At 45.1% G+C, this 60,948-nt stretch overlaps 8 non-coding genes across 8 annotated transcripts; 3 read left to right on the forward strand and 5 right to left on the reverse strand.

Annotated features, from left to right (window-relative positions):
- Positions 1 to 10,482: 10,482 nt before the first annotated feature.
- On the reverse strand, positions 10,483 to 10,556 carry TRNAT-AGU (transfer RNA threonine (anticodon AGU)). Its single transcript has one exon. It is a non-coding gene; the product is annotated as a tRNA-Thr (tRNA).
- A 4,687-nt stretch (positions 10,557 to 15,243) lies between these two features.
- On the forward strand, positions 15,244 to 15,325 carry TRNAS-AGA (transfer RNA serine (anticodon AGA)). The gene has a single exon. It is a non-coding gene; the product is annotated as a tRNA-Ser (tRNA).
- Positions 15,326 to 30,159: 14,834 nt separating this feature from the next.
- TRNAN-GUU (transfer RNA asparagine (anticodon GUU)) lies at positions 30,160 to 30,233 on the forward strand. Its single transcript has one exon. It is a non-coding gene; the product is annotated as a tRNA-Asn (tRNA).
- A 3,374-nt stretch (positions 30,234 to 33,607) lies between these two features.
- Positions 33,608 to 33,689, reverse strand: TRNAS-CGA (transfer RNA serine (anticodon CGA)). Its single transcript has one exon. It is a non-coding gene; the product is annotated as a tRNA-Ser (tRNA).
- A 1,475-nt stretch (positions 33,690 to 35,164) lies between these two features.
- On the reverse strand, positions 35,165 to 35,246 carry TRNAS-AGA (transfer RNA serine (anticodon AGA)). The gene has a single exon. It is a non-coding gene; the product is annotated as a tRNA-Ser (tRNA).
- Positions 35,247 to 45,126: 9,880 nt separating this feature from the next.
- TRNAI-AAU (transfer RNA isoleucine (anticodon AAU)) lies at positions 45,127 to 45,200 on the reverse strand. The gene has a single exon. It is a non-coding gene; the product is annotated as a tRNA-Ile (tRNA).
- A 10,340-nt stretch (positions 45,201 to 55,540) lies between these two features.
- TRNAS-AGA (transfer RNA serine (anticodon AGA)) lies at positions 55,541 to 55,622 on the reverse strand. Its single transcript has one exon. It is a non-coding gene; the product is annotated as a tRNA-Ser (tRNA).
- Positions 55,623 to 56,221: 599 nt separating this feature from the next.
- Positions 56,222 to 56,295, forward strand: TRNAI-AAU (transfer RNA isoleucine (anticodon AAU)). The gene has a single exon. It is a non-coding gene; the product is annotated as a tRNA-Ile (tRNA).
- The last annotated feature ends 4,653 nt before the right edge of the window (positions 56,296 to 60,948 follow it).

The raw sequence follows: 60,948 nt of genomic DNA on the forward strand, positions 1-60,948 counted from the left end.
CTCGTCAGCTGTGCATCTAGGAGTTCCCACATCTCTTCTTTTGAGTTGTGTTCCTTTGAGAATTTCCCCGTTATGTTGTCCGCTCCTCTGAGAAAGGTGAGCCAGTTCATCCACGTTTTAAAGTTAGCTTTGGCCGTGTTTTTCCAGTTCGTTAGCATTAATTTTAGGGCCGCTGTGAGCATTAAGTCTAGTAGGTCTCTTTCCTCTTTGCTGTTTAGGTCCGCTGTCATGTGTTCTGTGGCCAGGCTTACAAAGCTGATTGTTAAGTCTTTGTTGAATATATCGTTCAGGAAGTCGTTCACTTTCATCCAGAACTTCCTGACCTTAGTGCAGTTGAAGATAAGGTGCTCTAGAGTTCCTTCCTCTTTCCCGCAGTTCCAGCAGTTGCTTGATTCTGTAATGCCAATTTTGTGGAGTCTTGATGGTGTCCAGTAGGCTCTGTGGAGGAGCCAAAATTTTGTCTGGGCTAGTTGTGAGGTTATCTTGTTTGTCGATGCCGAGCACCACAGTTTGCGTCGTTCGCTGTTGTTTAGCTGCCTTCCCAGGAGTTGTTCCCATGTGTTCGTTGTTTTCTTATTCAGATGTGGATGGGTTGAGGAGCTTGTATATCTTTGCCGTTTGGTGGCTTGCCGAGTTTAGGGTTTGCATGAATTTGATGATGGTCGGTTCTTCCTTTCTTAGGTTCGCTTTCGTTATGGCTGTTTTGATCTTCAGGAAGGTGTAAAGTTCCCGTTTTGGGAGCTCGTGTAGTTGTTGCAGGTTTTGGAATGTTAATGGTGACTGTTTAGTTTCTAGCTGGTTTGGGAGGCTTATTCCTTTCTCTATCCATGTATCATTGTGCATTGTTGCTCCTTGGTAAGTTATCTTTGTGTTGAACCAGATCAACTCCCATGTCGTGCCCTTCAGTTTCCGTGCCATACGTTTATCTATTTTCATCAGTGCCTCCTTGGTGTGTCTCAGTACCGGGTTTGTTCTTTGGGGATGCCTGTTCGCAGTAAGAAGTGCTACGGGGTTTGGCCCCCCCAGGATGTTCCTTTCCCCCTCTAACCAAACCGGTTCGTAGCTTTGAGTGTTGTCTAGCCAGAAGATGCCTTGCCTCGCTAGGCAGGCGGTTTGAAAGTTTTTAAAATTTGCTAAGTTGAGTCCTCCAAGGTCTTTTGTTAATCTCAGCTTCTGTGGGTTGATTCTAGGTTTCTTGTTTCTCCATATGAAGTTGTTTATGAGCTTGTCCAGTTTTTTGTGGAATGGGTCTGTCATCGGTAGCGGTAGCATGCTGAGTGTGTAGTTGATGGCTGGCGTTACCATCATCTTTATTGTTTCGATCCTGCCCCACCAGCTTATGTATTTGGGTGACCATAGATCTAGTCTTTCCTTTATCTTCTTCAGGGTTGACTCCTCGTTGTGTTCTAGTGTGGATGCTAGGTCTCTCTCGAAAAGCAGGCCTAGGTATTTGAGCGGTTTCGTCTGCCATGTCAGCCCTGAGTCACCAAGCACCTCTCTGGTGGTGTGGATGTTCATTGGCTTACATTCTGATTCGTCTTTATTGAGCTTGTATCCCGAGGCTTCAGCGTATTCTACTATTGTGTCCATGAGTGCTTTTATTGACGTAGACGGATTGGTAGTTGTGATGAGGATGTCGTCCGCGTATGCTGCCAGTTTGACGGTTTTTTCTTTGATTTTGATGCCTGCTTTTTCATTATTTTCCCTTATTCTGGCTAGTAGTGGTGCTAGCGCTAGAAGGAAGAGGCCTGGTGAGAGGGGGCAGCCTTGCCTGGTGCCTCTGCCCAGTGTGAGTGTTTCCGATGTGCTACCATTTACTACCACTTTTGCTTTTGGTTCGTTGTACAAGGCCATCACCATAGATCTGTATTTGGTCCCTAGCGCGAACCTGCTCATACAGTTGTTTAGGAATGGCCAGGAGACTCTGTCAACCGCGTTTTCCGCGTCTAGTGCTATCATCACCGCCTGCTTGCTGCTGTGTGTTGTATGGTTGATGAGATGGCACAGTAGGTGTGTGTTGTCTTGCGATAGTCTGTTTTTGATGTATCCTACTTGCGAGTTGTGGATGAGGTTTGGCAGGACCTTGTTCAGTCTGTTGGCCAGTATCTTCGCGTATATCTTACAGTCAACATTTATGAGCGAGATCAGTCTGTTGTTCTGCGGGTATTGTGGGTCTTTCCGTTCCTTGGGGATTATTGTGATGTTCGCTTCGCCCATGGACTCAGTCATCTTGCCTCTCTGTATGCAGTGAGTGTATGTTTCCGCCATTAGTGGTCTTAGTTGTTGGCTGAAGGTCTTGTAGAACTTTGCCGTGTACCCGTCTGGGCCTGGTGCCTTGTTTGGCTTGAGCTGGTTGATGGCTGCTTCGATTTCTGTGTCTGCTATGTCCACTTCCAGTGCTGATCTTTCGTCTGCAGTGAGTTCTGGCAGGGTGGTGTTGTTGTGCATGGCTGCGCCTCCGCCTTCTTTCAGATTCTTGTCCTCGGTGTAAAGTTCCTGGTAGAACTACCTGAATACCTCGAGTATACCTTTGTTTGTCGTTTGGGACTTATTCGTTTTGTCTGTTATGGCTGCGATTGTGTGTTGCCTCTGTTTTGCTTTTAGGTATGACGCCAGTTGTTTCCCAGCCTTGTTGGCAGCACATAGGTTTATGGATTTGAATTTATTCAGCCATGTGCCGGCTCTTTCGCTTAGAATCTTGTTCAGCTCATATTTCTTCTTCGTTAGTGTGGTGAGGGTATTCTTGTCCGTTATGTTAGCGCAGTGCCCTCTTTCCAGCTGTGTTTTTTAGGTCTCGCGATCTATCGATGTGCGCAAGCGCATCGAGCGGAGCGAGAATTCATGTGGCGAAAACATCTTCAAACCAAAGGGCTTTCAGCCCCTCGGTTTTAATGTTGTTCACGTGAACCACGTGATAACATGCACGCGCATTCAGGGCCAGCCAGCCCAGTACATCAAAGTGCTTCTCCTCCCCTAATTATTCATGGCCGGCCGCAGGCCGGCCGTGCTTTTAGTTTCCCAGAACGGCTTCTCCTCACCTAATTAGGGGAGGAGAAGCCCTTTGATGTGCTTCACACCAATGCGCCTCAGTCATTCCTCTTGTTTGTATTTGCTTCCAGACTCCACGATCTGCTCATGTGCACAAGACGCTTTACACATTACACTCATCTGCCTGAAGTGGGAGTTTTAAACAAGCAAAGCTGGTCCTTCTGTACTTGCAGTTTCACTTCTAATGTGTGTTGTTATTTATCATGATTTTTAGCTGAGGTGTATCACGCTCGTTCATGAGTTTGATCTTTTCATACTGTGAAATGTTTTCTAAGTTGTTTTTGATTGTCTTACCACTGGCGGTCTCCCTGTGCTACATTTAGCCTCTGACACATGCAACGCCACGCAACAACGCAACGCCACTCAACCATGCGACGCCACTCACCTACGCAACGCCACTCAACTACGCAACGCCACTCACACATGCAACGCCACTCAACTACGCAACGCCACTCAACTACGCAACGCCACTCAACTACGCAACGCCACTCACCTACGCAACGCCACTCAACTACGCAACGCCACGCAACTACGCAACGCCACGCAACTACGCAACGCCACTCAACTACGCAACGCCACTCAACTACGCAACACCACTCAACTACGCAACGCTACTCAACTATGCAACGCCACTCAACTACACAACGCCACTCAACTACGCAACGCCACTCAACTACGCAATGCCACTCGGCTACGCAACGCCACTCAGCTACGCAACACCACTCAGCTACGCAATGCCACTCGGCCACGCAACGCCACTCGGCCACGCAACGCCACTCGGCCACGCAACGCCACTCAGCCACGCAACGCCACTCAGCCACGCAGTGCCACTTTCACACACACTGTGCAGTGCACAATAGGTCTCGCAGTAGGAACGTTGGAGATATTGGTTTTTTAAATGACAAAGCCCTTTATGTTTTTAACATGCAAAATAAAAGGCATTGTTATTTGCAATTGTAATAGCTCCAACTTTCCTACTGCGAGACCTATTGGCAACGCCAGTGCTTGTTCCTCTTCCAGTTCGCTGATCTTTTTGTTCCTGCCGCGGTTCATTCTTGTTTTGATGTTGATCAGTTTCCCTCTTAGCGTGGCTTTGAGGGCGTCCCAGATGGTACTTTTCCCTACCTCATCGTTGTCGTTGTGTTCTAGGTATTCCTTTATTGCGTCTTCAATTTCCTTCACGTTGTCTTTGTTCTGCAGGATGTCGTCGTTTAGTCGCCATCTTCTCGTTGGCCTCTCATTGTGTCTTCCATTTACTGAAAGTGTGATGTGCGCATGGTCAGAGATGGTTATTGGCGCAATTTCTGTGTGGTCGATTAGGTGTGTATGTGTATTAGACATCAATATGTAATCTATCCTGCTGTATGAGTTATGTGGATGCGAGTAGAAGGTGTATTCACGTGCATTTGGATTTTGTGGCCTCCACGGATCGGCAAGGTGTAGTTTGGTGCATAGGTCTCTCAGGGTGTTGGTGCTTTGCGATTCATGGCTTATTCTATGCGGGTGTCTGTCTGTGGCCTGGTCCATTACCCTGTTCATGTCACCTGCTACCAGCATGAGGTCTTCTTGAGGAATGTTGGAGAGCATCGTGTCCACCTCCTGCCAGAATTTCTTATCCTCGGAGTTTGGCCCATAAATGTTGGCTATATGTATTTGTTCTTCTCCTCTCAGTAGGCTCATTATTAGTATTCGCCCTTCCTCGTCTGCGCTTGAGTTTTTTAGGGTCAGGTTTGCCTTCTTGCTCAGTATAGTGATTACACCTCGTTTCTTCCCGTTTGCCGGCGAGCAGAAGACCTCCCCTATCCACCTCGCTTTCAAAAGCTTCGCTTCTTCTTCTGTGAGCTTGGTTTCTTGCAGTGCGTAGATGTCGCCTTTCAGTTTGGCTAGGTGGTCTAGTATTTTCCTTCGTTTGACTGGGTGGTTGAGGCCTTTTACGTTCATGGACACCACCTTGAGGTTTGTGGTTAGTTTGGTTTTCGGTGCGTTATTCATGGTGGTCTGGTGTTATCGCTGTCTTCTTTGTTTTCCACTAGGTGCATGGCAGAGTGTTTTGTCTGTCTTCCTTGGATATTCCTAAGAGCCTCCCCCAAGGACTGGCGTGTGGGGTGTGGGGTGATAGGTGGGAAGAAGATATAAGAAGAAAAAGATAATCTAGTTACACATTTACGTACTGTACCATTCGCCTTCCGGTCTACAAGTCCCCCCCTTTTCCCTCATCCTCCCCCCTCCCTCCCTCCCCCCCACCCTCCGCCTGTGGAATTGTGGGTGTGTGACAGCAAAGGTCCTCCCGCTCTCCCCCCCCCAAGTCTATGTCCGCTGGGAAGGTGTAGCGCTCTTGCCCATGTGTCTTTGCTTAGTGTTAGCACACTTAGTTCAGTCGGTGACTGTTAGTTGTTAATATTAATCAGCATGGAGTACAGGGTACGAAAAGGATATAGCTAGTTGTAGCTGGTTATCTTCTGCCTGGTAGGTCACAGCTGTTCCCTTTCCCCTCTTGAGGTAGATGCGGTCTTGTCTATGTGCGTGCACCAGTGTGCGTTATCTGAGGTAGTTTAGTTTGTATCGTGCCTTGCGTGGCTCGGGAGTTCTGCTCTCTTAAAGTTCTCTTGATTGTCAGTGCGTACATTAGCAGGTTCCGTGGATAGTCTCTGTTGGGGCTGTTGGCCGGGGGCAGAGTCTCACAAGGTTTCCGCAGGTCCTGCCAGTGTTGTATTGTTCTTTGCCCTTGTTTCACTCTCCTTTTCCCTCAGCTCCGTCCGACGACGCTCTTCGCTTTACTCCCGGGCTTTGTAGCTCCATCGCCTCTGGTTCTGGGCCGTATAAGTATCTCCTTAGGTCGCTGGGGTCCTCGAAGAGTCTGCTTCCGTGTCTGTCCGTTATCCTCATTTTGGACGGGCCAGCGAAGGTGAAGGTGATGTTGTTTTTGCGCAGTTGATCTCGCAGGGCCAGGAACCCTTTTCTTACTTCAACCATGATTTTTGAAAAGTCTTGAGTGATTGTCACCTTCTTTCCGTTGATCAACATTGGCTGGCCTTTCCTAGCTACAGCGAATATAGCGTCCGTATGATTTGCTCGTAGGGGCTTGCAGATTATTGGTCTTGGGATGTTGCTGTTTGCCGGTTTCTTAGCTGGGATACGGGAGGCTTTTTCGATCTCGAAGGACCTGTCAAAGCTAAGGCCTGTGAGCTTCGGGATTATGGTCTCCAGCATCAGGGCGCATGCGCCGGGGGTATCTTCCTCCTCTTCGGGGACTCCCAGCAGTCTGATGTTCCCTTTGCGGCTTCTGTCCTCCTGTTCCGCCAGTGCTCTTTGCAGTGTTGACATTCTCCTTATCACTAAGCCCAGGTCTTTGTGCATTGACCCTGTGCGGTCCTCGAGATGGCTCACCCTTTTCTCCACTTCATCTAACCTTCCGTTAGCTCTGCTTTGCTCGGCCCTTATTGCTATTAGTTCCATTTGGATGTTGTCCACGGTCTTTTTTGTGGCCTTTGTTAGGTCGTTGCCTTCCGTGATTTTCTTCAGTAGTGTGTCCAGCGTTATCGTTTCGTTGCCTTGGCCGTTTTGTTTCTTTGCTGGTGAGTCCGGAATGTCGTTCTTGCTCTTTTTGGGGTCGTTTGTGATCTTCTTATCATCCTTCCCTGCCATGGTGTCGAAACCTCTTCTGACTTGATATGTCAGAAGTCTTCCTTCTTTCTGTTGCTGTTTGGTTGGTTCCGCCTTTGGGTCTTTTGCTACTTTGGTGGTTTGGCTGCTAAGTGGGGGCAGGGTGCCATCTCTGAATCTACACGGCCACTTAATGATGCGGGTCCTGGTCTTCGCCCCCGCCAGCCTCTTTGCGTTTGCGTGCCCCTGCCGAGCCTCGTGTCGCCTGCACTCCCCTGCAGCTGTCTCGCTTGTTTAGCGATTGTCTTGGCTCGCCTCTGTGTCTGTCCACCATGCGCTGAGGGGTATGTGCTGTCGTGTGTTGGCTGGCGCCCAGACCGGCTTGTCTAGGCCTGCTTTTTGTCCATGCGCCCCTCCCCCTTGCAGTTCTGTCTCTTGGGGTATCGTGGCTTCTCTTCACCTTAGGGTGGCTGCCCGTGCCTGTGCCTCCTATGTCCTTAGTCGGCTGTTTGTTGCGGCTGTTTGGTGCATTTGGCCTTCTTCGTTCTTTGCCGTTTCGTGCTTGCCTCAGCCCACCCGAGTTCCTCCCACTCGGGAGTGTTGCTGTGTTTGTTTGCTATTTCTCTCGCTGTGTCGCTGCGCTAAGATGGCCGCTGCATGCTTCTTTTCCTTCTCTAAGGTGGCCGACGTTATATCGGCTGGCCCCACGGATTGTTTTCCTGCTTGGGGGCAGTTCCTGCTTTGCGGCTTATCTGAGCGCCGCAGCGCTGTGTCTCTGTCTGCGCGTCTTCTCACGTCTAAGCCGCCACTTCGCTTACCGCTGCATATAGATGGCCGCCTCGTGCTTCTCCCCCTTTGCCAAGATGGCGGCTGTGTTTTCGGCTCGCCTCCCTGTCGCAGCTGCTTGTACTTTGACAAGATGGCCGCCCCTTGCTTCTTCGCCTTTGCCAAGATGGCTATATCTGCATTCGAGGGCTTGCTGGTTTCGGTTGCTCGCTCTGCGGCTCGTGTTGAGCGTTGAGCTGCCTTTCGCCAGGGGCGCGCTTACTTGGTTATCGCCTCCCAGCTGCGGCCAACGTTGCTTTCGTTCTGCCTGTCGCCTCTCGCGGTCTCCTTTCCTCCTCCGGAGTCACGCCACCATCTTGTGATCGCTCCTTCCTCTCCTGCCCTGTTTGCCTTCTTCTCCGTTGTTGCCTTGTTCTGCCCCCTTTTGGTCATTTAAACCTCGCGTGTGATGCCGCTTAGGTTCCCAAACACTCTCGTCGCTTTTGGTTATGTTTCTTTCACGGTAACCTTCTTTGCGCGCCGCTCGTTCGACTTGGGGGTCGGGAGCTCCGGACTTAGGTATCCTGCCTCCTTGCCATCCAAGCCACGCCCCCAATCTGCACGTGTCTTTAATGCCAGTTTTAGCCTGAGCGTAAAATAAAGCAACATTCCAGAAAAATAAAACATTCTTACAGAAAAGCTGTAATAACATAAGCAAATGTTTTCCGCGTTCCATAAAAACGATTTCTGCGCAATCACAAGACGCTACATCATGCAGCAATATATTAAAGGTAAATATTGCATGCATTAAAACACTCTTTCCCTACTGCCCTACAGCTGTGTCATTATAATGAAATGACTTATGTTGGTTAAAGCTGGAAATTTCACTAATTACAGAGTACAGAACTGAGACACAGATATATAAAAAAAATATAAAAAATTCTCAGTATATTGAAAATGTATATCAACAAAGAAAATATCACCCAACTGCCGTGACATTGCCACCCGCAATGCCGTGACTCGGATTCGAACCAGGGTTGCTGCGGCCACAACGCAGAGTACTAACCACTATACGATCACGCGAGCTACTTGGTTTCTGAGTTGATCAGCTGTACCTTTGTTTTATAGCTACATTCCGCCTCAGTACACAACCAAGTATAATGTTCCATATGGTACTCTTAAAAATGAATTATTCAACACTGTATTTAAGCTTACATAAAGTGGTACTATAAACTGGGCGAGGCTTCCAGGACTGGGCACAGACCCCAGAAGTGACCACCAGAAATGTGTGCAATGAAATACATGGCCACCAGAATAGAGCACAGAGCTCCAGAGGAGGCCTAGAGAACTGGCTTCATAATGACAGATATGTTACTCAAACATTCGAAGAGTAGCATCAAACCTCTAGGTCAGGAATCGGGACATGACGTTTAATATGAGCTGTGCGACGCTTGACAATACTCCGAATGAGTCTCCCAGGGCAGACACAATATTTCAGAAGAGGCCTCCAGAACCTCACGTGAAGCCTCCCTAAGTGAACACAATATCACAGATGTGGCCTTCACAACTTGACACCATGCTATGGGTACAGCATTTTTAAATGAACACAGCACACAGTGTCACTTTCCAAGCACTCACAATACTTCAGACAAAGCCTCTAGAACTGAACACCACACGCCAGATGCAGCATCCAGAAATGGAAAAACAACACTCAAAATGCACTGGCCAGAACAAAGCACAACAATGAAAATGTGGCCTCCTGAAGCAGTGAAAGTGCCAGCTGAGACTTCTACAACTAGACACAATACTGCAGACAAACCCTTCAGCACAGAACACCACACTCCACGTGTAGCATTCCAGAAATAAAGACCGTTTGCAGGTTCGGGTCCAAAACTGAAAACAACACTCCAAATGCATTGACCAGAAGAAAGCACAACCTGCAAATGTGAGCTCATAAATCAGCAAAATATACCAGATGCAACATCTACAACAGGCCACAATACTGCAGACACGGCTTCAGTAATAAGACGACATCTGCAGCTCTGGACACAATCCGACAGTGGTGGCCTCGGGTCAAGAGAAAAGACTTCAGATGTTGCCACTAGAATTGGGTACAAAGATCCAGACATGACTGTGATAGCAGGCACAGTACTTTAGATGAACCCTCCAGGACCAAACACCATACAGTACAGGAGGACACCAGATCAGGAGATAATGTACCAGACGTGGATTTTAAAAGTTGCAACAATCCTCCTAATGAGGTTTTGGAAGCGTTACCAGAACCCCAGATGGAACTTTGTGTACTTGACACAACACCCCAAGAAGACTCTGCAGAACTAGACACTACACTTCAGAATGGCTCGAGACAAAATATGCTAAACTAGTCTCTAAAGTGGGTAGTAACTGTTCAGACACATTATTCTAAAGAAGCCCTTTGGAAATGTACCCAGCCAGATCTCCACACAAGGCTACTTGTGCTGTTCACACTGTCCGCCTGTAAAAGTGCTTCCATTTCATGATGGTTTTATTACCGCTCCCTCTGCACCCCAACACTACTTTAGGCCTACTCACAGCCTTATCATGGAAGTGAAGCTTGCAACGCGCTGCCTGTGCTGTAACCATCTGTTCTCCAAAGCTAAGTTTACACTGCTGCTGCCTGTGCTGTGCCTGTTCATGAGGCACTGAAGCTTGTACCTCTTCTGCCTGTTCAGTAGCAGTGTCAGTAATGGAAGGTCACTCTGGTGCTGCCTGTGCTGTGCCTGTTCATGAGGCACTGAAGCTTGTACCTCTTCTGCCTGTTCAGTAGCAGTGTCAGTAATGGAAGGTCACTCTGGTGCTGCCTGTGCTGCTCCTGTTTTTTGAAGCTTGCATTACTGCTGCCCAGGTTGTACTTTGAAGCGAGTGCAGCTTAAAAACATCTTTTCACTTCACAAAACCAAACTGATTGGCTTTGAAAATTAAAAATACTGGGGGTTGGTGGTTCAATACATTGGCATCTAAACACCAAGAACAGACAATGAGTCTTTTATCAAACAATATGTCTTCTAAGAGGTTGTGCAAAACATGAGGCACTGCTGAGATTCGAACTCAGGATCTACTGTTTACTAGACAGGCGCTTTAACCAACTAAGCCACAACGCCTCCTGTCACTGGCCAGGTGTCACAATGTAACTGTGCATATTTCTCTCAAACTAAGGCGGTGATATTTTCCACTTCCTCGTGACAAGAGATCGCTGAAGAAAACCTTGGAAAGGAAAACTTACAAAGAAGGTTACGAAAAACGTATATCATTATATGTACATATTTGTTTACACTGGTGAACGACGTGTGCAATACATACGTTAAACTAAACGAGAGTACAACGATTATAAAGGGCACCAATATATACCAAATCATTTCATGACTCCTACGTCATGTAGCCACATACCATGTGCTCAGGGCCGGACTGGGAACTGAAAGCAGCCCTGGCAAATTTTGCCAGACCAGCCCCCATCCGGCATGTAGCGAGCGACCGCAGCTCGCGAGCCCGGCCACTACTAGGGGGAAATTTTGGAAAAAGACAGACCAAAATTATTAATTTTACAGCACATTATTCATTACATATTCAATTTTATCAACTTTCACAGCACAGTAAATAGTAGATGATGACCTTAAAGAGCACCAGGTTACCCACCCAGTCATATGTACCCATAGACATTCTTACAGAGAGCGCCAAAAATAGACACAAGTAGTGAATCAGAGAGAACAAAGTAAAAGCGAGACCAGCCCCCACATGGTGTGTAGTGAGCAAGCACAGTGAGCAACCACTACTAGGGGGAGTTTGGGGGGTTGAACTTGTCCCCCCCGCATTAAACTCTGCAAACTTGCCCAATGCAATTATTTGTGGATTCAGATCAATTATACCTGTATAAAATACCCATCCAAGTCTTCACACCTACTATAAGCAATTGTAATTATGCCACCAAACCCCAATCTGGGGTCCATTTAATACACACAAGAATGATATTGGCATAAACTGAAATGCCATCAGCACTTTACATACTGGCATTTCTGGGCCTATAATTGCAATGAGAAATATAAACCTGCAACTCCCAGAATGCAAAGTTGAAGAACAAAGGTTTGTTTGTAGAGGTCACATATCAATTGGGCCATTTGGTATTTATTAAAATGATTAAAATTACTTCTTATTTTAAAACCAAGGCACAGTCTACACTATACTCTGCACTTCGGTTGTGTGCTTTAAGGGTACCCCCATATTTATACCTGACAACTTGTCACATGACATATCACTGTGACTTAAAGCCAGCCCTAATTTGTCAGCCAGCAATATTAATCAGGCTTTGATTTTATCCCATTTGGAGCAATGATGCCACAGATCCCAGCAAGCACGGCACTGTTGGCTGAAAAAGCCACGACAAGCTGAAATGTATCCTCAAAACACCGTTGATGACATCATATTACCAGATTGCGCCAGACTAATATGAAAAAATTCTGTATATTCAGTAAAAGCCCTTGCCAGTTCAAACTACAAACAGTGCACCGCCATATATTATAATTGCAAGGCCTATGCACTCATTGTGTTAATGCGTACAATTAAAAAATCTGGTTTACCATCTGTTCCATCTCCCACCTGCACAAAGCCGAATGAAAGCGTACTAGTCATCCTTGTAATAGCAACACTTGCTGTTAGGGCGGACACAATGCTGCGCCTGCGCACATCAAATCAAAAAATGTAATTACGATGATTGTCACGGTCCCTGGCTGTGACAATAATTATGATTCAAATTTCTGATTTATTGCAGCCAGCCACCACCAGAAACATGTGGCATGTCTCATACTAGAGACAGAGACATTTTAAGGCATGGGCAAAGTGGGCTCGGGCCTAGGACCCCAGCCTTTTAGGGGGCCCCCTGATGGCACCAGATCTGTACTTGGTCCTGATGACCTTGAAATATTACTGTACAGTATGTTATAAAAGCATTTTCCTTTAAATCATTTTTAATGTGGGTATTATGTGAGAGTCTATTGCAGACATTTTGCAGACAAATGATTTCTTTATATTTCATGCAACATCCATAATAAACATTTCTCTCAGATCAATACCGGACCTGACATATGAGTAATGGGAGGGGGTCACAGCGATTTCTTTTAGTAATATCGGTGGGCTGCTGCTGTGTTACAATACTGACAACACACATCACTATTCCTGAATACTAGATGTAAATATATTTCGAATGTGGACAAGTATGCGTGTGCAGTGCACTGTCAATGACCTGGCTAAAGAGTAATGAAAGAGCTGAAATAAAATCATAAAATCAAAGTGTTCCGAACAGGGGCCCTCCGAAATACGTTTGGCCCAGGCCCCCCAAAATCCTTAAAACGACACTGACAGTACAGTGTACCTGTTTCAAAGAGCAACATTGGGCCAAGTAAAATGCACAAGAATAGTGGTAGCAAATAATCCCAGTCTGTTCAAAGCTCACCATGTTCACAAACAGAATGCATGAGCATGACACACAGCTTCACCGGGGAATGTGCATTGTGCTTCTATTAAGTTGTGTTTTGGGGGAAGTGAGGGGGTTGGATGGGCTGCTACTCTCGAACTCTGGCGCCCAGTCAACAAGCCACGCCGCCTCCCTGTTTGTGTGTCTGTTTATGCGCCCCAGTGAGAGTGTTCTTGGCACATGGCTGCCAAGTGCCAACTCGATAGCCAAGGGGAAGTTATTGGGCCGTTTCTGTTTCCTCACAGCAAAAGAGCAGGCCCCAGCAGGAGGCGTCTTTCAACCAATGTGCAATTAAGGCTAAGGGGGGGCGGCCAGTTACAGCCCCCAAGAGTCCAGCAGCACAGTGCCACCAAAGGGGGCACACACATCCTGCCTGCTGGCTCAGAACATTTCAGCTGGCCCCAGCAGGACACAAAACAACAGACAACACCCTGACGAAAAGAAAACACATTTTTTGAGAATCTGACCTGCAGCACTCTACTGTACTTACGGTCCTGCTAACTTAGCAACACCTTTGAAGAGACCTTTCTCTGAGGCGCTGCTGGGCTCATGTGAGGTCAGTGTTGGGGCCTGCGGTGAGGTATGTTTACCAAGGTTGGGCTCCTCTGTGGGGCATCATAGTCCGGCCCCAGGACAGAGGGCGGAGGGTCACGGGAAGGGGAGGGGGACAGTGGGCGCCACTGGTATTTTCTTACAGACCAGTGCATCCAACAAAATCAGGGGCCCAGCAGGGCGCCGCTTATTGCCAATGTAGTTGCTTTGTTTAGAACTTTTAAATCCCAAAGTCCCGGGGGTCTCCAACAGCAAACAGCCACCCATTAGCGCCCATTACACTCCATTGCACTGGCCAGGGTTTAAGTGCCACTTGTTGCCAGTGGCAGGATAATCAGGCTAGGGTGCTATTTGTGAGATGGGAGGGGGGTATAGAGCATGTGTAGCGGCTCCTCCGAGCGAGTGCCTGGGGCTTAATCTGTCTGCCAGGGCCCTGCCGGGCAGCCTCGGGTGAAGCATCCTGTACGATGGAATAAATAGCTGCAGTAACTGGACTGGAGAGGCCCCTTTAATTTTTAATTCTACAAGCTAGGAAGGCACCGGTGTGGTCTCACTCTCAGCGGCTAATGCCAGGCGCCCCCCTTGCATTTCTACTGTAGGCCCACGAAAAGACGGTAAATCAGCACATGAAAGGCGCATGTAAATGATATATAGAGTCACGTACGTTTACGGCTAATTCTTATAAACTAAGCCCCCAACATAGCTTTGAATGGTGTTTACAAAAACTCCAGCCACTCACGGTCAGAAACAGGCACACACTCTGACTCAGTGACTCACCTGCTGGCGGCTGCAGTCGGAAACCGGGACAGGCACGGGCTAGAAATAATAAAATGATGGGAGTGCCTCTCTTTCTCTGTCGTGACGTCTCAGTGAGTCTCTCTCTGGATTGTGGAATGCTCCTCGACCTGGCCTCAACGGTCGCGCGCACTTTTTTATAGCGCGAGACCCCAATGCGCATGATCACCACCAGCCGGCCCGGCCCCACCCTAAGGCGGGTGAACCGAAAAGACAACACAGACGCAGAGTGGAGGCAGACATTTGCGCGCTGCGTGCGAGCGACCCTATTAAATGGTGCTCCAACAATGCAATGCATTTATTTATGCAGAGAGAAGATTATTAAAGTTGGGCAGAAAACGCATCGCAGCAGAGTAGTGTTGTCCTGAGAGCACTGAAGTTAGTTAACTGAATGTTCTGACTAACGGTCGCAGTCCGGACCAAAAACCGGCCCCCTATCAAAAAACCGGCCCCCACCCCATCCAGCCGACCGGGGGATTGCCCGGTGCCCGGCATTACCAGTCCGGGCCTGCATGTGCTCTTTCCTTCACTTCTCGTGACTGCTGGAAATCCCAGGGAGAAGCAGCCGTGGAGCAGCCTCTCTCGGAGAGAAAGTGTCACCTCTAGAGAAGCGTCCCGGGTTCAAACAGCGCTTCATAAGGTGCACTTTGAGAGACCCGTGAAAACATGGCTGAGGCGGGAATCACAAAAAGGGGGCGGGGCTGCTAGACCGCAGTGCCCTTTACATGGCTCTATCAATACCCACCCTGGTCCTGGAACAAACATCAGCCATCAGAGCTCAGTAAATTACCAGAAAAACCACAACCCTACACGAAGATTATAAAGCCTTGTACTTTCTTGCATGTCTGTTCTACTTTAGGGAAAGGGTGTGGCACATTAGGAGATCAAACGGGGGACCTTGGCATTATTAGCACTACACCGTCACCGACTGAGCTAACCGGCAGGTGGTTCTTGAGTGAGTGCATCGCAACAAGCCAGTAGTCGTGACCGAGTGGTTAAGGCGATGGACTAGAAATCCATTGGGGTCTCCCCGCGCAGGTTCGAATCCTGCCGACTACGGTTCTTTTTTCCGATCTATCAATTTCATTTCAGCATGGAAACACCAATTATGTGGCTCTGAAAATTCTGCACTTATTGTAATTGTGTCTTTACTACTATTGACACATAATTCACCATCTGATGCATAACATGATTTCAATAGCAAAAATAATACTCTAGCTGAAACGAATACAATACCCTTTAAAAAGTGTTCCATGTGGTAGACCTTTTTGTTTAACTGGTCGCCTTTCTGTTGTACATTGATGTATTCAGATGCCAACCTAGCAGTAATTTTTTTGGGATAAATAAGACTCCAACAGAATTGTCTGCCTTATGTTACAAAATAGGTCCTTCCTTGCTGCATAATGTAGTAAACCGTCCTGCATACTTTCGTCCAATTTTGCCACATAATTCCAGTCATCCTGGCCTAGGTGTAAGACTTTCTCAATTATACCAACCAGTTACAAGTGTTTAGAACAAGTATAGACGGGGAAGCGGATTAGAATTGGTGAGATATGATCACATTTTGTGTATAATGCAACAAGTTGTGCCGCTGGAGTGCGCAAGGATTAAGAGGTGCTGTGGGTGATTCGGTTTGTCCAGGTTGTCCAATCAAGATGGAAATAATCTTTGCTTGAACAACTGTTCTGAAGGCTGAAGGCGGAATGGAAGGTTATATCCTCCTCATGAGAAGGAGTTGGGCGAAGGCAGCTTTCTGAGTCTGGAAATATGGAGAGGCAAATTTATTTTCATATCAAAAAAAGAATCAAGCAGTTTTCACAATGGGAACAAGCGGGAACAGTATCAAGTTCTGTGAGAATTTCAACCCATTCTTGAGCAGGAATAACTGAGTCATTGGAGTGGAGGAGGAGGAATTCAGTGTCTGTAGGTTTCACCTCAAGAACAGGTCGTCATATTGTTTGATTTTTAAAGAATTTTTTTAGGTCTAGTTTGCATGCAGAATTTGAGATTTCAAGACACAGCTGGGACTCATTTTTGAAAAGTGACACATCGCTGCGTGAAAACAGCGATGCGTCACTTTTAACTGCGCCCTCCTTGCGACACCAATGATGCGTCATATTTACAGTATGGCGCATCATGGCGCAAGGAGTTACAGATACGTCAGTATTTCTGACGTATCTGTATGGCGCAAAAGTGACGCATTGCTGGAGTGTGTCACAAAAGTGACGCAACTCCAGCAATGCGTCCTTTCACATGGGACAAGCCCCATGTGAAAGGGCCTGCATCAGTCTTACGCCTGCTGTGAGGCAGGCGTAAGAAATTGACGCATTTGTGTCCTAGAAGTGGCGCAGTGAAATCTTATAGATTTCACTGCATCACTTCTTTGACCCTTTCTTGTGTCAGAACGCCCCCCCGTGAATACATTATACCTGTTGTAGGTATAATGTAGCGCAGGGGTTTACAAAGTGACGCATCAACCTAGATGCTCACTTTGTAAATATGGTGCAACAAGCACATTTTTTACTCTGCTGGTGCGTCACAAAAAGTGACGCACCGGCGTCATAAAAGTGACGCATGGCCTTATAAATGAGGTCCAGCTGTGTATTGTTGTCTGCATATTGATGCATAGTAATATATTTATATTGAACTATTGGGTCACGCGGATCCCTGCACAGGTCGAAGAAGTGATGGTGAAAGTGTGGATACCTTGGGTGTATCTTGTTTAATCAGTAAGGAGGGGGATATAAAAGATCCTAAATATGATCAAAAACAGAGGAAGATAACCACAAATGCGGCAGAGTACCCTGTGCATCAAACCCAAAATTCATCGGCTCTGTTTAGTGTCCAATCCACTGCCATATTTCTCTGGTGTAGCCCCCACTTACTCTGCTGGTTTCTATGATGTCAATTCCTGTGATGCCATGTGAGATGTCATGCGCCATGATGTTGCTCGCCATGATGTCATGCGCCGTAATGTCGCGTGCTGTGATGTCACTTGCATACTGCCTAACTAGGTTAGTCCCCCCACTTCTTTTTTTAGGACTTGTGCCCTGGGGGAGGGGGTAGATAAGCAGCTATACAGATAGACAGCAAAGAGACAGACAGACGATAAAGAAGTATGTTTTAAGATGGAGCTTACCAGTGGTGGAGACTTGTAATGTAAAATGTATAGGCATTTATATAGCGCACTACTTACCCGGAGGGTCCCAAGGCGCTTCGACCGTTGCGAAACCCTTCCTGGCTTCCCTGAGAGATGGTCCCTTAATGGGTATCTCCAGGGTGAGACCAGGCATCCCCGGCAGTCTGGTGGGGCCGTTAGTGAGGATGAGGCAAGTTAATGCCCGGAGTTGCCGAGTGTGATTGCTAATCAGAGTGGGCACCGAGGCGAGGGAATTATCGAGTCCGCTGACCCTGGTCCAGAAACCTGCCGCACCGGGAATCGAACCCTGGTCCCGGGCCGGCCTCTGGTCTCGGGTCTGCCACCTCTAACCAGTGAGCCACACTACCTCACTTCTGTAGCTCCGTAGTTTGAGGGTGTGAGGTTCAGTGGTTCCGAACCCGTTCGATAAAGGTCGTCGGAAATAGACTATTTCGGTATCAGCGAACCGCAAATCACGAGTGCGGTATGTACGAGTGTTTTTGCATTAATCGATCAATGAGAACACTATGTATTTAGGGATTTCGTTTGAACCTTCGGGTTCCATTTTGTATGCGGCAGCCATTTTGTGTGGTTGCCCTCACATAGGCCGATGACTACGGCCGAACGAGTCCTTGAGACACGTACACCTTAGCTGACTTCTGAATCACCTGGTCGAACTGACTCCTTGCCCGAGGCTGACCTCGCTGAGCCAGTTCCTTGTTAAGCAGCTGGTCAGGTAAAGATCAAAGAGCAGGACATGCCAAAGTTTACAGCACACTGCACCCATCTTTCTATCTTGCTTCCAATCTGTTTCTGCTCCTTCCTTTACGACATGATTACTGATTTGGGTTGAGGTTTTATGATGGGTTTGTCCGGCCTGATCCGACAGGATATTGGAATGTGCTTGGTCATTTCTGGTGGGTTGGACAACGGAAAATGGGATTGTCGTCATGCGATATGTTTGAAATGTCACCCCGTGATTGGCTAGTTTGTGTGTAATCAATGCCACCTTTGGAATGTGATTTTTGGCATAAAAGACCATGCTCCGCTCATTGAATTTGTGCGGTCTCTAGCGAACCACCCGTGTTGTGCTTCGTAGATCTCTGTTCCTGGTTGCAGCCAATAAACTTTGGTCTTTGACGTCATCAAGAAGCATCCCGTGTCTCTGTTTGCCGAGGCAGGGGAACTCGAAGGCATCGGGCGGTTTCCCTGGCGCCGCTAGGTTCTAAAACCTGGTCCTTCAGTTGGCGCCCAACGTGGGGCGACTTCAGCGGTACCGGTCCAAGCCCGAAGATCGTGGAGAGCTTTGTGTGGAAATTCTGGAGGAAGATCTGCCACTTTATCGACCCCTGTATGTTGTCGTGGTCCGAAAGTCTTTGCTGCGAGGTTCCCCGCTTTCCGACGGCTACGAAGGACTGCTGCCCTGACTGTCGCCCTGTCTTGGAGCCGTAGACGATTTGTAGAGCGAGACGATTGACGGGTCTTCTGGTGACGCCATCAACATTTCAGTTAAGTATGAGTGGAGCGTCTCCCAGTCCTTAGTTTGTTTTGGTATCCTTTAGTGGATCGCTTTGATTTGGTACCTGCAGGCCAAAAAGCAAAGGGATTTATGTATTCACGAGACTATCATTTTCAGATTTCCCTTGTAGTTTGAAGCTAGACTAGTGAGCAAAGATGCCTGGTCTTAGCAGACTATGAAAGATATTTAGTTGTGGTTGTTCTAAGGATTCCCGGTTAGAGGATTCGTGTCCGGTTCCTCCAATTGGAACTCCTACATATGATCTCTATGTGAAGCATGGTGTAGGTCCTATTAGTTATAATGACATCTGGGTAAGATATACGAAGAATGACGGTGTCCTACAGTGGCCCCGTTATGGTAGCTTCAAAACTGAGATTTTAGGTAATCTCGAAGTTAAACTGTTCAAAAAGAAAGCCCGGCCGGCAATGTTTGACTCTTTCCGCATATGACGCAAAGAAGCCAAACAGAAAGAAATTAAATTAGTGAAGAAGAATAAACGAGAACGAGGTTTGTCAATGGTGCAAGCTGCTATAGCGTATAGGAATAATGAGGAAGAGCAAGAGAGCGAACAAATGCTCAGGGTTAGGAAGTTAGCGGTAGATAAATGCTACCCAGTTTTGCCGCTTAAAGAGCAGGAAGAAAAGAAAGATCTTGCGAAAGATCCTTTTATGTCGCATCTATTGAGTTCACCACCTCCTTATGTACAAAATGCTACGGCACCGCCACTACCAGTTGTAGTTCCACAACCTCCGGTTGTAGTGCCACCTGCAATTCCTCCACAGCCAGCTCCTCTTCCGTTGGCTACTGTTCCTTTGGCGCAGCCTCCTCAGGGGCCGCCAACTTTGCTTCCTTCTTCCTCTGCTACTCCTACGCCTATCTACAATACTCCTTCTGTTCCGACTTTGGATTCTTCTACTATTATTCCGTCTTCTCTTATTCTTTCATCTTCTCCTTCTGCTAGACAGATAATGACTGCAGCTTTTTCTGGTTTCTTTTCTCCTTTGTTGAGTCAATTGGGTAGGTCTCCTGTTAGTGAGCGTAGACAATCACGTAGTCAGTTGCCTGACACAGATGAACGTACAGTTTTGGATCATTTGGCGCGTAAGTGGATTACGTACGCTTCTCAGTATGATCTTGAGGGTGTTATGGATGTTTTCCTTCAATGGGAAGCACCAAAGCAACAGTACGTTTTTGAGATGATGTGTGGACTCCTCCATGAACAATGGGTTGAAGAAGTAGGTAAAGCTCCTGATGAGTTGTACCGAATACGTTCTGAATTTGCGAAAGGGACCGTTGTGGATCCTCGTGATGTTGGAAGAGCAGTTGCGACTATCTTGTCGTTTCGTATCGACACTCCTTCTGAGCGAATGTTTGAGCCTGATTCGTCAGTTAGGAGAAAAGCGCGTCAATATCCGATGTGTGAGGTTCCTTCAGTGTGGAGACCTGCTGATCCTAATGCTGTTCCACCTGTTGTTGCACACTTCCAGCGTGTATGGGTACATGTTCCCTGGAAGCGTGCTGAAGTCTTAGCGCTTAAGCAGTCTTTACCTGATCCGCGCAAAAATCCAGCAGGATATTATAAAGAGCTCACTCAGACTGTGGGGTCGTGCATCATGAATTTAGCAGACAAAGATATGTTGTTTGGAAATGTTGTCCCACAGCCCATTTGGAGTACGATTCGACATACGGATCATGACCAAGAATTGGGTGATACATGGGTTAATACTAGTGCTGCGAATGATAGACAAGTTGGAGGTGCTAAGCCTGAAGATCTCATTACTCAACTCCCTGGTAGGATAATAAATAATATGAAGACTTTGATGCCTGAAGTGCGTGTTAATTGGGACAAGTTGTCTGCTTGTAAGCAGAAGAAAGACGAGACGGTGTCTGACTTTTTCACACGGTTTGAAGAGACCTTTGTAGATGATAGTGGTCAGGATATGGCTACTGAGGGCGGCCAGAGATTGTTCGTCGACAAATTTGTACATAATTTGCTTCCTGAATTATGCACTAAGCTGAAAGATTCTGAGAGTGCTTGGGCTGTTTCCACGTCAGCGCAGATTTTAGCTACAGCCCAGTACTATGAAAATAGGCGCAAAGATGAGTTAGAGAAAGCGGATAAGAAGACTAAGGAATTGAAGACTAAAGTTCTTCTACAACAAGCTTATCCACCTCGTACTAATAATCAACGCGATTATCAGCAGAATAAGCAATATTTGAGAAACTCGCAAAGGAACGAGTCTTCTCAACAGCGTTTTCCGTATGGGCCTAATCAGTGTGCATATTGCAAAGAAGAGGGCCATTTTAAGAATAGTTGTCTGGTTTTGTTACAGCGCACAAATGGTGCTTCTGGTTTTTAGAGGTCGAGGTGCTCAACAAGCGCCTAGAGCTAGAGGTCGAGGACAGTATATGCTTTCTTTGCCTCCACAGAACTCAATGAATAGTTTTGATCAGCAGCAAGGTTCGTCTGGTAGGACAGCACAGTACTATATGGACGATTACTATGTCGAAGGTGAGGAAGTGGATGGTAATGATTGTTAGGACAGCCATGGACAAAGAGAGGGAGTTGTTTCAGTTCCAGTAGATCAGAGTGGACCTTATGTTGAAGTGATTGCATCAGGTGTGTCAGAGCCTTTTCTGTTAGACACTGGTGCTACGAAGAGTTCTATAATACACTCTAAACTCCCTGGCGCACCTTTGTCTGGCTTTGAGAACGTTTCTGTAGGTTTTTCTGGCCCCCCGGTTACGAATCCGATTTCTGCTTCATTGTCTCTTTCTGTTGGACCTCGTAAGTTTGAAGCACCCCTCATTTTGACTACAGGTTGCGGTGAGAACTTGTTCGGATTGGATTTATTGAAGAGATTGTATGCAATGTTGTATTGTTCTCCATCAGGAGTACATCTTACGTTGGGTGAGAGAGTGATCTCTCCGATGTACATATCGAAAGATAGGCTTCCTCCTGAATTGTCTTCTTTACCTGATTTGTTGTGGGATGTTGGTCCGAATGATGTAGGTCTTTTAGAGATTCCTCCATGCATTGTGACACTGAAGGCGAATGCTAAGTTACCGCGCATTCCACAGTACCGGATCTCGAGTGATGGTGAGCGTGCACTTTTAGCGATTATTTATGATCTGATCGAAAAGGGTGTGATTGAGGAAACGAGAGGTAATGTGTGCAATAGTCCCGTTTTGCCTGTTCTGAAGAGAACAGATTCTTCACAGCCTCTTGTATATAGGTTTGTGATCGATCTTCGTGAAGTGAACAAGATTATTGTTCCACAGTTTCCTGTTGTGCCTGATATTACTGCTTTGTTGACTCTGATTCTGGCTACAGCCACATGGTTCTCAGTGATTGACTTGAAGAATGCTTTCTTCAGCATTTTGATTGCCGTGGAAAGTAGAGATATCTTTGGATTCTCTTTAGGAGGATGAAGTTTACGCTTTAAGCCCGCTCCTCAAGGCTATTGCGAGAGTCCATCGATCTGTAGCCAAGCTTTGAAAACAACTTGATCTGTTGGTTTTACCTGATGGTTCTGCCCTTATATGTTGACGATTTGCTAGTCGCCGCTGACAATAAAGAGATTTGTAGGGAAGCCCCTTTGTCGATGTTACGCCACTTGTCTTATTTTCATAACAAAGTTTCTCTCTCCAAGTTGCAATATTGTCGACAAGAAGTAACCTACTTAGGTCACCTCTTATCGAAGGAGGGAAGGAAACTGACCCCAGAAAGAATTCAAGCTATTGCGAAAATGAGTGTTCCTACAACACAGAGAGAAGTACGTGCCTTTTTGGGTATTACGTCGTACTGTAGATAGTGGATCCCTAATTTTTCTTTGTTAGCGAAACCTTTGATAGCTCTTACTGTTAAGGATACTCCAAATCCTATTCCTTGGACTGGCGAATGTCAGAAGAGCTTTTCTGAATTACGCAATGAGTTGTGTTCGGCTCCGGTGTTGGGTACTCCCGACTACAGTAAGCCTTTCACATTGTATGTCCACAAGAGAGAGGGATGTGCATTGTCAGTGTTGACTCAACAGTTTGGCGATAAGCAGCGTCCATGTGCTTACTTTTCATCGACCTTAGATCCGTTAGCAAGAGCGTTGCCGAGTTGCCTGAGAGCTACAGCAGCAGCGGCTGTTTCAATTTGACAGTATGCTGGTTTGGTTATGGATAATACGTTAGTGGTAATGGTTCCACATGCAGTGGATACCTTGTTGAACCGTACCAAGACACAGCACTTAACTAGTGCTCGGTTGTCGGGTTACGAGTTGACCTTGCTAGCAAATCATGTGCACATTAAACGATGCAACACATTGAATCCAGCCACGTTGTTGCCAATTTCAGTTGAGACAGATATTGAAGAACAACATGATTGTTGTTTGAGGACTGAGGAAGAAACGAAAGGGAGAATAGACCTTAGGGATACTCCTCTTCCAGAGTGTGATGGTACTTTGTGGGTTGATGGTTCGTGCTTTAAGCTGCCAAATGGTGATACGACTGGCGCATATGCTGTTACGACTTTGCATACGATTGTTGAAGCTGCACGTATCCCACATAATTCAGCGCAAGCTGCGGAGTTGATTGCATTAACAAGAGCTTGTGTGTTGGCGAAAGGAAAACGAGTGAATGTGTATACTGACAGCCAGTACGCGTTAGGTGTGGCTCATAGCTTTGGGCGTTTGTGGCGTGAACGTGGGTTCCTGACTTCGCATGGAACAAAGATTCAGCATGGGCAGTTGGTGAATGAACTTCTTGAATCTCTTACCTTACCATTGCAAGTAGCGATCGTGAAATGCAGTGCCCATAAGAAAGTTACGGATGATGTTGGTCACGGAAATGCGTTTGCGGATGAAGTTGCGAAAGAAACTGCGAGAAATGTGATGAGCCGAATGTATGTTGCAGGTCCGGCGAGATGGGTTCCAGAGAAAAGTGTGTGTGAAAATACGATTGAGAGTGTGAAATCCATCCAAGCTGAAGCTACAGAGAAAGAGTTGAATGAATGGAGAGAAAGTAAGGGTAGATTGGATTGGAATGGTTGTTGGACTGATTTGTCCGAGCATCAGAGATGGTTGTTGCCTGACGCGTATGTGCTTCCAGTTGTTACAATGGCTCATGGGATGGCACAAATTAGCGTGAAGGGGATTTGCAAGTTGTTGGCTCCGGTTCGGCAGAATGTGGGAATTCCAAAATGTGCAGAGAATTTGGTTAAGAACTGTATGGTGTGTTTGATGTATAATCCTGGTAAGGGAACTCTAACACCAGCTGGTCATTTTGCTCCTCCTACGTATCCGTTCGAGGCTTTGCAGCTAGATTTCATCCACATGGAGAGATGCAACAACCTGAAATATGTTTTAGTGGTTGTTTACTCCTTTTCTAGATGGGTAGAAGCTTATCCCCTTAAGGACAATACTGCCATGTCCACAGCGAAAGTCCTAATAAAATAATTTTTCCCGAGGCTTGGAATGCCGAGAATTATCTGGAGTGACAATGGGAGTGAATTTGCGGGTCAAGTAATGAAGAGAGTATGTGAGGGACTAGGAATTCGGCCGAAGTTCCACGCTGCAAATCACCCCCAATCAGCTGGTTTAGTCGAGTGCTGTAATGGCACTTTGAAGCTAAAGTTAGCCAAGATCCAAGCGAGCTCTGGTTGACAGTGGCCAGGTGCTTTGCCTTTAGCGCTTTTGTCCACAAGAGTGACTGTGCATTCGAGAATGGGTTGAGTCCATACAAAGTTGTCTTTGGCCGCCCAGCAAATATTTGGGGTGTGCCAAGGCCAACTAAATTCAGCCAGATCGAATACCCTGTGTTGCTTGATTACTTGCACGAACTGACGGCTAAACTGCGTGTTTTACACCAACAGGTTCATGAAAGTCTGCCACGAGCTTCTGAAGATCCAGGCCACGCTATTGAACTTGGATCGTGGGTCTTTATGAAGAACTTTGAGCGGAACAAGAATGATCAGCATCGTTGGACAGGACCGCATCTAGTTCTCCTGTCTACACGTTCTGCAGTTCGAGTGCAAGGCAAGAAACACTGGATTCACGGCGTAGATTGTAAACGGGCACCATTGCCCTTACCGTACGACCGGTGGGTCCAGGAAGGACTTCCAGACTCTGAAACAGAAACTGTTCCACGATTTTTGCCATTCAGCGATGCTCGTCTGATTGGAACAAACTCTGAGAAAGAAAGTGATGATCTTTTGCAAGAAGCTGTGCCTCCTCTGAATCGATTGAACACTACCGAGCCTGATCTTTTGTTCAAGGACCAAACATTGCCTGGAAAGGATCGTTATAATTTGCGACCAAGAGTCGTGGGACTAATAAAGAATAAATGAAGTTTTTATGATTTTTCTGTTTACAGGTTAACTCTCCACCGAGGATCTACTCATTTTTTGTTTTTCGAACCGCCATCCGGGTTCAGCTATACGGTTGCGGTTGATAAGTCTTTGGAGTGCAAGCCCGAGACAATAGGTCGAAGGTTCTGGTTGGCCTAAGGGAGTTGCCCTTGGTTGACAGAGGCATTCCTTAGCATAGAACACCCTACCATCGTGAGCAGCATATTTAGTTAGGATGGATTTCTTCGAGTTGGAGAGACCTGTAAGGACAATGAACTTTAAGAAAAAGATACATAAGCTAATCACAAAGAAAAGATTTGTAATACCTTGTTTGTTTTTGCTATTGAGTTTACTGATATTTTTAATTGGTTATGTGACATTCTCTTTTAAAGTGACGTTTGTTCCCACTGTACAACCTACACCTCCACCTACTATTTCTTCTCATTCTTTTCACCCTTTACCTGAACATGAGGTAGTTAGACGATTGGAATTTGCCAATAATTCCTTTATTCAACTTTTGCACCAACACCAGTTAGTGATGAACACAACGAACTGTTGGATCTGTGGTCTAATGCCCCATACAACCGATAAAGGTATTCCGTACTTGGTTTTGCCTTTTAGTTTAAATGGTTCTATTTGGGCTTACAGAACGATGTTTATCTATGCCCATAGTGTCTATCCCCAACGTTCAGTGAAGGACAATCCGAAGAATAGTGCTCTAGTCAAGGGTATAGTTGACATGATTAGAAGGATTAGTTCGTACGAGACTATTCCGAGGGATGAGACACAAGCATACATTGGTTGGAATGTTACTGGGTATGGAGTTAGTCTGAGTGTTAAGCAGCGAGCGAAAAGTTCTGCACCGATTTGGATAGTGCACTATCAGGGTCGCTATTGTCTGCAGGGTAATGGCAAGAATCCAAGAGCTCAGCTAGGAAAGAGCGTTTGTACTGACACCTGCGTATTTACGTCTCAGACTTCCCCAGCATTTCTAGCCGCTAAGGGTACCTACTTTGTTTGCTATGACAAAGCGTATACATGGTTGCCCCCTGACTTTTTGGGCAAATGTTTTGTTTCCTTCCTGTTGCCTCCCACTTTTATAGCTGCGGCAGATTACCATAAGACGAGAGTTGCCAGAGGTGTTTTCAGTCAGGAAGACACCGTAGGGCAAAAGTTGGGGGATTTCTTTAAGGGTTTTCTGCCGTTCTGGGGACCGATGGCTAACAGCAGGAATATTCGCCAGTTGACGAGAGTGGTTGAGTCCACCATAGTCGAAACTTCCGGTGCCCTTAGTAACTTGACTGCTGAGCTCCAGTCGGATAGACTTATGACACTTCAAAATAGGGTTTCCCTTGATGTCATACTAGCAGATCGAGGTGGAGTATGTAAACTGATTCAATCGAGCCGCTGCGTTTTCATTCCAGACAACGCTCCGACAGTCTTCCAGGCCATTTCGAAGCTACATAAGTACTACAATTCTGTCCATTTAGATGAAGGAGATTGGTCGTTGATGGGATGGTTATGGGGATTGATATCCACTTGGGGTTGGAAGATTCTGATGGTCATTGGGATGGTCTTAGCTATCCTTTTCCTGTTCTGTCTCTGTGTACAGTGTGCTCCTGCTATTTGTGGCCTCTGTGCTACTTGGTGTGCGAGGAGACCTTTCCAGAGAGAGGTACTAAGTACTTGGATGATGCTACAGAAACATATTGATGATCTAATGAATATAGACCTGGATTCAGATTGACATGGGTTTGGGTCTGTTGCCTATGTAAGGGCAAAAGGAGGGTCTGTAGTTCCGATGTTTGTGGGTGAGGTTCGGTGCTTCCGAACCCGTTCAATAAAGGTCATCGGAAATAGACGATTTTGGTGTCTACGGACCGCAAATCACGAGTGTAGTGTGTACGAGTGTTTTCGCATTAATCGATCGATGAGAACACTATTTATTCAGGGATTTCGTTTGAACCTTCGGGTTCCATTTTGTGTACTGCAGCCATTTTTGTGTGGTTGCCCTCACATAAGCTGATGACTGCGGCCGAACGAGTCCTTGGGACACATACACCTTAGCTGACTTCTGAATGACCTGGCCGAACTGACTCCCTTGCCCGAGGCTGACCTCGCTGAGCCAGTTCCTTGTTAAGCAGCTGGTCAGATAAAGATCAAAGAGCAGGACATGCCGAAGTTTATAGTACACTGCACCCACCTTTCTATCTTGTTTCCAATCTGTTTTTTCTCCTTCCTTTACAACATAATCACTGATTTGGGTAGAGGTTTTATGATGGGTTTGTCCGGCCTGACTGAACAAGAAAATGGAATGTGCTTGGTCATCTCTGGTTGGCTGGACAACGGAAAGTGGGATTGTCGTCATGTGTTTGAAATGTCACCATCTGATTGGTCAGTTTGTATGTAACCAATACTTGTCTGGAATGTTGCCTGAGGCTTGATTTTTGGCATAAAAGACCATGCTCCGCTCATTGAATTTGTGCAGTCTCTAGCGAACCACCCGTGTTGTGCTTCGTAGATCTCTGTTCCTGGTTGCAGCCAATAAACTTTGGTCTTGGACGTCATCAAGAAGTGTCCCGTGTCTCTGTTTGCCAAGGCAGGGGAACTCGAAGGCATCGGGCGTTTTCCCTGACGCCGCTGGGTTCTAAAACCCGGTCCTTCAGTATCAAAACATGTGTGTCACAGCGTGTGTGTCATAGTGCATGTGTATTTAGTTCTCTCTGTAGCTGCCTGGTACTAGTGCTTACACACTGTTGTTACTTCACTTGTTTATTAAGTGATAGGGTTGAACAATGTTTTTTTATGCCCCACTACTTCTGAACTTCACCAGCCACCACTGCAGGTGCGCAGACCAACTCACCAATGCGTGACTGATTGGCCTCACTGGGGTTTTAAAGGAAGCCCCTCATGAGCGGGCTCTGGGCCCCTGCTCATCTTTTGAAAACAGAATAAATGCTTGACTTGTGAGACCAGAACATCACTAAGTCTTTTTATCCATTCAGGGGTGTTTTATCCAATTTTAAATTGTGTGTAATTATCAAGGACCCCCTGAGAAGATAGATACTACAAGTCCTAGGTCAGGGATTAATATTGTGAAAAGTAACAACCAAGGCACATAAACTACAGACTATTTCTGTTTCATTGAAGTAAACAAAGGGAAAGAAAGGGATGTAAGTAGGTCAAAAATAAGTTTTTATTATTTACCAAATAAAAAAGGGGCATAGACAGAGGTACAATAATTTTAAAAGAAGACATTTCTTATTAAGTAATCAGCAAAATTTCAACAGGGAGCATTCAGTACATAATTTAAAACATTATATCAAAAAAACATATTTAAAAAAGTGGCATCAACAATTTAATTCTCTACACGCGTTTCGGCGATCAGCGCCTTCTTCTGGAGTAGCCACGTGTATCCTGTATAATGAAGAAAAACAGGGAGAAAACCAAACTTTAAAAAAAAAATAATATACAATATATTCTAAGTAAAAATGTTAATGACAAAGCGAAATATATTCTTATTGGCATATTTGACCTATAAATTACTTCACTTTCATTAGATCAATCATGTTTACATTATTTATCTTTGCCCTGATTAGGGGCTTTCATTTCTTTGCATATTTCAAACACAGCTAGACCCAAGGACATGGAAATAAAAGGGGCGGCTCAAAAGTTCCAAGTTCAAGGCAATTAAGAAGGAGATACACAAAAAGTGTAAAAGGATTGGAAGGGGTGTTTTATCCAATTTTAAATTCAGGATCACAGCACCAGATTTCTAAGAAAAAAATATGACTGGATACGAAGGAGGTATATCATCAACCAGTTGCAGGAAAGAGTATCTATGTCCCTGATGCAACAAGAGAAAACACAACTAATCACATGTGCTGCATTGTATGTTCTATTTAGGCCTGGCTGGGAAAGTAAAAAATGACACCAAACACCCAGTTTGTATTTTACTTCTAGGGCAAGGTGGGTAGAATTTGAGGGAAAGTTACTGAGTTTTGGAATGCGTGTACTTGGACTTTACTTGAAAAGGCAAAATGTTAAAAAAAGGGCATCAACTAAATGACGGAATATATGATACTGGTAACCCTGCAGCAATGAAATTAGAGATGTGTGCTAGTGTTGCAATTTGTAGCTGTGTTTTGTTGAATGACCTTTTCATGCGAAGTACTTGATTTTAGCTTCTTTAACTGCTTGGAACAAAGAAGGCTTTCTGCTCTACGAACTACTATTACATTATGAGAAATAATGAGACATCGTGCTGTGCTTTGGCTGCCCAGGGCCACACATGGTGACTGCTGCCTTATGTGGAGGCTTTTTTAAGGTTGACATGAGTCCTTTACTTTCAAAGATATAGCTTTTGTGTTATTATCCTTTACTAACACTTTTTGAGGCATACTCCTCTGCCCACAAGCCTTTGTTACTCTCTCCTCCTGTCTGAGGTTTGTTGTCGTTTCTATTTGTGTGAGCCTTTGTTACAGTTTCATCTTGCCTGAGATGTTGTTTCTTTTCGTCTGATCCTTTGTTACAGTTCCATTCAGCTGAAACACTATTTGAACTGTGAAATACATCAATAATGAGGTATCTGTGCCCCCCCCCCCCCTGGGCTCTGGCCCCAGTTCCACTGCACCTGCTGCACCAGTGTGAGCCACGCCCCCGAGTGAGGGAAAGGTGCGCCGAGAAGCGTGAGAAGGAGCTAATGAACAACACAGCCACGAGGCAGCGGAGGGAGGGGAGAGCGAGGCGGAGAATGGAAGAAAAATGTGACTTCCCCGTTAACCTTTCTTTTATAAACACGGTGCTCGAATTCCCTGTTTATATCACTACTCTAACAGCTATGAAGGAGTACGTGTTCATGAAGGTTTACATAGGGTATATGTATATACTGGCCTTCAGCAGTCTCTGTGGCGCAATCGGTTAGCGCGTTCGGCTGTTAACCGAAAGGTTGGTGGTTCAAGCCCACCCAGGGACGGAACTTTTACTCAGAGGACACATTTTCCTTAAGAAAGGACTGCACTGGTAGCTGCCCTCTCATTTTAACTTGTTACGTGAAAGCCTTGTCGTTCTTTCTTTACTCAGGTTTGAGATCCGAGACCCTCTCACGGATGTTGGTGGCCGCGCGCCCCGCACACAGCTGCAAAAAGACGCGTAATGCAATATTACTGCGTTAGCGGCGCCTCCGCCCCAGTGTCTGAGACGTCAACTTTCTATTTGGGGCTGGCCTTGGAGGGGGTGGGTCGTTATAGTACACGAGCTTTCATCCCAGTGACATCACAGGAAACGACTTTAATATTGTGATTTGAGCCTAAATGTTGATCAGATTGGCGCCGAGGAGGCCTTTGGATAGATCGAACGGAGTAAAAGATGTTGCCCTCATCACAAGTGGCCGTGATACTCTATCCCACCAGTCACAAGAGGGGCGGCAATCCTTCACTCCTGGCGTTTCCCACCCCTGCAGGTTGTCTTCTGAAAGCTGGTGAGACCGAGGGCTCTGCGCATCCTTCCTATCTGTAAGTTCCACCACATGTTTACGAAGCTTCAGAATGACCAGTCCACCTGCGTGAAGGGTCTCCCACTGCGCGCGCACATCCTGATGCTCTTTTAGTAACTTTTGATCTGTTTGAGGTCGGTTTTTATTTGTTAAAATCTGCAAATTAAGCGGCAGGTGATAGATGTTGCGGCCAGTACAGCAAATCCATAGTTATGCGGAAAACGACGTGGCTCCAGAATCGCACAATGCCATTGGCCCTAGTTATACGGCAGCGAATGAGGCCCACACGTGTTACAATGCCTACATGTCACAGCAGACCCCGTTCCATTGCACGGCCAAGAAAAGAGCAGAGTTCGTCCAGAGTATTGGAATTAAAGGCAGGTACAGATAGGAAGAGGACCACGGGAAGAAGGAAGGAGACTAATGAAGAAAGAAGGTAGGACACATAGGGACAGATAAAAAGAGAGGAGGTGGAAAGTATGACAGGTGCCCGGCTAGCTCAGTCGGTAGAGCATGAGACTCTTAATCTCAGGGTCGTGGGTTCGAGCCCCACGTTGGGCGCAGCATCATTTTACTTTAAATTTTTGGGTTTTATATTTGTTTTTATTTTCATCTAAAATATATTGGCATACCTTCATGCTTTGAAACATAACGACTGGAAATGTTAAACACGAAGAAATAAAAGATCACGTCGCCGGGCCCTTTTAACTGGTCGCTTAGACCGGAAGGGATTGCTTGTCCAGAAATCGCAGCTCTTCGTCTTCTGTTTCCTTACATAGAATGACCGTTAAAAGGGGGTGAAGGTCCATCACAGCGGATGCTGGGGGGGAGGGGTGAGGTGTTAATGAGGGTTTCTATGGATGAGTTGTTTGACAGACAAAAAGTGCGAACATTTAATGGCTGATGCTTTGTACCTGAGAGTTGTAACCGTGTCGATCTTGGAAGTGTGTGCGCGAGCCTGGGATGCCAAAATGAATCCCTGGGGAGAGTCTGTGGCAGGTGTGTGGAGAGGACGAGGAGAGAGGAGGTGAAGGGTTAACACGTGTCCTGATAGAGCATGCGTCGTGGTACGGAGCTCAGCTCTGGATGGTGCAACTGAGGTGCAAAGGCGCGAAAAACACTCACCATTCCTGAACGTTTTGGAGAAAGACATTAAGCACTGTGTGGATACGTCCTCTCTTCATATTGATCCTGTAAAACCTATAGAGCACGGAGGCCGGTTAGCTCAGATGGTTAGAGCGTGTTGCTAATAACGCCAAGGTCGCGGGTTCGATCCCCGTACTGGCCACTATGTTATTTTCTACTTTCAATGAAAGTTTATTGCACAGGGAGCACATTTAACACAGAAGTAGGGAAGCAAGCAAATCAATCAATAGGTAGAACAGTGGTGAACGCGGTATTTATTAGTCTCGAAGAATGTCAATCGTGCATCAAAGATCATATGCAAGTATAATAAATACATACAATGTTTTTTAATGTGTGTTTGGTTGTAACACAGTAGAATATTTACTTCATAATGTAACATTTCTTAGAACTTCGTGTTTCTAAACATGAAATCGAAAACATTTTTTGTATTGTATTGTAATTTCATTTATATAGCGCTTACTACCCCTGACGAGGAGTCAAAGCGCATTTTCGGCTAGTAGCACTCAACTCCGGGATCCATAAAGGATTAGTGTTGAAAATTAGTAAAGTGAAATATGAACGTAGTTTGAGTGGTGGATGTGTAATTCAGTTGGATAGTGAAAGGTAGCGAGGGATAGATGAGGGAAAAAGCTTTGCTTTCATATAATGCTTGCTTACCTCTGATGGAGTGTTGAATCGCTTTTTTGGCGTGTAGCATGCTACTCTGGGACCTATAAAGGATTTGTAGTGAATTAGTATAGAGGAGTGTGACATTTGAGAAGTGAACATGTTAGTCTGTTATTTTGATTGAAAAGGATAGTGGAGGGATAGGAGAGTGAAGGATTTTGATATATATTTTTTTGGGCGGGAAGGCATAGCAGTATTAGGAGGCTTTTGGATGAGTAAAAAGGGTTTGTGGAGGGGAAGAGTCAGAGGGAAGAGTTTAGAAAGATTTGTTTTGGGATCTGTATAGCAGAGAGAAAACAAAGCGTTGCATTTCACTTCAGACTGTCAAGTCAATCAGGGACGGCCGTGAGAGAAGTGTAAAGTGCATGTATTGTATTGTATTGTAATTGCATTTATGTAGCGCTTACTACCCCTGACGAGGCATGAAGCGCTTTTTCGGGTGGTAGCACGCTACTCCGGGACCCTTAGTGGTGAATTAATATGGTGAAATATGGAAATTGATCCTTTGCAGACTACCGGCTGGGGTCCAATCACTTCCAATAGGTCGCTTGTGGCAAGGGAGGACCAAATTATGTGGCAGTGTGAACTAAAGTATCCATCAAGAACAGGTAAATTGTGTGGCATAGTGCATCACATTTTGTGGTACTGTTACTACTTTATTTTGTGATTTTTAGACATGTTCACACCATCTGAACAAAGTGGGCCATATTTCCAAAATTTTGCCTTTCTGAATTTCCAAAACACTCTTTGAGAACACGATTTAACCCACAAACTTAAAAATCACAACTTTAACCACAAAACTAATGGTCCCGGAGCAGCCCGCTAATCCCCAAATTACTTCAATGCCTTGTCTGATGTAATAAGCACTATGTAAAACTACATTGTCTGCAATGTCTATTTTGCCCAGGTGGGGCTCAGCTTTTCCAATGAGGTCGATGATCTCATCTGTTGATTACTGGTAGAAGGCATTCCAAGAGTGACATGCTTGATTTACTACAGTTTCACCTTAATTTAGAATGTTGAATAGGTCCTTAAAAGTGATGCGTAGTCGGCAGGATTCGAACCTGCGCGGGGAGACCCCAATGGATTTCGAGTCCATCGCCTTAACCACTCGGCCACGACTACTTAAGGATAATATGTGTGGTCCATGATGCTGAGGTGTTACTGATGTACGTATGCCTTGAATTAGATCTCATATTTATATTCAGTATGAAACAGAAACATCCTGCATTGCCGGTAGGGATTGTGTAATTGAGGGATGTGTCTAACGATATTTCGCACTGAAAGGCAAACGTGGTGACGGAATCATCTTCTGGGAGACTTACTGACACTTCTGCAGCAGGATAAGGTGCCCCCCCTCCAGGGTCCTGGTGACTGCTCCATTACATGTCATTTGTTTCAGTTTCTTAACCCTTTATGCTCTGGGATTTCTCCTCTGTGCATCAATCATTTGATCCGTGGCCTAACCTAAAAAGTGGCTCCGCAAACCTTGAAGTGTGGCCCCTAAGTCTCCTAAATCTCACACATATTCATTGGCCATGGGTACAATGGGGTCGAGGCCACTCTGAAAAGAGTAGGGCCCATAAAGGGTGGCCCCCACTGCCCCATGAGGGCTGCAGGGACTTGTGTCCCTCCAACGATTTGCATAAACTGTGTTCAATGTCTCATCTTGCACTTTCCGTAGACAGACACTTCCACGCTTGACACTTTTACAAATACCAGGCGTAAACCATTAACCCTTCATGTTCAGCACGTCCTTGTTCGTCAAACAATCCGTCCCCACTCCCCAGGAACAGTCCCATCACCAGGATGTCTCCTGACCCACACTCCCTAAGCAAAGAGAAGACGAAGCGTTGTATTTCACTTCAGACTGTCAAGTCAATCAGGGACGGCCGTGAGAGAAGTGTAAAGTGCATGTATTGTATTGCATTGTATTGTAATTGCATTTATGTAGCGCTTACTACCCCTGACGAGGCATGAAGCGCTTTTTCGGGTGGTAGCACGCTACTCCAGGACCATTAGTGGTGAATTAATATGGTGAAAAATGGACAGTGATCCTTTCCAGACTGCCGGCCGGGGTCCAATCACTCCCAATAGGTAGCTTGTGGCAAGGGAGGACCAAATTATTTGGCAGTGTGAACTAAAGTATCCATCAAGAACAGGTAAATTGTGTGGCATAGTGCATCAAATGTTGTGGTACTATTACTTCTTTATTTTGTGATTTTTACACATGTTCACACCATCTGAACAAAGTGATCCATATTTGAAAACTGTGGCATTTCTGAATTTCCAAAACACTCTTTGAGAACACGATTTAACCCACAAACTTAAAAATCACAACTTTAACCATAAAACTATTGGTCCCGGAGCAGCCCGCTAATCCCCAAATTACTTCAATGCCTTGTCTGATGTAATAAGCACTATGTAAAACCACATTGTCTGCAATGTCTATTTTGCCCATGTGGGGCTCAGCTTTTCCAATGAGGTGGATGATCTTATCTGTTGATTACTAGTAGAAGGCATTCCAAGAGTGACATGCTTGATTTACTACAGTTTCACCTTAATTTAGAATGTTAAATCGGAAGTCCTTAAAAGTAATGCGTAGTCGGCAGGATTCAAACCTGCGCGGGGAAACCCCAATGGATTTCTAGTCCATCGCCTTAACCACTCGGCCACGACTACTTAATGCAAATATATGAGGTACATGGTGCTGAAGTGTTACTGATGTACGTATGCCTTGAATTGGATCTCATATTTATATTCAGTATGAAACAGAAACATCCTGCATTGTCGGTAGAGATAGTGTAATTGAGGGATGCGTCTAACAATATTTCGCACTGAAAGGCAAACGTGGGAACGGAATCATCTTCTGGGAGACTTACTGACACTTCTGCAGCAGGATAAGGTGCCCCCCCCCCCCCGGGTCCTGGTGACTGCTCCATTACATGTCAGTTGTTTCAGTTTCTTAACCCTTTATGCTCAGGGATTTCTCCTCTGTGCATCTTTCATTTGATCGGTGGCCTAACCTAAAAAAGTGCCCCGCAAACCTTGAAGTGTGGCCCCTAAGTCTCCTAAATCTCACATATATTCATTGGCCATGGGTAAAATGGGGTCGAGGCCACTCTGAAGAGAGTGGGGCCCATAAAGGGGGGCCCCACTGCCCCCATGAGGGCTGCAGGGACTTGTGTTCCTCCACCGATTTGCATAAACTGTGCCCATTGTCTCATCTTTCACTTTCCGTAGACACACTCTTCCACGCTCGACACTTTTACAAATATCAGGCGTAAACTATTAACCCTTCATGTTCAGCAGGTCCTTGTCCGTCAAACAATCCGTCCCCACTCCCCAGGAACAGTCCCATCACCAGGATGTCTCCTGACCCACACTCCCTAAGCAAAGAGAAGACGAAGCGTTGCATTTCACTTCAGACTGTCAAGTCAATCAGGGACGGCCGTGAGAGAAGTGTAAAGTGCACGTATTGTATTGTATTGTATTGTATTGTAATTGCATTTATATAGCGCTTACTACCCCTGACGAGGCGTGAAGCGCTTTTTCGGGTGGTAGCACGCTACTCCCGGGACCCTTACTGGTGAATTAATATGGTGAATTATGGAAAGTGATCCTTTCCAGACTATACCAGCCCGGGTCCAATCACTCCCAATAGGTAGCTTTTTAATTCTCTATATTTATCATTCTTCATTCTACAACAATATTATCTATCAAATATGAGAGGAATTTTTTAAAGTTGAAATGAACTTAATTTGATAATAAAAACAGACTCTCTCAACGTGGGGCTCGATACCAGGACCTTGAGCCAGCCGAGAACCTATCACCCTTCACAGATGTGTTCTGCCTCTTCTTGTGTTTCAAGTGTACCATGCTATGTACTCACACTGATAACAAAATATTTATGAGATGGTGGCAACATAAGCTCAACCTGTGCCTGTTTAAGATGGATGAGTCGGAGAAATGTATGTATGTCCTAGGGACAGCGCTGTTTCTGCCATCTTGATACCCAGGAGGGCACGGAGGGACAGTTAGCGAGTGAATGCTCGGTATGGGTTGATTTATGCTTCGATTTCTCCTTTACAATTTTTCAGACTTTACCTCTGACTTTGCTTGCTCTCTGCCCCTCTTGTGCACCTGTGCCTTCCACTTTTATGTGGGTGAGTTGCCCTTCCTGTCTCAGAGTGCTTAATTTGAGCTGCTGGTTGCCGGGGTGTCCCACTAGCACGCCACTAACTTTTGTGGACCGGGCCTTTTTTCATCATCAGTGACAAAAAATAAAGAAAGGAAGAAAAGAGGTATAGAAGGAGGAGGTAAAAAATGAAAAAAATATGACAAAGATTGAAAACAGGTGGAAGGAGAATCTGCAAGAGTTAGATAAAGGAGCGGGTTTGTCTGGTGTTGCGAGAAAGAGGAATGACGTGGAATCCAAGACGAGGCAGTCTTGATACTGGACATGACTAAGCCATACAAAAGGGGATGATGGACGGAGCGTTTGAGCAAATCAAACATTCACCCCCAGTCAACTCATCAGGGTTTAATCCATCACCATTCTTTAGCTCACTCCGCCACCCCAGTTCAGACATGGCCATATGCAAATCAGTCTGACCCTGTGCCTCATGGGAACAGTCCAGCCCCAACTGCCAAGCCATGGCTTCCCTGGACTGGAAACAAGCATCCTGGGACCGGTTTCGGGTTCATAACCCTCATCAGCCAGGCTGTCTTGAATCCAGTGGCAAAGTGAGCAAGGGACTCACGTCTGAGCATACCCTGCCATTTAGGGCAAATTTCCGTTAAACAGCCAGCAGTTTCTTGGCATGAACTGCCATTCTGAGTTTATGTCTAAATGCCAGCCACCCACATGGGCTTCTATTCCTTTCATAGCACCAAAGGCTCTAACTAGCACACTTCACCATCTCCTGACAACTGCAACATCACCACTACCCTGGAGCACCACTGTTCAGTATTACTCTTCCTAAGCCTAACCTACATCCATTAGCTTTCTATACACACCTCGTCCCAGAAGAAATCCTCATAGACGCTAGAAGCCACTACTTCTGAATTCCATATCACGTGGAAGAGCATCACAAAATATATTGCCTGATGTAACCTACATTTCTAGGTGGACGTGAACGCAAATTCCACCTGTTGAGCAATTGCTTTCACTATGTTGATCATAATGCCTTGCTTACTATTCTACTCCTTGCCAGTTTCTGTAGCTCATGACTCAATAAGATGCCTACCAAATTGTCCCTCACTGGCTCTCTCTGGGGACACATGCTCAAAACATTTGCCTTAACAAGGATGCAATAACAGCGACGGTGACTGCCCCCTCCTACATTCCAATCTGTTGAGTACTTATCTCTCTGCCTCAGACCATTCGTCAAAATGTCCAATGAGACCTGACAGTATTTGACCCTTAATGAAAGAGCTGGCAAATCTTCTGCCAGCTTCAAAGCCCACACAGTTCGATCAGCCCCACATACTCCAGAATGGGTGCTGCCGCCCTCTGATTGACACATGCAATCTCGATCCCTCTTAATAACACAAGCTATCAGTCACTTCGCTGTCATGGCTTAGAATAGGATTAGCATGTTTACATAAATGCAAAGTTAGTTCTCTCAAAAGGCACAACACTCACTGGTCACTGACCAACATCCTATTGATAACTCTCACCAAAGCTTCATTGTCCACCACAAAAGTCACTTACATCCTCATCAGTTCCTGATCCTAAATTCTCACTTTCAGCACCAGAAACAACTCTACAAATGAAACACTGTTTCTCTTCCATCTCCATTCGTCTGGACAGTGATATACACCTGCATTATATGCCAAAAACCCCTTCACAATCATATGTTTTCTATATTTTCTAGTATACAGCCCAAATTCAGTTTTCTAGACTGGTTTACAATTAACACTGACTACTAGATGTCAATTTTAGGGCAGTCTAAGCAAGGCCCCAAAGAACACACTGATGTGCTCCCCAAATGACATCATGGACTGGTAAGCACATGTGAACTAGCAGATCAAGGGGGAGAAATGCATGTCCCAATTTGACAGAGGTGCATCTTTTTGAATTTGAAGTGACCGATTATGAGAACACAAAAAAGGAATTATTATCCTGCTTACTTTGAGCCGCTCACATCATCTGTTGAGAGGCTGTACAAGCCACATTAACCGCATCGCTGCGGCGGTTATTTTCGCGCTACGCGTCTTTTTTCTAAAAGCCGCGTTAGATGACGAGCTCAGCTCGTCATCCGCAGACGCCCCCCGTGGCTGATGACGAGCTGAGCTCGTCATCAGCATCGAAGGGGTTAAAGCTTACTTAGCATTCCTGTCTGTGCGTTAAGAGCTGTTTGACTCCACGAGTAAGGTTGATACTTGCCTTAAGATGTTTATGGATCCCAAAGCATGCCAGTCTTGTGGGTACCATAGAGGCAATCCCACACATGAACCTGAATGCCTAGCAAGAGGACACGTCTGTTCATCCTGTTGCTAAAAGAATCGTTTTGGACCCAACAACATATCCAATTGGTTGGCTTTGACCAATGAGTTTTTACTGGTCTGTAATAATCCTGAAACAAGAAATAGACCCAAGCCATGAATGGGAATCTGGAATGAGTAACATCATAGAGGAATACGAACACATCCTCATCCCATCAGCCCTCACTGAAGAATGAAAAGAAAAATCACACCCTATATAACTAAATATACATATTCTGTATGTTATGACATGAAGAGACTACCAATCCCTCACCCTGAAACTCACTTCAACTCACACTAATATTCAGAAAAATGGGGACACGTCTTCACTTCCCATTGCATGGATGAATATCACATGGATCATTCAGTAGCAAAATCCCATCAAAGACAATTTTATTTGCAGCCAACATGAGTGGTTGAAGATTGGAATGATAACAGGTGGCTGAATGCCTTTGTCCCACAAGAGCTTGCATCCAACATGCAGTTGTTTGAGACTGAAGAGACATGCTGGAGGAATAGAAGGACATGTTTATAGCACTGGCTGCTTAAGAGGTGAAAGTGTAAAGCTGGATGTAGATCAGTCAGTACAACTAGGATCTCTGAGGCATAGAGTTGGGGAAGTATAAGAGAAGCATTCATTGAAAACTATTGACGCACCAAGTACTTGGCTGTCTCCCATCATTGGCGATGGAAAGCTGAAACAGCCACGCAAGATCAGTTTAGCTGTTGATCTAGATGTCACTAATCACACCATCCAAAGAGAAAGACACACCACTCCAACAATTGACAACCTAGTGAAGGGAGTGGATGGATCAAAATGGTTCTCAGAGCTTGATTAAAACACAGAATACCACCCTCTGATACTAGATGAGTCAACAATGTATGTAACTACGTTTTCAATGCATGTCATAACTCTATTCTAGAAATATGAGAAATGTTGTCTGGACTCCCAGGGGTCATCAATGTCAGTGATGGCATATTAGAACATGTGATGCCCATAGAATGCCTTCACTCTTGATTGTGAGCCCTACTCACCAGAAGAATGGAGAAAGGATTGGCCTTCCATGGCAACAAATGTGAATTCTTGAAGATAGAGTTTGAATTCTTCAGCTACGACTTAGCAGTTGCTAGTGTTGCTCTTAACCTCAAGTAGATACGCGATATCAAGACTGAACCAACTGCAGGTTATTGCAGAGGCACATTTTTCTAGCAATGGCAACGTATTGCAATCGTTTATTCACAATGTGACATCCTTCACAAAGCTGTTACACACCTACTGAAAAGCAATGCAATACGGATGTGGTTAATTGAACAACAATGACGTTTCAAAAGACTAAAGATGCACTATAGGTGGGAACATGACAAAATGTTAGGGCCTCTCAAACCCAGTTGAACTCTCTATAGATGCTTTTCCTAATGGGTTAGGGGTGGGTCTTCTTTATCAACAAGATAGTGATCTGTGGGCATCCATCTCTTTTGCCAGAAAGCATTAACTGAAATCTATAGAAGCTATTTTGTGGTGTTCATTGACTACAAACCCTTAGTTAGATTGTTCCAAGGATCAGTGTTAATGCCAATTCCCTGTATTGAGAAGCTGATGTTACATTTAGAAGAAAACTTGTTTCAAGTCCCCTACAAGTTGGGATTTTGGAACATCACTAATTACCTGTTGCAACATCCACCAGAGGCATCTGGTGTAGAAATTGCAGAAGTAGACGTGGTGGTGGTATATTTTAGGATTGTAGTGAATAACTCACAGCCATGCCCCTTAGTATTTTAGGACATGGTGGAGGTCACCTAGGCAGATGGATGCCTCAACATATCAAAAAAGGGAATTGAAGAAACAGATGGTGACAGTTGTTATAGAGTCAATCATACTGCACTGCAGAAGCAAACAAAATGCTGCATGCACTCAACAATGTGCAATCAGAACTACCAGTGGCTGAAGAAAGTTGAATCCTGTGAGGTGGCTGGATTGTAGTTCCTGCCACGTCACTACTGTGTATATTGAAGTTAGCATATGCCGACTTTCAAGAGATTGTAAAGACAAGAAAGTCAATGTATCAGAAAGTTTTAACCCATGCATTGATTAACAAGTGGAATATTCTTCGGTCAGCTGTCTTCCATGTAAAGCGACTGGACCTATTAAACCAACTGGTCCTATCATTACGGTGGAGATTGCCCCAGCCTCTTTGTCTTGATTAAGGGCAAATTAAATCAGTCTTCTAATTGGCTACCCCATACTATTGGTTATTGACAATTGCATCACATTTACAGAAATTGAGTTGGTACAAGCTACATTTGCAAATGAGGCAATACCAACACGTGAAATATTGTAGCCCATGGTATGTCTAATGAAATTGTAATGAACATTTGGGTGCCGTTCCAAGGGAATGATTATACTCCCTATCTGTCTCCTCTGCCCATCACTCACTAAATGATAACACCGAGATGGGACATTTTTTATTCTTTTAATGTATTTTATTAAGTTTGTCAATAAAGCAATTGGATATACAACTTAAATTCTCTGTCTAAGTATATTTGTGACTAACATAAGTATGAGTAAATGCAACAAATCAGTGTCTTCGTAGGAAAGTTAATTGTTACATACAATCATGTAAAGTAAGAGTCCATGCATGCAGTCAAATTAGCAGTAGTGTTACCATGCCGCCATGTAGCAGATTTTCCAGTTCTGATGTGTTGATTCCGGTTATGCACCTTGTCGCGTCATATGCAGCAATTAAGTTGAACTGGTTGTTTGCAATGAAACTTCTTTTGTAGATGTACCTCTTACCCATCGCCTATGAGTTCCTGTTATTCCATGAGTTTGCTGTTTGTATCAGGAAGCTCCTTTAGTTGGATACGTTCGATAGCTCATGGAGAAAGGGCTTTCAGATCAAACTCTGTTAATCAGGCAATAAGTTTCTAGATTGATTTTTCAAACGATTTTAATGTAACCATTGCTTCTGTCCAATCAGCTAAAGGGCTGGGAGTTGCTTTCTTTCAATTTCTTAAGAGGCACATTTTAGCTGTGGCTAGGGAGAATGTCAACTTCCTGGTCCTGTGCGTGTAAAGTCCTGTGAAATCAAATATATTGTGCAAAATAGCCAAGTTCATTGTGGAAAGATGGGCCATTTTAAAATCTTGAGAGAAAATTAACCCTGGGCAAAGCACTATGCTACGGTCGCGTAGTTTGCGAAGTTTGCGCTACTTCGCACTACATGAATTGGACGTAGCACAGTGAAAACACGCGTAGCGTAGTGCGGCTGTCATTTTGTGCTTGCTCGCGGTCCTCAATGTCAAGTTGGCGACCACGAGCAACCAAAATGACATTCTGGCAAGACTTTTTCCTCGTTTGCGATCAGCAACATCAAGTTGCCGATCGCGAGCGTGGAAAATAAATCTTCCGGCGAGACTCTCAATGCAGGGAGGTCAGGTTTATCATTGCGAGTGGTCGCGTATGCCCGCAACCGCTCGCGATGAGAAACTACCAGTCTGCGTTAAGAAAGCTGCAGCTCGAGTAAAAATCTACTCAAGCGGCAGTTAAAGACAGCTTGCAGTGTGCAAGATGCCGTTTTCAATGATTGCACAGTGTGGACAAGCATCCGGCACTGCGCAATCATCGCGAACAACGCACTATGCAGTTCATGTAGTGCTATGCGAAACTTGCGTAGTGCAAGTGCACTTCGCGTAGCTACGCGTAGGGCTACTTCGCAAACTACGCCCACGCTTAGAGAAAATCTCACTGGTCCATATGCCTCAACTTGAAACACTCCTGCTACTGTGCTATACTGGCAGGGCAAGGCACTGGAGACAATATACCCAGGGCCACTGAAATTATACAGCAAGAGAGGATCCCATTATACTGCAGAGTTTACTAATTATGTGGCAAGAAAATTTAAATTATGCAGCATAATGTAGCACAGTTTGTGACAGTATCAGCTAAAGTCAGACCACTGTTTAACCCTCAGCCATGGATTGTGGCATCTAGAAACAGAACTGTTGTATCTGTCGAGAGACTCTTTGAGGAATTCTCAAGGAATGTGTCTCATTCCCAAAAAACGGAAAAGGTTTCCCAATACCATGGATGGCTCTGATGCTGAATCAGTGGTACATTCTTCTACCTCCTGTGAGTGACAGTCGAAAGGAATCCATGACCGCTTCCATGGTGCCTTCATTTGGTAGGACAGAGACCACTACTCGTGCATGTCAACTTACTGTCATAACTGCAACACTGGATTTTTCATGGAGGCCGACTTCACAAACTACTCTGAAATATCAAGCCTTTGTAGTTAAAAAAAATATAAGTGATATGTTTCTGTTTTCGTATGGTGTTGACTATCCTGATTTTTATCTTTCGCTTTTGGGGTAAAGTTCTTCTTGATCATCTAGGGGACATACTCAGAGGCCCCAGTTCTCACTATTGTTTGGTTATAAGTTGATTTCTCCCATTTGATGCCATCTGAGGTCTTGTAGTTAATTAACCCCTTCGGTGCTGATGACGGCTCCCAGTCGTCATGAGTCACGGTGGGCATGTGCTGATGACGGCTGGGAGCTGTCATGACCACGCCCGCAATCGGAATGTCCAGCGCCGGTGCGGAATTCCAGCCACAGCCAAGGTGTTAAAGCTCTGGGACACAGGCTCGTGCACTTGGAAACCAAGCACATGATGTCTGCATGCATTGCTGTCCTGCTCTTCTCCATGATCCTGCTATATACGCACCTCACCGGGTGTAACATAACAACTCTCTACATCACCAGTCATCGACAAAAGCCACCATTTCACAGACCAGTAAAATAGAAGTGATTTTACTAAGTCGGCGTAGATGGTAATTATGCTAGAACACATCTAGTACGAAATGTGCAAATACATTTTGTATTGCACGATTTGTGGCAACTTTATTAAACCAGCGTGCACTCCATGATCATATAGCTCACAAATGATGAGATGGAGATGGACTTGCAAAGAAAATGTCTTATTGAGAGACATTTTCTGCTCTAGCCAGTCCGCTTTTATTATCTTGCAAGATTTTTTTTATGCATGGTGCGTGTTCACTTAAAAAAAACATTTGCATGAAACACTGGAAAACAACTTTTTGCTATAAAGTGTAATTTCACCAATGTTTCATGGACTTTTCGCAGAAGTAAAACTCCTGCATCAGTTCGGGATTTACATTGTGGAAAAACTTTCCTTGTGTATGGGTTAAAAGACAATCCGCGATAACTAGGGCCAGTGCAATTAGGGGATTCTGCAACTGAGGCATTTTCCACATATATATGGATTCACCGCATTTGTCACATAATCAATCATTCACTGCATAAACTGTGGATTTTAGCAAAAAAACATTTCTAACTCAAATGGATGAAAAGTTACTAACATTTCTGTGACCCGTCATACCATGCAGTGGAAGGTCTATGCAAAGGTTCCCTGGTCATCTTTCAGTGGATTATTACTGTATTTGGAAGTGAAACTAGTACCGACGAGGTGAAAACTTTGCCAAGACAGTATTAACATGTGAAAAAAGTGAGAGACACAATTATGAACTAATACACTATCACAAAATGTGCTGCATTTGGTCGCCTAATTTGCTTTGTTTTACCACATAACTCACTCGACCCTGCTGCATAATTTCGTCCTCCACTGCTGCATAATTCCAGTGGCCCTGGTTTATGATGTTGCCCAATCTATAGTATAAATATTCGGCCAGATGTAGGGGATACGATACAACTGATATGTCTCTTGGTTCATTTATCGTATCGTATCAGTACATAAACATTTTCAAGGTCATGTTTAGAAACACACAGCTCTAAGAAATGCTCCATAATGGAGTAAATATTCTATTGTGCTAAAAGGCAACATTTACATGTAAAAAAAAAAGAAAAACACGTCTATGACCTATGATACACGATATACTTACCAAAATGCAGATGGCCAGCTTGGCTGTAGTAGGCAAGGAAAAACAGTGGCCTGTGATCTCCCTATTAATTTGCTGTTTTCCCTAACTGTTTAGTAAATTTGTCTGTACACTTTCAGTACGTCCTTGATATAAATTGTAAATAGAAAACAGAACCATGGCCCGTACGGGGATCGAACCCGCGACCTTGGCGTTATTAGCACCACGCTCTAACCAACTGAGCTAACCGGCCACTTATATTCCAAGGGGGAGGGGGGGGGGGTGTCATGAGCAAAGTCAGGAGAGTCTACTCGGAATTGTCTGATTTCTTCTATGTCTTACTGACTCCTTAACACGTTCAGGAATGGCGAGTGGTTTTTCGCGCCTTTGTACCTCAGTTGCACCAAGTGAAGAGCTCAGGGCCACGACGCATGCTCTATCACGACACATTTTAACCCTTCACGTCCTATCTCCTCCTCGTCCTCTCCACACACACCGGCCAGTCTCACCCCTTCACCCTCCCCAGGGGGTCTTTGGGCATCACAGACTCGCGCGCACACTGCCTGCTCGTCACGGTTAAAACCAGGCATAAAGCATCAACCCTTACACTTTTTGTGTCTGTCAAACAGCTAATTCCAAGAAACCCCCATTAACATCCGCTGTGAGGGACCTTCATTCACCCCCTCTCACTTCCGTTTTCTGTGACTCGCGGGGTTTATACTGAGCACTTTCCCAGTTCGTTTTTGACAAAGAGTTTTTAACTCCATCCTATGTAACGAAACAGAAGGCGCAGAGCTGCAATTCACAACCCTCAGTGAATCAACAGGCTTTCCAGAAAAGCAATCCCTTCCAGTCTAAACGAAAAGTCCAGTGTGCCCGGCTACACGCTCTTTTCATTCTTCGTATTTAACATGTGCCATATTACGATGTCGCCACGCTTCAAACAATGAAGGGATTCAAATATAATTCAGAGTGAATAAAAACAGAAAAGACATTTTTAAAAATCAAACTGTAAAAGGATGTCTGCGCCCAACGTGGGGCTCGAACCCACGACCCTGAGATTAAGAGTCTCATGCTCTACCGACTGAGCTAGCCGGGCACTTGTACGTTGAGTGGGCACATCAACACCCTTGGTCCGCGATTCTCTAAATGGGATTGTGCAGTGTTGTGGGATTGTTAGTTCTTTCACAGTGTCTGCTGATCTTCTAAGGAAGAGAAGAGGGAGGCACAGCTTCCTGGTCTGGGGCATTTTGTTTTAGCTCTACTGCTCCTGAGAGGTACAATCAACATCTGTAGGCTTATAGGGCACCACGGACAGAGTAGTGGGCACAAGAGTTGGGTCTGGTTCTTGGTTGATACGACTTTTCACCCCTCCTTTTCTTCCATCCTTCCCTCCACGTTCTCTTAGTTTCTTCCTACATCACTCTCCTTCCCTCCTCGTGCCCTGCATCTCGTCCATTTTTTGAGGGGGCGATTGGAGGGTCCTCTTCCTGACTATCTGGTCCTGTGTTGAATTGTGATACTTTAGACTAACTTTGTATCTTTCTTGTCAAAGAAATGGAATGAGAACAACTATGGCATTTAGGCATTAAAATGTATGTGGGCCTCATTCGCTGGATTATAAACAGGACCACCGGATTTATGCGATTCTGCAGCTGCTGCGTTTTCCGCATATTTATGGATTTGCTGCCACTACCACATAATCCATCATTTGCAGCATAATTTACAGATTAAAAAAACACGTTTCTGACTCAAACAGACCAAAAGTTACTTAAAAGCAGCAACAAGTATTGCAGCATAGTAGAAGAACCTGGGCAAAGGTTGACTGGTCACTTTTCTGTGTCTTATTGGAAGGTGTATATAATGGCTAAGTTTGGCCTGCCCTATTAACAACGTATCGCCAATCGTTGTGCCATTATTGCTGGAATTCCAGCAATAATCGCACATTTGGCAGCTAAGTCTGTAATTTTTATTGCTTTGGAGGTAAGCGTTGCTAATAGCGCACTATCTCCGCGATAAAATCCAGCGATAGCCAGTGATAATTATCCTAGCGCACATTTTCGCTGGTTGTTGCTGAAATGCCCCTACTTTCCTTAGGTATACAACTGTTACAACAAAGTTTTTACCACGCACTACCATTACAACGCAGGCATTACCACGTATACCATTACAACGCATTAAGCTGGGGGGCGCTCTAGGATAGGGAATAAGTATAATTTTATATCCAACACCTTCCCTAGTGTCCACGGGGACTGGAGTTGGAATATAAAATTATACTTACCACTATCCAGCACCTCTAAGCGCTATGCGTTGTAACGGTATGCGTTGTAAATACCGCGTTGTAATGGTATGCGTGGTAAAAGTATGCGTTGTAACGTTATACATCCCTTTCCTTAGCTACACATGCTCTATTTTCTCTCTACTTCAATGGTTCCTCCTTTCTGTCTCCTCTCTCCTGTCTTTCCTGCTCGCTCTCTCCCCACTCTCTTCCTCCTCCCTCTTTCCTGCCCTCTCTTACACTTTTTCTCCCTCTACGCTTTCATCATGTTTTTTTCGGTCACTTTCGCTCTCTGTACTCTCTCTTCCTATGCCCCTCTGTCTACCTAATCCTTACCTCTCTTGCCTCCCTCTTTTCATAATGTGTGTTCTCCTTGCTGACCAGCTTTGCTTGGCCTTTAACTCTGGTTGTCTGATGGTGAGTTATTGTCAGCAAAACGGGAATTATGTGGCAAGGGAGGACCTAATTATGTGGCAGTGTGAACTGAAGTATCCATCAAGAAAAGGCAAATTATACAGCATAGTGCATCACAATTTTTAGTACTATTACTTCTTTATTTTGTCATTTTTACACATGTTCACACCATCTGCACAAAGTGGTCCATATTAGCTAACTGTTGCATTTTTGAACTTGCAAAGCACTTTGTATAAATGTTTTGCAAGGTATGGGAGACTGCATGGATTTTAGGTTGCATCAGGCAATGTGTTTTAATACCAGGAAAATCAACAGTAACAAGCATTTGCAATGCAATAGGTCTCGCATTAGGAAAGTTTGAGCTATTGGTCTTGTAAATGACACATTTTATATTTATGTGTTGGTTTTGAAAATAGTGAAATTAATAGCTTTGTCATTTACAATGCCAATACTTTTAACTTTTGCAAATGTGACACATAGCATTTGTGATGCAACTTGTTTTGTATTTACGTGACTTAGATGTATTGATATTACAAATAACAATGGCTTTTAATTTTTTAAATAATGAATACATAAATAACATTTATTGTAATTTATAATGGCAATAGCTCAAACTTTTGTAAATACCTTTTGTGAAAATTATGTTCCGTGTATTTTATTGTGACGAAAATCCAAGAACAGAAGTGAAATATTACCGTCTTTTTGTGACATTTGTAATAAAGCTTTAAACATTGAGAGAACATATTTGAACTAGTTGTTGTTGAATAGTTGCACTGATTGATGCTGTGGTGGCGCGGAGGGATGTTGTGATGGCGACGAGTGATGGTGTGGCATTCAGTGATGTTGTGGTGCCCCTGAGTGATGTTGTGGTGCCCCTGAGTGATGTTGTGGTGCCCCTGAGTGATGCTGTGGTGCCCCTGAGTGATGCTGGGGTGGTGTGATAGATAGATAGAGGGCGATAGATAGATAGACAGAGTGACAGCGATAGATAATTAGACAGAGTGAGGACGATAGATAGATAGACAGAGTGAGGGTGATAGATAGATAGACAGTGAGGGCGATAGATAGAGTGAGGGCGATAGATAGAGTGAGGGCGATAGATAGAGTAAGGGCGATAGATAGAGTGAAGGCGATAGATAGAGTGAGGGCGATAGGGCGATAGATAGAGTGAGGGCGATTGATAGAGTGAATGCGATAGATAGAGTGAGGGCGATAGATATGGCGAGGGTGATAGATAGAGTGAGGGCGATAGATAGATTGATAGATAGAGAGTGAGGGCTATAGAGAGATAGAGTGAGGGCAATAGATAGATAGAGTGAGGGGAATAGATAGATAGAGTGAGGGCAACAGATGTGTGTGTTTGTGTGTTTGTGTGGTTGTGTGTGTGGTTGTGTGTGTAGTTGTGTGAGTGGTTGTATGTGTGAGTGCTTGTATATGTGAGTGGTTGTATGTTTGAGTGGTTGTATGCGTGTATGGTGGTGGGGTTGTGTGTTGGGTTGTGTGTGTGTGGGTGTTTGGGGTTGTGTGTAGGGTTGTGTGTGGGGTTGTGTGTGTGGGGTTGTGTGTGTAGTTGTGTGTGTAGTTGTGTGTGTGGTTGTGTGTGTGTGGTTGTGTGTGGTTGTGTGTGTGGTTGTGTGTGGTTGTGTGTGAGATTGTGTGTGTGGTGTAGTTGTGTGTGTGTGGTTGTGTGTGTGGTTGGGTGTGTGGTTGGGTGTGGTTTTGTGTGTGTGTGGTTGTGTGTGGTTGTGTGTGAGATTGTGTGTGTGGTGTGGTTGTGTGTGTAGTTTTGTGTGGTTGGGTGTGTGGTTATGTGTGGTTGTATGTGTGGTTGTGTGTGTGGTTGTGGTTGGGTGTGTGGTTGGGTGTGTGGTTGGGTGTGCGGTTGTGGTTGTGTGTGGTTGTATGTGTGGTTGTGTGTGTGGTTGTGTGTGGGTTTGGGTGTATGGTTGGGTGTGGGGTTGGGTGTGGTTGGGTGTGCGATTGTGTGTGTGGTATAATTGTGTGTGTTTGTGTGGTTGTGTGTGTGGTTGTATGTGTGTGTGTGTGTGAGAGTGGTTAGAGAAGGATGTATGTGGAAGAGAGCAGCAGATCAGCATAGCAGAAGAGAACAGGGAGTTAAAGAAGGAGGTGGGTGGAAGAGAGCAGCAGATCAGCACAGGAGAAGAGAACAGGGAGTTAGAGAAGGAGGTGGTGGAAGGGAACAGCAGATCAGCACGGGAGAAGAGAACAGGGAGTTGGAGAAGGGGCGGGTGGAAGATAGCTGCAGATCAGCATGGGAGAACAGACCAGGGAGTTAAAGAAGGAGGCGGGTGGAAGAGAGCAGCAGATCAGCACAGGAGAAGAGAAGAGAACAAGGAGTTAGAGAAGGAGGCGGTGGAGTTGTAGGGTGGAGTTGGAAGGTGGATTTGGATTTGGAGGGTGGAGTTGGAGGGTGGAGTTGTAGTTGAAGGGTGGAGTTGTAGTTGAAGGGCGGAGTTGTAGTTGGAGGGTGGAGTTGTAGTTGGAGGGTGGAGTTTGATTTGGAGGGAGAAGTTGGATTTGGATTTGGAGGGTGGATTTGGAGGGTGGAGTTGGATGGTGGAGTTGGATTTTGGAGTTGGATGGTGGAGTTGGCGGGTGGATGAAGGGCCAGAAATATTGGGGCAGATTCATTAACTTGGTAAACAGTGTGCTTCTGCAGGGCCAATAGGGATGGGACAGAGTTGGTCATTCGTGAGACAGCTTGATTCTTCAAATGAGCCGGTAATATTGGGGCAGAGTCAGTGACTTGGGCGAGAGGGTGTTTCTAAAGGGCTGGTATGGCTGGGACAGAGTCGGTAACTCGTGAGACAATTTGGTGCTCCTGAAGGGCTGGTAATATTCGTGCAGAGTGAGTGACATGGGCAGAATAAGGCTGGGACAGACTCAGTCACTTGTGAGACAGTCTGCAACTTCTGGGGAACCCAACGGGGTGAAGCAGCCAGCCTCGGAGGCCATATGCTGATATCTTTGCTAGCACAGTCAAGCATCTGCCTGATGTCATTGGTAGACAGACTAGTGCCAGATAGGCTCGGTTGGGGGGGGACACTCACACCCTAGCACAATAACAGCACAATTTAAGGAAATACTCATAGGGAAGGCAGTAGGCGCAAAGACAGGAGAAGTTCACTAGGGAAAAAGGAGTGGAAGGAAGTACGAAAACATTACATTTCCTTTTAGTAACAACATATGAGTCCGTGGTGGAAAAGAGAGAGTCTGTTTGTGAAATCCCTCGCCAGCCCAAACACATAAGCACTATCTTTGGATCTTTTATTGCTGTCTGTCTGCTGAGGGCGGAGGGGCCAATGCGGGCAAGCTTAGTGTGATGTTTTGGAGTGAAAAGCTCTGGCATTGCACGGAGTGGGGGCGGGGGAAGCTCTGGCATTGTGGAGGAGAATATCTTCTGGAAGTTAAAGTAAATAGATTTATTTGAGTCAGTCACGACATTTTAGAACTGGAGAAAGTCGTGTTACAGATATTAATACAATTGAAGAAAGCTGTGTTACAAAAAAATAGCCTCTAATGTGCGCAAGATGACTAGACTGTGCAAACAGCTTGAAATATAGAGAACTGTTTATTTTATCTGCTGTTGTAATCTGCATACTTTAAAAATAAACTGAGCGCGAAGGAGCAGAGACAACGTGAAAGTGTTTACAAAAGAGTTTAAAGATTACAAGAAAAGTGAGGAAGTGTTGGCATAAATTACTAAAGCAATATTTATTTGTGAAAAGATCAAAACAATGCATCTACGGTGGAATTGATGTCTCATATGGAAGTAAACTGTCAGCCTGATTGATTTGCGAAAGATTACATGAGCAGCGCGTAGCTAATTATTGTTCTGCCGGCTGTTCAAAAGTAAACAAAGCGCGATGCTTCTGAAAGGCCGATAGGCCTGGGACAGAGTTGGTCATTCGTGAGACAGCTTGATCCTTCAAATGATCCGGTAATATTGGGGCAGAGTCAGTGACTTGGGCAAGAGGGTGTTTCTAAAGGGCTGGTAGGGCTGGGACAGAGTCGGTAACTCGTGAGACAATTTGGTGCTCCTGAAGGGCTGGTAATATTTGTGCAGATTGAGTGACATGGGCAGAATAAGGCTGGGACAGAGTCAGTCACTTGTGAGACAGTCTGATACTTCTGGGGAACCCAACGGGGTGAAGCAGCCAGGCTCAGAGGCCGTATGCTGACATCTTTGCTAACGCAGTTAAAGTCAGAGGAAACTGACGACATAGCATGGGGAGCAGCAGCCTTTGATGTGCCGGCCGGCCATGCAGTGAATAATTAGGGGCGGAGAAATGCCGGCCTGAGCCAGAGCGCAAAGCAACAGATGGCATTTCTCCATCCCTAATTATTCACTGCATGGCCGGCCAGCACATCAAAGGCTGCTGCTCCCCGTGCGGCTCGGGTGTGTCCACGCTGGAAAATAGTCAGAAGGAAATAGGAGATGACGATATGAGCTATCGGCATTATAAAGGGTTATCTTTTGTTTTGATTTATGTATACATATTTAAAGAAATGTAGTATTTCTGGATAGGTTCTTAATGCGGCGAGGCTCATTTATAAACCTCACGTGATAAGGCAACACCGACCCTTGAAGAAGTAAGCTTGTCAAGGGCGGGGAAAGGATAATGGGGGCTCGGCACAGTTAATTTGCTGATGAGGGACACTGGCCAAAAGATTGGAATCCTAATGGAGGCCAGACACAGGTTGACTGCTGTTAAGGGATAATGGCTGAATGAGTAAAGTTTGGGTGAATTACTCTCGTAACTGGGGAGTAAGGCATGAATAGTATGAATGAAGCCACAATTCAGTGCACATAGATGAACAAGCACATTGAGATGAAGTGATTTGCACGGCCTGGCGGCCGTGAAGCCTTTGAAGCTCTCGAGAAAAGCCAGAAACACCAGGGGGGCGGAGATTGCCTTCAAGAATGCGAGTCATGGTGTGGTGTCTACATGGGTTGAGGAGAGTAGAAATGCAAGTCACGGCCTGCGGCCTTGAAAGGTTAAGTGAAGAGCAAGTCTGTGTATTAAATAAAAGAGTAGCCCGCAAGTAATGTGAATGACAAAGAGGGTGAGTGGGTAGTTTGGACCTAAAGCACTTTAAGGCGAAAAATCTCAAGAAGCTGAAATTTAAACAAGTTGCGATGCGTGGGCAGAGAGAAGGCAGGTGGTGGAGATGGAGGGGGTGGGCGACTCGAGCGCCCATATGGAGAGGGAGGGGGGTGGGCTGCCTGCTGGAGGAGGCCAGACACAAGTTGACTGCTGTTACTGGATAACGGCTGAATGAGTAAAGTTTGGTTGAATTACTCTCGTAACTGGGGAGTAAGGCATGACTAGTATAAATGAAGCCACAATTCAGTGCACATAGATGAACAAGCACATTGCAATGAAGTGATTTGCACGGCCTGGCGGCCGTGAAGCCTTTGAAGCTCTTAAGAAAAGCCAGAAACACCAGTGGGGCAGAGATTGCCTTAAAAAATGCGAGTCATGGTGTGGTGTCTACATGGGCTGAGGAGAGTAGAAATGCAAGTCACGGCCTGCGGCCGTGAAAAGTGAAGTGAAGAGCAAGTCTGTGTATTAAATAAAAGAGTAGCCCACAAGTAATGTGAATGACAAAGAGGGTGAGTGGGTAGTTTGGACCCAAAGCACTTTAAGGCAAAAAATCTCAAGGAGCTGAAATTTAAACAAGTTGCGATGCGTGGGCAGAGAGAAGGCAGGCGGTGGAGAGGGGGGGTGGGCAACTCAAGCGACCATATGGAGAGGGAGGGGGCGGGCTGCCTGCTGGGTGAGGCCAGACACAGGTTGACTGCTGTTACGGGATAACAGCTGAATGAGTAAAGTTTGGGTGAATTACTCTCGTAACTGGGAGTAAGGCATGACTAGTATGAATGAAGCCACAATTCAGTGCACATAGATGAACAAGCACATTGAGATGAAGTGATTTGCACGGCCTGGCGGCCGTGAAGCCTTTGAAGCTCTTGAGAAAAGAAAGAAACACCAGGGGGGCGGAGATTGCCTTCAAGAATGCGAGTCATGGTGTGGTGTCTACATGGGCTGAGGAGAGTAGAAATGCAAGTCATGGCCTGCGGCCATGAAAGGTGAAGTGAAGAGCAAGTCTGTGTATTAAATAAAAGAGTAGCCCACAAGTAATGTGAATGACAAAGAGGGTGAGTGAGTAGTTTGGACCCAAAGCACTTTAAGGCAAAAAATCTCAAGGAGCTGAAATTTAAACAAGTTGCGATGCGTGGGCAGAGAGAAGGCAGGCGCTGGAGAGGGAGGGGGTGGGCAACTCGAGCGACCATATGGAGAGGGAGGGGGGTGGGCTGCCTGCTGGTAGAAGTTTGTGTGAGGGAGGCTGGGCTGGCTGGGCTGCCTTTGATGATGGAATGCGAGCTCGTGCACGAGGAGCTTGTGGTCACGTGATTCTCGTGAACTGTTGAAAATCCACTTTGGGAGTGCCTTTTGAAAGCCTTGGGTTTAAGTAGTGGTTTAGCTGCATTAGACTTGCATATTCATTCCTTGTGGAATGGAATAGGCGAGACCTAAAAACCAGCCCTGAAGACCATAAAACAAGTATATATTCAGCAAAAAAAAGGCCCAATAACCAGCCATACCAGCCCTTTCGGTACTGCCTGATCGCCCTATAGGTCAATTCGACCCTGATTACAAAACACTACTTACCTAGGGGCGGAACGTCTGACTGGGCCTCTCCTAATTTTTTGTGAAGGGATCTCTCTGTGAAGAGATCCCTGTGTGATCATAAGAAGGAGTTCCCTCATTTGCATAGTGGCATGGCCCAATGCAAATGAGGGAATCAGTTTGCCTCTGCACCCGCACCATATTATGGAAATGGGCGCAGAGGCAAACATGCCTTTTTGGAGGTGCCCTAAATGTGTGCCACAAAAAGGTGGCGTACTTTCAGTGCGTCCCCTAAAGGCAGCCCTCTGTGGGAAAGGGGGGGATCAGATGGAATTCGCTGATATCGCCTTGCAGGTGGGTGCAGTCACTTACTGCTCCTGCCAGCAAGGCAATCTCTCTCCCCTCTTGAAAGTGCATTAGGGTTGCCTCGGCACATTGAAACTTGGAGCAACTTTTAAACAGCTGCTCAGTATTTCACTTGAATGCGCTGCCCCAAGCGCAACGCATCATTTGTCACACACTGTTCCTGTTTGCACCTGGCGCACCTTTTTGAAGGTGCGCCATGTTTAAAGGTGCGAAATGACACAAACAGAAAAATGGCAACGTATTCATAATACGGCCCATACTGTCCCTATATGGCATGTCTCCCTTATTTGATTCATCTCAAACTGCATGTCCTTGCTCACCCCCTACAAAAAGATGTCTGATCTCCGGTTCAACTTCTATACATATAGAGGAAGCTACCCCCATCTCAACCCTTAATACATAGCCCTATTTTCTTCCAATATTTTTAATGACTCGCCTGTGCTATAAACAATCTGTTTACTGTCCTCCCATATCTATTCACCTCACCAATGTTTTGCACCCCCTTCCCCAAAAGCAGTCACATTTGCCCCTGTGAGCTCACCCCAAAGAACCCAGGGTAATGAATGAAAGGGTTAATTTGAGAACACTATTAAACCCACAAATTTAATAATCACTAGATTAACCATAAAACTATTGACCGCTGAGTAGCCTGCTACTCGCCATAATATTACTTCAGTTACTTGTCTGATGTAATAAGCACTATGTAAACTCACTTCGTCTGCAATGTCTATTTTTGCCAGGTGGGTCTCAGCTTTTATATCGAAGTGGCTGAGCGTATCTGTTGATTAGTGGTAGAAGGCATTCCAGGAGTGACATGCTTGATTTACTACAGTTTCACCTTAATTTAGAATGTTAAATCGGAAGTCCTTAAAAGTATTGCGTAGTCGGCAGGATTCGAACCTGCGCGGGGAGACCCCAATGGATTTCTAGTCCATCGCCTTAACCACTCGGCCACGACTACCAGCTGATACACCAATTTTGTTCATGGCGTTAAGTATGATCGATGTACGTACGCCCCGAAATATATCTAATATTTATATTAAGTATGAAGCAGAAACATCCTGCATTGTCGGTAGGGATTGTGTCATTGAGGGATGTGTCTAACGATATTTCGTACTGAGAGGCAAATGTTGGGGCGGAAGGCGGGCGTTTCTAGACCCGACGCAGCAAACATGTGATGGGAGATATATAAAATGAGTTCAGCCACATGTACTGTGGGGAGCTTGTTAACGTGCAAATGGTTTGAAGTCATGCATGGGAAAACTATAGAAAGTGAATAGGGTTGTGAAAGTGTATGGCATCTATAAGGCAGTTTAAAATGGCACATGCGCAGTGTCTATAGGCGGAGTCGGAAGCTGTGACGTTTAGCTTCTTGTAAGCGTTTTGTTCAAGCACCTATCAAGGCACGTCATGAGGTCCTATGTTTCGACATTGGCAACTTGTTGCTGTAGGCGCCGAGCTTGTGAGCCTTAACATGCGGGCACCAAAAATAGCACTGCGACTCATTTCTTGCACAATGATCCACACTCCTTCCCAAAATGAAGTAGTTGTGATATGCGGGGCCGGTTAGCTCAGTTGGTTAGAGCGTGGTGCTAATAACGCCAAGGTCGCGGGTTCGATACCCGTACTGGCCATTCATTTTCTTCCTCTGTCGGCGAAAACACAAATTTATTCACAATTAATAAAATAATAATATTTCGGTGGTTGCTTGTATGTTTTTTTGTGGATGAGAATAACTTATTTAGTTCAATGGTGAAAGTTGGCTGTTAACGAAAGCATCTCCAAATTTCATGGTAATGCTAAAAATATCCTCTATGTCCCTAAAATATGGAATGAAAAACAGACTTGAGGCGATGTTCTTTATATCACTGGATGCCCTTGTAGGGGGGAATTCTTTCTCAGTGGCTCATACCAAGTCACTCTGCTAGAAATTCTGTCTTAACTGTGACATGGTAGGTCTTGTTCGGAGTACTTAAAATACTCTCCTTCACAGATTTTGAGATGTAAACATTATCTGCCCCTGAGGTGGAGTTTGAAAGAATCTTGCTCTATTATGTTTATTTATTGGGGAGTTTGTGGCTTGGTATTTCAAAGTACAAAACCACAGATGCCTCACTACTTCAAGTCTTCACATTTGACCTCGAGGTACCGTCACTGTGACACTCATTAGAAGGTTCATCGTCTCTCAAAAAACAAGAGTGGCTGGTTCATTAATTGTACTTGTCTTGAGGTAAATATCTGAGACACTGACAGAGGCAGATATTTCTAAATATACCAAAAATTCGTGCTAATCTGCACACTGCTTTGGTGCAACAAAATCATTTTCCAAAGGCCTTATGAACACGAATCAAAATGGAAAGGCTTGGATTGTTAGAGTCTGTGAAGTGCGGGAGAGGTCAGGGTTTGCAGGCTGAATGCCTTCACGTGCCATGAAAGCTCTCAAAAATATTAGACAGGAAGAAATAAATCAATAACAGGCTAATTTCAGTGTTTAATATGTAACTGATATTATCTATAGGTATTTAATGGCTGGCTCAATAGAATCAACAGTGTCACTGTTAAATACCGTTGAGTAAAGTCATGATTAATCCGCAACTTTGGTGACTATTAGGATGGTGGGAGGACTTTCGTCCTCCCGCCACCCTAGACGTGCTGGGACTGGCTGCCAGGTGGTGCGGCGGTCCCACGACAATTAGGATGCCACCGCCACAGTGGCGGTGGCATCCACAACATTGTGGCGGGCGGTGCTCACAGCACCGCCCGCCACAATACTGTGGATGCACCTTGTGCGTTTGCATGCACAACGTGACAGGCACATGTTGTGCTTTCAAATGCAGGGGGTACCATAGGTACTCCCCATGTGCACCCCCAATACCTCAACACCCTGGGGGCCCCCGACAGGCTCCCACATTCAGGGTCCGCATGCCTTACCATGGCGGCAGCGCCGCCATAGAAAGGCACATCTCCGCCTGAATTGTAATATGGATGGCGGTGTCTTGCACCATATTAAACCCCTTTTCCACCCGGTCGACTCATCGATGGGCGGAAAACCGGCGGACGGTCTTTTCATCCACCGGGGTCCCCCCGCCTTTGTAAAGAGGCAGAGGGAAATGGAAGGTGGGCAGTAGATAATGGCGGGAGCATCGCCACCGCTATACGGGCAGTGGCGATCTGCCCGCTATTATAATAGACCCCTTTGTATTTACTTAAACATCATTCATTTCCTTGCTTTTGGTATGTTGTGGACTTTCTGTCCTGCTCTTGTCAACACTTTCAGTAATACTCTTTTAGTTTATGTTTGCTTCTTTTACATATTTGCTTGTTTAATTAACACTTAAATTAGCAGGACCTGAATCTGACATTTAAAAAATATATAATTTAATTGTTTTGGTTTAATGATATAATTCAAATATTTGTTGCCTAAGGAAATACTTTTTTTCTATAAGAACATGCTTTTTTGTAAAAGGGTATATTAAAAAGATATCAAACCTGCACCCATATCACATGGCTTCTTCACTGGGTTTGTTAATGTGTAGCAAAAGGCTCTCCCATTGTTATTTGTGGTCAAAGAGACAGAGGATGTGATCTGTTATTGGTCAAGGATAATCAATAGTATTGATGGCTTTCTCTCACAACTGAAATCTGCACTAGATGTGTGTCCCACTTAGTGTGCCCCCATACTGTCTGCTACATCATTAATGATGTCGCCCTGAATAATTTTAAACATGTATGAAGAAATGCCTAGGAACTGTATTAGAAGAAAGAAAACAATAGGGGTGCAAATAGACCCTTCATTAGACTATTGCTATGGTCTGCATTCAGAAAAGACAAAAAGCCCCCCCCTGGGTTACTTCTAGGTCCAAAAGGGAGGGGAAACCAGGGCTAAAGCAAAACCTCTTATATGACCTATATTTCTTTAATGCAAACTTTTAGGTTTCAAAATGCCAACTACCCAACATCACTGTTCAACAAATCAAAAATCTTCACAGAACTTTTTATTCATTCATTATTTTACATCTCTGTATATTTTTCATTACATTTTAATCACATTTTTTCTTTCATATATACATAAAAATATTTTCTATATTTTTTGGGCGAAATATTATTTTTCTTTACTTTTTTTATAAACGTTAGTTATACAAAATTATACATTTCTACATATAACATTATATAATTTATTACCTGTTGAATAATGCAATATACAATTAATTGAAAAACATATATATCACCCCACAAACAGACTCACACTTACCTGTCACACTACTGTCATACACTCTTATTCATAGTAGAAAGTAACCCTGGGCGTAGTTCTCGAAGTAGGGCTACGCGTAGCTATGCAAAGTGCACTTCGCACTACGCGAGCTACGTGCAGCGCTACACAAACTGCATAGTAGCCTGTTTGCACTGTGCAAGATGCCGTTTTCAATGATGGCACAGTGCGGACAAGCATCCGGACAAGCATCCGGCACTGTTCAATCATTGAAAACGGCATCTTGCACAGTGCGAGCTGTAGTTTTCTGCAGCTCGAGTAGATTTTTACTCGAGCGGCAGCTTTCTCAACGCGGACTGGTAGTTTCTCATCGCAAGCCCTCGCTAGCATACGCGACCACTCGCAATTAGAAACCTGACCTCCCCGCATAGAGAATCTTGCCGGGAGGTTTATTTTCCATGCTCGTGATCGGCAACTTGATGTTGCTGATCGTGAACGAGGGAAAAGTCTTGCTGGGATGTCATTTTGCTTGCTCGCGGTCGCCAACTTGACGTTGAGGACCGCAAGCAAGCAAAAAATGACTGCTGCACTACGCTACACGTGTTTGCACTGTGCTACGTGCAATTCGCGTAGTGTGAAGTAGCGGAAACTTGACAAACTACGCGAGCGCAGCGTAGTGCTTTGCCCAGGGTTAGTAAAAAGAAGAGATTCAAACCTATGAGGGGTCCCACAAGTGCACAAAATGGGAACGCTTCACTACTGGATGGTCTGCATTCAGTCCAGCTCTACATCAGTCTAAAACAGTCATCCTGGTAAGCCCAGTCCCTTGTAGTAAGTATCAAAGACATTGTCGAGTCGGTTGTACCACAGAAGACTACCATTATACCCTTGGTCCCTAGTATCATCAGTTGAGCAATCTCTCAAATGGTGGAGGCGTGGCCTGGTGGCCTAAGATGAGGCCACACTTTAAGCCAGCTCCACACCGGCCTCAAAAATCCAGCATCATCTGGATAAATGGCACTCCGAAAATGATGAGTAGCCATCCATCTTTCCTTCTTTGATCCCCCTCATGGCTGCTCTTCTTTGCCATTGAGGCTTCCTCCATCCCGGAGACCAGCACATGCTCGTGAAGGACATAGGTGGTACCACCTTAGGCCCTGGAGGGCCTTTGCAGACCAGCATCCACCAAAGAAGCTACCAAGAATAGGGCATGACTCAGGGGTACATGCAGGTACACGGCATCCACCCACTATTTTCACAGGGGGACTAACCCCACCCTGCTAAGAAGTTGAGCCCCACAGAAATATGTTGAACTTGCCCCAGTGTAATTTTGAGACACTGGGACACATTTAGAAGCTCCTGCACGTTGTCTGCTTTCCATTCCCAGCAGCAACCTGCAGGGAGCGAGGGGGATTTTTTTTTGCAAAGATAAAGACAGAACTTAAGGGGCCATCAGGCCTCCTTTTGATCGAGTATGGGACTGGAGGCATCCTGGAACCTCACACATGCAAATGCACCAGCAAGGGAACAAAAGCACACAGTTTGTTATCTCTTCACAGGTACTTAAGAGATGCATGTTTTTTTTACTTTATTGTATATAAGTGCATGCACTGTAAGAATGTCAGATGTGTTGGTCTGTCCCAGTATTTACACAAATAACAATGTAAATAGCATTATTTTCTTTCTTTTATAGCGCCACTCCTCCTAATGCAGAGTGTTAGAGCACTTTACATAACATACCCCTTATCCATTCCAAATAAATCATGTAAGTGTGTAAATCATTGTACAAGATATGTTACATGAGACAGTCAGGGTTACAAGGTGCAGGTGTCATACACCCTTCATAGCTCCCTGTGGTCTACTAGAAGGATTACAATGTATTAACTGCAAGTAACAAAAGGATCTCTATGTTCAAAGCAGTAATCCACTTACCTATCTACATACAATAAAAATCTGTGATCTGTATTTTACATAATGTGCTTTGCAGGAAACAACTTTTAAAAAAAACATATTGTATTGCATTTTCAATTCGCACATGTTATAAGTTATAACATGCGCATATCAGAGCACAATTGCA

Source organism: Lissotriton vulgaris, chromosome 12 (genome assembly GCF_964263255.1).
Source record: "Lissotriton vulgaris chromosome 12, aLisVul1.2, whole genome shotgun sequence".
In the NCBI taxonomy this organism is placed as follows: Eukaryota; Metazoa; Chordata; class Amphibia; order Caudata; family Salamandridae; genus Lissotriton; species Lissotriton vulgaris.